At 34.0% G+C, this 70,517-nt stretch overlaps 7 protein-coding genes, 1 long non-coding RNA gene and 1 pseudogene across 23 annotated transcripts; 4 read left to right on the plus strand and 5 right to left on the minus strand.

Annotated features, from left to right (window-relative positions):
• Positions 1-1,617: 1,617 nt before the first annotated feature.
• On the minus strand, positions 1,618-9,662 carry LOC11412949 (BRCT domain-containing protein At4g02110). Of its 2 annotated transcripts, XM_024783533.2 has the most exons (12): positions 9,465-9,662; positions 9,265-9,354; positions 9,067-9,171; positions 7,827-7,928; positions 7,644-7,728; positions 6,713-6,782; positions 6,526-6,570; positions 5,493-5,796; positions 3,439-5,375; positions 3,114-3,330; positions 2,427-2,998; positions 1,618-2,265 (listed from the first exon to the last, which is right to left on the minus strand). In XM_024783533.2, the coding sequence occupies exons 1-12, from the start codon at positions 9,546-9,548 to the stop codon at positions 1,953-1,955; spliced, it is 3,924 nt and encodes a 1,307-aa protein (XP_024639301.1). In that variant the 5' UTR covers positions 9,549-9,662; the 3' UTR covers positions 1,618-1,952. The 2 variants fall into 2 exon arrangements, with proteins under 2 accessions (XP_024639301.1, XP_003591424.1); XM_003591376.4 differs by having other exon boundaries at positions 3,439-5,796.
• Positions 9,663-11,605: 1,943 nt separating this feature from the next.
• On the plus strand, positions 11,606-19,952 carry LOC11412275 (triacylglycerol lipase SDP1). Of its 13 annotated transcripts, none has more exons than XM_024783557.1 (9): positions 11,866-13,290; positions 14,367-14,510; positions 15,198-15,870; positions 16,006-16,134; positions 16,341-16,465; positions 17,499-17,634; positions 18,276-18,333; positions 18,766-18,836; positions 18,998-19,952. In XM_024783557.1, the coding sequence occupies exons 1-4, from the start codon at positions 11,866-11,868 to the stop codon at positions 16,116-16,118; spliced, it is 2,355 nt and encodes a 784-aa protein (XP_024639325.1). In that variant the 3' UTR covers positions 16,119-16,134; positions 16,341-16,465; positions 17,499-17,634; positions 18,276-18,333; positions 18,766-18,836; positions 18,998-19,952. The 13 variants fall into 13 exon arrangements, with proteins under 13 accessions (XP_039685749.1, XP_024639306.1, XP_024639325.1 ...); XM_024783562.1 differs by having other exon boundaries at positions 16,006-16,128; XM_039829815.1 differs by having other exon boundaries at positions 11,606-11,981; positions 12,152-13,290; positions 15,198-16,465.
• On the plus strand, positions 16,362-19,521 carry LOC11414890 (cyclin-dependent kinase C-2). Its single transcript, XM_024775076.1, has 7 exons — positions 16,362-16,465; positions 16,557-16,581; positions 17,499-17,690; positions 18,250-18,333; positions 18,766-18,836; positions 18,998-19,257; positions 19,397-19,521. The coding sequence occupies exons 1-7, from the start codon at positions 16,362-16,364 to the stop codon at positions 19,519-19,521; spliced, it is 861 nt and encodes a 286-aa protein (XP_024630844.1).
• A 736-nt stretch (positions 19,953-20,688) lies between the features above and the next one.
• On the plus strand, positions 20,689-24,666 carry LOC11412276 (transmembrane protein 205). Its single transcript, XM_003591379.4, has 3 exons — positions 20,689-21,043; positions 21,145-21,364; positions 24,197-24,666. Exons 1-3 carry the CDS (start codon positions 20,853-20,855, stop codon positions 24,410-24,412), a joined length of 627 nt encoding a protein of 208 aa, XP_003591427.1. The 5' UTR covers positions 20,689-20,852; the 3' UTR covers positions 24,413-24,666.
• Positions 24,667-27,787: 3,121 nt separating this feature from the next.
• Positions 27,788-31,525, minus strand: LOC11414891 (phospholipase A1 PLIP2, chloroplastic). Its single transcript, XM_039829816.1, has 5 exons — positions 30,697-31,525; positions 29,465-29,926; positions 29,296-29,355; positions 28,708-29,124; positions 27,788-28,563 (listed from the first exon to the last, which is right to left on the minus strand). Exons 1-5 carry the CDS (start codon positions 31,276-31,278, stop codon positions 27,985-27,987), a joined length of 2,100 nt encoding a protein of 699 aa, XP_039685750.1. The 5' UTR covers positions 31,279-31,525; the 3' UTR covers positions 27,788-27,984.
• A 10,232-nt stretch (positions 31,526-41,757) lies between these two features.
• On the plus strand, positions 41,758-45,305 carry LOC11427653 (transcription initiation factor TFIID subunit 13). Of its 2 annotated transcripts, XR_003012075.1 has the most exons (7): positions 41,758-41,915; positions 42,663-42,786; positions 42,870-42,907; positions 43,021-43,080; positions 43,183-43,257; positions 43,807-44,543; positions 44,927-45,305. XR_003012075.1 is itself a non-coding variant. In XM_003591383.3 (6 exons), the coding sequence occupies exons 2-6, from the start codon at positions 42,684-42,686 to the stop codon at positions 45,059-45,061; spliced, it is 411 nt and encodes a 136-aa protein (XP_003591431.1). In that variant the 5' UTR covers positions 41,758-41,915; positions 42,663-42,683; the 3' UTR covers positions 45,062-45,305. The 2 variants fall into 2 exon arrangements, 1 of the variants encoding a protein (XP_003591431.1); XM_003591383.3 differs by lacking the exon at positions 43,807-44,543.
• A 1,217-nt stretch (positions 45,306-46,522) lies between these two features.
• On the minus strand, positions 46,523-49,039 carry LOC11416803 (exocyst complex component SEC15A). The gene has a single exon (XM_024774093.2). It carries the CDS (start codon positions 49,004-49,006, stop codon positions 46,628-46,630), a length of 2,379 nt encoding a protein of 792 aa, XP_024629861.2. The 5' UTR covers positions 49,007-49,039; the 3' UTR covers positions 46,523-46,627.
• A 1,954-nt stretch (positions 49,040-50,993) lies between these two features.
• LOC112416595 (uncharacterized) lies at positions 50,994-53,161 on the minus strand. Of its 2 annotated transcripts, XR_005643836.1 has the most exons (3): positions 52,686-53,158; positions 51,514-52,574; positions 50,994-51,343 (listed from the first exon to the last, which is right to left on the minus strand). It is a non-coding gene; the product is annotated as an uncharacterized lncRNA (long non-coding RNA). The 2 variants fall into 2 exon arrangements; XR_003007156.2 differs by having other exon boundaries at positions 51,514-53,161.
• Positions 53,162-60,788: 7,627 nt separating this feature from the next.
• LOC11410185 (dnaJ protein ERDJ3B-like) lies at positions 60,789-63,905 on the minus strand (annotated as a pseudogene).
• Between the last annotated feature and the right edge of the window lie 6,612 nt (positions 63,906-70,517).

Genomic DNA, 70,517 nt, shown 5'->3' on the forward strand with positions numbered 1-70,517 from the left:
GTATTGTTAAGGAAAGATACTAATATAATGGCACAAGCTGTTTGAAGGAAGGGAACATTGAAAAGAGGAAGTCGTGGACATATACAATCATGCCAGTTGCGCAATGTGCTGCTAGCATATGCTTTCATCTCTGTCCAAACAATCATGGATTATATATGTAGGGTCTTCTATCAAATTCAAAGGGATGGCTCTAGTCAAAACTGCATAATGTGTAATTTGTTTGAATATCTGACAAATTCTTTTCACATTATCTATTTTAATAATTCATTATTTACCTCATGATGTAACGGAATGTGTGCAAGAGGCACACAAAAAAGGTAAAATAATGGAGTGTGTAGTTTCGCAAATTCGTTCCGACTTCTGAGATTAAAGAATCAAATTTCATTGTAAATTTTTAGGTTTAGATTTTTTTTTTTAAAATTAGATATTCCTCCCGTTTGAAAATAATGTCATTTAAATTTAAATTAATAAATGTCATGAATAAAAAAAAAACTATTCTATCAAATTATTCTTATTATTATGTAACAAAAAAAAATATTCTTATTAACTATTTGTCACTTTTTCAATATTATAAATGCAAAGCAAAACTAATATTTTGAAAGTAGTCTAGATAAAGAGTGCATTGATTGGGGTATGGATTGGGGATTCGATACAATTCAAATTTGTTAATCCGAACAAGTCAAAGACATGATTTTATGTGGTCTACAATGAACTGACAGTTTTTATGGTCTACAATGCACATAAACTTTCTTAAATTTTTGTTTGGTTCATTTTCACTCCAAACCACGTAACAATGAACGCTTATGCGGCAGAAATGAACACTAACCTAGTTGTAGTTTACTACAACATGAGAAAATCCAATATGTTTGTAATCAGTGTTGAAGTTACATTATTTGACTTGAAGGATCAGCTAGAGGAAATTAATGGTTGTCTCAAACACAGCAACACGAGAAGGATGGTCAATATTCAGTATCGACGTTTGTCAATCAACTCAGATGAACGTGTTCGGTTCACCTAGATGAAGCTCCAGAGCAACAACAAAATAGAATTATATTTTCATTTTAGTCAATATAGTTTGAAGAAACCGGTCAAGTTAAACACTACTTTGGTGTGATATGTCCATGCTATGCTATTCTGGCAAGTTTGATTCCCCCCGAGACATATGAAGAAATCAAGGGGTGCATGAATAAATTAGATGAAAGAGTTTGTTTGACTCATACATGATCTTCTTTATGTTTAATTATGTTGTTAAAATAATTGTGATTAAGTTATGTTACTTATTAAGGTAGAATGTGATTCAATGGCAAACAAATTGTGTTTTAATAGATTTCAGATTCTATAATCCGAAATAGCAAAATACACTCCAAATTATAGAATTTGAACAAAATGGTAAAACGAAGGTGTTAGAGGGCGCATAAGGAATGGGATTGATAAGAATCACATAAATATACTTTCCCACATTTTAACGGTGTACCGTATCTCTCAAAAAATAGGCGTACCGTGAACATGCATATTGTGAACTATAAATTTACAATGAAAACTTTTCTAAAATATTCACATTCACCCTAAACAAACTTATGATGCACATTTTAAAATATGTAACATAAACTTGTATAATTGTGGGCACCATAAACTTATATAATTGTTAGCATTATAAAAACTAGTGTTCACCGATGTTCATCAAATGTGTACAGTAAACTTTACTGTGTACATTTTCATGAAATGGATGGTAGATCCTATTTTTCAGAGTTTCACAAATTAATATGCTATTCATCGCTGAATCCATCAAGTGTTGGCCAAACATGCACATCAACATTAGTTTGTTCGTCTAAAGATTTTTACATAATTATTGTGACAGCTATCTAAGATCAGCATGAGTAAAACAAACAATGACCAGGGGCTAGCGATACATAAAAATCAGATACACGTTGACAGACTCAAAAGGGACAGATTCACTTGGCCTTTGATGAAGACAATGCACCCTTTTTCCTTTTATTGACTTTTTTTGAGCATTTTTGGGTTCTAATGCATTTTGGGCATAACCAATCCTCTTCGGGAATAGCCGTCAGCGGAGGATCACAGCAATCGAAATGGGTAGCCACTCCACAGCCAACGGAACCAGTTTCATCACCACAAATCAGCATCACATCTCCTCTTTCCCGCAATTCACATACTTGGCAAGCTACATCATCTTCATTGCAACCCACATGAGGAATGACCTCCTCGACAATCTCTTCTGCCTTACTTTGATATTTGGCAAAAGACCTAAAATCCATGAAGGGTTGCCCAACCACGTAAATCACAATTTATACATAATTATTGTGAAAGCTATCTAAGAACAGCAAGAGTGAAACACAAAATGAGCAAGGACTAACGGTTGATAAAAATCAGATACACGTTGACAGATTCAAAAGGGACAGACTCACTTTGCCTTGGATGAAGACAGTGCACCCTTTTTCCTTTTATTGGCTTTTTTTGAGCATGTTTGGGTGCTACTGCATTTAGGGCAAAACCAATCCTCCTCGGGAACAGCGGCCAGCGGAGGATCACAGCAGTCGATATGAGTACCCACTCCACAGCCAACAGAACCACTTTCATCACCACAAATCAGCATGACATCTCCTCTTTCCCGGGATCCACATACTTGGCAAGCTACATCATCATCGTCATTATCACACTCCTCATGAGGAATAACTTCCTCAATAATTTCTTCTGCCTTACTTTGAAGTTTTGCAAATGACCTATCTGCCAAAGCATTAGTGCCGTACAGTACATGTCTCTCAAGGGAGAACCCGGGCTTGCAGACATACTCAACCAAGTAGTCCGCTACAACGCAAGGTATCTCATGTTTTAAGAACTCTTGGACCCACAGATCAACGCGTGGCATGCCAGGGCTAACTATGGCATAGTCGACCCCAGTATCAAGGAAGCGAGTATAAGGAGGAGATGTTGCTAATATTGTTCCATCTCCAGCTTTGACTGCACGCTTAAGAGTATCCTGTGAAACAATGAAGTTGGATAAGAAACATAAGTCAAACTCATCTATACCCATCCATTCCCAAATGAAGGTGAAAAGAACATACATACAAAATAAATTTCAAAGAAAAACATACCAAAGGTGGAGCAAAACAGTCACCATATACAACAATGCGCATCCCATAGAAGGCACCGTGACCTGTTCTTTCTTTCAACAGCCGCCACTTTCTTGGAGCCTCCATATTGATGGCACCATCCTCACTGAGACCATTTTTGTGCCACTCATAAGGCTCCTCTGGCAATAATTTCCCTGCCTGGCTACTGGCACTTAAGAAATCAGTTTTCAGAATCCACCTGCATTCCACCAGAGATTAGTTAGACAATTTATATGCATGCGTCAATGTTTGAACGCACTATACAGAATTACGGACTTAATTTTTTAACATGCCTGCATTTCCTTACCTTCCTGATGCAGTAGCGGCAAAAAATTTCTCAGTCCTCCTTAAAGGATCTGGGGCTATGAAGTGTGTTGCCTGATATGACCACTGATGAGAATCACGGCAAACTCTTCCTTTCAAACGCTTGATTACCTGTTGAAACTCCTTTCTCTGTAGGCGATGCCCACTTAAAATAAAACATGTGGTTTCAGGTTTTACTCTTGCATTAAACTCTGATGTAGATGGAGCATGTTTCATTTCCTTAGACTTGATATTTGCTGGCTTAACACTAGATTTAGTTGTTCGAACATTTCTTCTCTCCTCTAAACCGTGCTCTCCATCATTTGGTCTATTCTCCTTTTCCTCTTCAATAAAATTCTCTGGCTTATTTTTTGGTGCATTTGAGTTCTCACTTATATCAGAAGGCACAGACAATGACATTTCTTTCAGGATTTTTATCTCTGCCTCATCCCTTGTCTCATTCGGAATCTTCTCCCCAAATACTGCCTTTTCCGATTTTGCTAATCTCTTTGCAACTGTGGTCTTCTTGGTTTTACTTGCAGGACGTTTTATCGCTTGATGCTTTACTTTTAACTTTGAGGTTGAGTCTAACTCTGAAGGTAGGTTCTGTTTTTTAGTTTCATTTGTGACTTTTTTAGGAGGCAATGGTTCTTCACATTTTTTATCATGGTTAACTGCTTCTAACTTCTCTTCCGTTGAGGTGTCTACTTTTTTTGAAAGGTGAACCAATTCCTCATTAGGAGCCATTCCCAACTCAGATTCACATTTGTCATCAGGAGCCTCTGTTTCGTCATCCAAAAAATCAGTTCTGCCACCAGCACCTTCTGCATATCCATTAACCGGTTTTTGCTCCATCAATTTGTTAACATCAAGGATTTGGGGTGATGCCTGACGCTCCTTAGCACCAGAAGTTGCTATTTCTTTGCTTCTGCCGGAAGAACTTACACCTTCGTCTTGCTGTGTAGTTTTATTCAAGCAAACTGAACTTTTCAGTTTAGCAGTAACACCTTTTCTGGGTCTAGAACCCAAAGTTCTCTTGGCAGCTGACTTCTTGCGGGGTGACTTTCTGATCAGCTTATTGCTTTCTTCGTTGCTTAAATCCAAATTATCAAGACCTGGAAATCCTTCATTCTTTGAATTTTTTCCAGGTGATGAACACTCAAGATGTGTTGTGACATTAAGTTGCTCTTCTTCGTTATCACCGTGCCCCTTTCCAAAACCTGTTACATCGGGCTCACCACCAATTTTAGACTTATTTAAGCTCTGAACAGTCTTTTGTGCTGAATTCTGATAAGCATTATCAAGTTGAGCAGATTCTGCGTTTCCTGAGATAGGCTTATCAAATGCCACTGAGTTGGAGGCAGAAGCTGCAGATTTAGAAATCAAGCAGGTATTCAAGTTATTTATACCATCTTTGTCAACAGAAAGAAAGCCATCAGACACAGGTGGCTCATCAACCACAGATGGCACTTTCAATCCTTGAGATTTACCATTTGTTAGTGGTGTTTTTTCAATAGACAATTTTGCATTACTAGTGATCTTTCTTGATTTTAATTTGGTAGAAGAAGCAGCTTCATTTGTCCTCTTTTGAGGCAATGAATTATTTCGATAAACCTCTTGAATAACACCGGTTTCATTCCCAGAACCTTCAACACATGCAGATTTGATTCCCTCACTTGTCTTTTCTACCTTGGTGGAAGGGGTTTCAAGACTGTTGCCTTCTCTGCCTTCATATTGATCTACTACCCTGGAAAAGGTAAACTCTTTTTGGTTCTTTCTAGAATAACTCGTAGCACCAAGCTTTTCATCTGAATGGGCAAGTCCATCAGCACTTGTAGAAGTTGATCTTGTGTAACTTATCTTGGTCTCCAAATTGTCACCATGCAGATTAGGCCGCAGACCAGATGAATTTATATTTCCAGTAATATCTTGATCTTGACCCTGGAAGCCAGGTGCCTTTGGAAAATCAGCATTCTTAGACTCAATGGTCCTAACATATGATTCAGGTAGCTGACATGATGTAGAATGCAAAGAAACATCAGGAACCTGACAGCTTACCTTCAGGTCGCCAATATTATTCAAGTCTACATCTTGACCAGAATTGTTCTTATTTCCTGTAGTAATCGAAGAGTCTTTACCCTTATTGGCATTTGGAAAAACCTGTGGACCAGTAGAATTTGGGATGGCATTTGATGCCTCCTCTCTTAAAGGTTTTGACAATCCATGAGTCGCAGTTGTGCCAAATTTTGAACCAAGGGGACTTTTGCTAATAGTCCTTCCCCCTGATTGCCCCAGCTTGGAATCTTCAGCCTCATCCTCAGAATCCTTAGCCTCTTCCGCCATCATCTCCAGTTCAAAACCACTGTTTGAGAATGAATTAGAGTTTGAGTAAATAGTTGAAATGGATAACATGGAAAAGCTGACGGAAATAAACATGTAAATGATTATCAGATCTTAGGAAAAAATGAGTGATTGCATCTCATCTTAAAGCTTTTAAATAAGAATATAATCTGTATTATCAATTTCATATTGTAAGCTTTTACAGTAATTCATCCAGATGCCCTTAAAATCAATCAGTTTAAAGTGCATCTTTATAAATTCCCCCCATCTTTTTTCTTAGCAACGAACATGCAAACAAATGAATTGAGAACACCTTGGAAAGTTGGAATCCTTAATATTACGAGAGTGGACAAGCACAAGTTGCATTATGTGTGATGCATCTTGATATTATGATGTTGTTCAAAGCAAATGTCATCTTGTATTCCACTCAATTAAGCTAACATATCGTTCAAGTTCATTTAAAAACACGAAACAGACTGTCAGTCTCAAAATACAGGAGTGTCCATGATTATTAATATGCAAGCAGATAAAAATATTCCCCTCATTCAACCTCTGAACGTTACAGGTGAAATGCAACAAATTGCATTGCCTGCTACAACGTGTTAAAAACATATTTTTAACAACAACAACAATCGAGTCTTACACCACTAAGGGGGTCGGCTACATGGATCAAATTACACCATAATGTTCTATCATAAAAACATTTTAAATGACAGTGATATTCTATTTATAATATGGCACAATGTCTAACCTCTTGTTATATTTGTCTTCAGGAAGAAGCACCCAATCCTTCAAGCTGAAGAAATTAACAGCAATAAATTAGGAAAACAAAGAAAAATGTCATAATTTGAACCAGCGGCCACTTGTAAGCTTAAATACATGAGATTTCATGGTAAACCCCACAACTCCTTGTCAAACAAGAATAAAGGCATACATACCAATCTTCCAGCCAACGATGATTAACTAGCTTTATTGTGGCCAATCTCTTGGCAAGCTCGTACTTCTCCCCTATATACCAAAAATTGAAAACGTTTCGAAATTAAAAGTCAACTTTCAAAAAACAATTTAAAAGGAAAAGAATGAAATGATATTCTTAGACATCAATATTGAGTAAACTACCAATTCTTCCCTGAAATTACACCTCTCTTACTTTGTCTCTCAAGTTAGTGAAAGTGATGAGTAGTCTGTTAGGCTTGAGACTAATGTTGAGGAACCTCTCCCTTCAAAGAAGATCTGAAAGGTTTATTTAGGAAGGGGGAGATTCTAGTAAGTGATAATTTTGTAATTTGGTGATAGCTGTTAGTGTAATTTGTTTAGGTTAGTTGGTTGTTTCCTGTTAAGTAGTTCTGTTTTTCATCCTTATAAATAAAAGGAGGAAAATCAGTTTAGTTGGCTTTTGATTTCTTTTAGAGTAAACTGAAAATTCCAATGTGAGGGAAGATAGTGCTCCCTTGTGTATTTTGTTTTTCTGTGATCAATAAAACTTCAATGGCGAATAAATCACCTTACTGACTGAGAAATTACCTAGTAACCTAACATAGTCACCAACATTTTTCATGTTCATCCTAATAGTGCCCGACGTTTTGTCACCTCTGTTCTGATAGTCCCTATAGTTTAGTGAATTTTGTCAATATATCGGAGCAAGAACAAACAATATAAATGTGACAAAACGTTTGGACTACTTATAAACATAAGGAACAATTTATTATTTTCATTTACTAATGGGACGAAGTAGGAGAGAATGTGTAAATTTAGAGATGAAATGGATGGTTTACTCCATTAATAATCTATAACGAAAAGCAACGAATTTTAGAAAAGCAGTATAGTGTGCTCTCAATTACATATACCAATAACATAGATGAAACAAACCTTCAAATTTGTAGCATATAAGATGAGTAACCTTGTTTGCCACCAATGGTTTAGAAAACTGTGCACCCATCAGGCCAACCATTGTCTGAAGAGGGAAAATATGGTGAGATCAAGTACGGTTACATAACAATGCATATAAGCTCCTGGACAAAATCAATATGATAAAGTAAGACAGATGCTCACCATAATGTCATCCCGATCCTGGCGTAGATAGCCAGTCAAGCAGACAACCAAATCTTTTGCACCCGGAATTCCATCCAATTTTTTAAGCGGTCTGTACATAACCTGGTAAATGAAAAACATGATTAACTCAAGCAACATTTTCAGCAACTCTTCCTACAAAGTCAAATACACACATGCATAAAATCTGCTACTTGTTCTCAAAATGACTTGTAGAAGTTCAAGAAAATTCTCAACACAAAATATGAAGGAAATAAAATTAATTTATATTATTCCTCGCGTTTTGATACATAAGTTCATTTTCAAGTGTAAGCAACTTCAATCATTTTTAACTCTTTTATGTGAAATGTAAAAAGTTCACAGAAGTATGGTAGCACTAGGTACTGACAACTAACCAGACTTATCCATCTAATTAGCATAAGAACCAAACAATGTCATTCTCAAACCAAGCCTCTAATAAATCCATTTAGGCTTTGTTTGGGAGTTTGGAGGGAAGGGGAGGGGAGGGGGCGCGGGGGGAATATAGGGAAAAATTGGAAATCTATCAAATTTTTTTAAAGAGTATTTTTTAGAGAATGTTAAATTAATGTTTATGATCAAAATCAGGAGGCCTGCATTTTGACACATCGTAGGATACCACTACGTGACTGCATGAATGAAGAGAATACACTTCTCATTTTAAAGTCCATAATTCACTATCAATGAGTAGCCCTATAGTTACTCTCAATTGAAATTCTATGTGTTGCATCACATCAATCTCCTTATTAGCTTATAAATAGAACCAAGACACGTATATGGGCAACTTATGCTACAATGTCTCGGTAAAATATTCACCGTTTTATACTTCCTCCTGTTTCAAAATGACTGTCATTTTAAGTTTTCAATGCAATAATAAATTTTTCTTTCCAGTTCTACCCTTCAATCAATAATTAAAATGGATAATTTAGAAAAATAACAATTCTCTTTCTTTTAATCATTGCATTTCTTAATATGTGTGTAAAAACCTTAAACGTTTTGAAATGGAGGAAGTATAAAACAATTAATTAACATTTCTCATTAATACAAATGAAAATGGCAAAAGGAATCCATGCATTATAAAGCCAAGTTTACTTTGCGCAAACATTTTCTATTTCAAAATTTTACTTGCTAACAATGATATACCATAACTAAATTCTTGAAGTGAACCAAAATGTGTTTCAATTCTACCAAAACATGAACGGAAAGAAGGAAAGAAGAAACAAACCGAGGTAGCATCAACAGGCATTCCAATATCAGCACTATGTTCAACCCACAATGCAGTCACCAACGTCTTTCCATCCTCTCTCGCAGCAACACACACCGGATCGTCCTACAATAACAACACAGAATTCACTCATTTCATGTCAAAATTAGAGAGAATAAACAAACGAAAAGAAAGAAAAAAATAGGGTTTCGAACTGACATAAGCAATTTTATCAACAATAACATGCGTGCAATTTCCAGTGTTCTTCCCCGCATCAACTCCACCGCCATTAACAAGCTTGAATCGAATCTACACAACAATAAAGTAGAAAATTCATCAAATCAAAAGAAAAAGAACCTTCCAGATCGAAAATTAAATTTTTTTAAAAAATATATAATAAAAAAAAAAAGGGGAAAAACCTTGTTTTCTGTGAGATGATCGAAGCCGAAGAGAGCGAAATGAACACCGCGAAAGACTCGCGAAGAGTGACTCGTTTCAAGCATTTGAGAAGAAAAATGAAATCGAGATTGTGGATTTCTGTAACAAACTTCCTCGAGAAGACTTGAATTGAAATGGTAACAGTAGAGTACAGTTTTTGGCTTTTAGCGGTGAAGGGAAGGGTTTTAATTTATTTATATTTTTGTTTTTTATTTTATTATTTTTCGGCTAAAAAAATGCGAGGGAATGTTTATCCCATTCGTTCTTTTGATTTTCGTTTAGTGGCGGGATCATGAAATCTCAAGGTGTATGGGCTTGGGCCTGTGCTAATTCCAGTTGGGCTGAACCTTCTAGAACGATTTTTTATAGGAAAATTGTTCTTCTTCCTTTTAAAATTGTTCATTCTTTTAATTCAGTGAAAGTTAATTCCCGTTCAGCATTTTTTAGTATGAGTTAACCCACGCTCACCTTTTTAAAATTGGATCAATCATTTTTTGAAGTTGGATTCGGTCTTAAAAGTGTCAGCGTGAGTTAACTCACGCTGAAAAATGTCGAGCGTGAGTTAAATCACGCTAAATTAAGATAAAGGTCAATTTTAAAAGGGAGAAGAGCAATTTTCTTTTCATAGAGATGCATACCTCTAAATGAAGTTAGGATTCTCTTTGTTAAATAAAGAGGATCTCGACCCCTCTATGTGCAAGGAGGGCAAGCCTCCATGAAGTGGGTCAAGATTTTTTTTCTATTTATCAAAAGAAATGAGGGTGTCGTTTAGAGATATATACAAAAGTAGATATTAGGTTTTACCATTAGATGGGTCACACTGCTATTGATTAATTTATAATTTGTTCCAATTTTTTTTGTGTATTTCTTTTTATAAAAAGATAAATTAAAGATACTCTTAAATGAATAGAACTTCACTCACACTCATGGAGTACGAGTGTGCAAAGGGATTAATACATTTAGAAGTGTTTGCGGTGCGGTTTGGTTTAATTTTGAGGTTAAAAGTCATTCAAATTGCAAGATACAAAAGCATGTGGTCAGGTTTGGTTCAATTGACTTTTAAAATGAAAATCAAACCAGTGGAGTTTGGGTTGGTTTGGTTGTTATATTTTTTGTGAAACAATCAATTTTTTTTCAACATTAAAATCAAGTTAAAGGTTGAAAACAACGTATTGTTTACAATGTTTCAAATTTGATCTAACAATATATTTTTTTTCTTAAAAAAATACATATCTAGTCTAGTTTTAAATCCTTTTTATTTTTAATTTACTAAAAATAGGTTTTAACAAATGCACTGAAAACTGGTTCAAAAATAATTTGGTCATTTTCGAGAACCTGTTCAATTAAACCAAATCAATTTAAAATTAGAAATCAATTTTAAATTGAATTAAAACTGGTTTAAAAAATTATTCGGTTTTGACTAAAGTGATTCTCAAGAACAAAACCATTTTTTAAAATTGGAATTATCCAGTTTATAAACCATAAACATCTCTAAATCCAATCAATTTAGTTTTATATAAATAAATTTCACTTAAATGTGTCATGGTGAACTTAGCTCAGTTGACAGAGACAATTTATAATATATGTAAGGTTCAAATTTTAACCCCTGCAACCAACAAAAAAAAATTCACTTGAATGTCATTTCGCTTTTAGTTTATTTTTGGTTCCACTTCAAGGAAAATATGTTTAACTTCACTTTTACTAGCATTTTAGGATAATTCTAGAAGTGAGATTATTCGAGTAGCATTTGGGTGACATTGTGATATTGACCAACAACAATATTACAAATGTCTTTCTTCTATCTCTTTCATAATATATTTTCATTTTTTTTATACTTGTAATATTGTGGTTGACCGATGTCATCAACCCCAATGTTACCCAAGTATTATCGAGTTGTTCAATGTTTAATTTCACTACTTTCAATCAAAATCAATTCTAACATCAATAATCAATAGAGAAATTATATTTGTACAATTATTTTGCAATAATTTTTGGACAACTTTCTCTCTCACACTCAAATTATGAACTGTCAACTTTGTTCATGCTCTAATCAATTATAATAGAAGAGAGATAAAAACAAAACACTAACAACGTCAAAATTGAATGTGAAATCCAATAGAAGGCACGACACGAAGCAGTTTTTCCTTTGAGTTAGTTCTACGTCATGACAACGACCACTTTATCGCAAGCTCCCAAATCCCAATGTTTCCCATACCTCATTATTTTTCATCTCTTTCTTCCTTCATTGAAACTCCTTGTTTTTCTCTCCTTCATTCCGTGGCGTAGCGGCAATCTTTTATCATCTATCTATATCAAACATTTCATTTCATCCTTTTTCTCATATCCAAATCCATTCCTCATCCAAGATCGGATATATTAGGGATGGATCGTATAAGTAATGAAGCCACTGTTGATCTTTTTCCAATCGGTCCTTCAGGAATTCTTGCCCGAACAATTGCATTCAGAGTCCTTTTCTGCAAATCCATTTCACATTTAAGGTATCAATTATTCTTAACTTTATTCGATTCGTTTCATAGATTTAGAAAATTCTGGGGACCCATTATATCATCCTTGCATCCAAAAAACCCTCAAGGGATATTAGCCATCATCACCATTCTCGCTTTCTTGTTAAAACGTTACAGTAATGTTAAAGTAAGAGCTGAATTAGCATACAGGAGAAAATTTTGGAGAAATATGATGAGATCAGCTTTGACTTATGAGGAGTGGGCTCATGCAGCTAAGATGCTTGATAAAGAGACGACATTGAAGACGATGAATGAATCCGATTTTTACGATGTAGAATTGGTTAGGAATAAGGTTCAAGAGTTACGACATCGTAGACAAGAGGGGTCTCTTAGAGATATTATCTTTTGTATGAGAGCTGATCTTGTTAGAAATTTAGGTAATATGTGTAACCCTCAGCTTCATAAAGGTAGGCTTCATGTGCCGAGACAGATTAAGGAGTATATTGATGAGGTGGCGATGCAGTTGAGAATGGTTTGTCATTCTGATTCCGAGGAGCTTTCTTTGGAAGAAAAGCTTGCTTTCATGCATGAAACTAGACACGCGTTTGGGAGGACGGCTTTGTTGTTGAGTGGTGGTGCTTCTCTTGGAGCTTTTCATGTCGGTGTAGTTAAAACCTTGGTGGAACATAAACTTATGCCGAGGATAATTTCTGGTTCGAGTGTAGGATCCATTATGTGCTCTATTGTTGCTACTAGGTCTTGGCCTGAGCTTCAAAGCTTTTTTGAAGATTCGTTGCACTCGTTACAGTTTTTTGATCAAATGGGTGGGATTTTTACGATTGTCAAGAGGGTTACAACATTTGGTGCAGTTCATGAGATCAGACAGTTGCAGATTATGTTGAGGCATCTAACGAGCAATCTTACATTTCAAGAAGCTTACGACATGACAGGTCGAGTTCTTGGGATTACAGTTTGCTCCCCAAGGAAGCATGAACCGCCTAGATGTCTTAACTACTTGACTTCACCCCATGTTGTTATATGGAGTGCAGTCACAGCTTCTTGTGCCTTTCCTGGTCTTTTTGAGGCTCAGGAATTGATGGCAAAGGATAGAAGTGGAGAGATTGTTCCTTACCATCCTCCATTTAATTTGGGTCCTGAAGAGGGTTCCTCACAAGTGCGGCGTTGGAGGGATGGTAGCTTGGAGATCGATCTACCTATGATGCAGTTGAAAGAATTGTTCAATGTCAATCATTTTATTGTTAGTCAGGCCAATCCTCATATTGCGCCATTATTGAGATTAAAAGAATTTGTACGAGCTTATGGAGGTAATTTTGCTGCCAAGGTACGTTCTCCGACTTGGACGTCTATGAAAGGAGCATAATACATACATATGGATATGCTTGATTACTGTCATCGTATAGATTTGTTTCTTATATGATTTTTTCGCTTCTACTTTTCCCATTAAGTCAGATTGTCCGTTCCTTACCAAAAGCATTTGGTCCCCTAAGTTGATGTGTAAAATGGTTCCTCACTGTTGGATGAACTACATACCTAGATAGTTAGCTTTTATTTTCAATTTTTCATTTTCATATATCTGCTTGTGCTTTTAGATCTTTGGTTTACTTCCAAATCTGATTTGGGTGGGTTTTTATGGTTACTTGCGAAGCTATGAAGCATTAACGACGATGTACTGTGTTTATTTTTTTACTGGGTGAAGTATGAATCCCCATGGAGTTATTGCATCTACTATTCCACTTTCCTAATTTTTAGGGAAATTTATGCCAACCTACGAAGCATGGACACTCTTTGGATTAAGCGTGTCCCAATGTCGAGCACGTGTTGTGTCCGACACCGACACATATAATTACACTAAATTATATAATTTTCTAAAATTATTAATAGTGTCAGCGTGTCAATATCCATGTCGTGTCCGGTGTCCGTATCCGTGCTTCATAGATGCCAACATAATTTGGGCGAATAACAGACTGTTGCATTGCCTTTGGTACTGTTGATTAACCTATCTTTGTTGGTGCTTAAATCCAATAAGTGAGTCGCTCATTAGTTTTTTAGTTTTTTAGTGTCATTGCCCTGATTAAAACTAAAGAATGGAGATAAAATCTTACCTTAAGCAGAAGCTATCAGTTGAAATAGTGGTAAACTGGTAAATGTTTTTCAGGAATATGTTACCATTTGTTCCTAAACTTACCCACATGACTTCGAATCTAGAATAGATATTAAATGCGCATATAAAATTCTCAAGTTCAAACCTTTATGATCAACTTTTATATACGTTTTCCCTCTCAACACTATTTTGAAAAATAGTGGTATCATGCATGGTAGCCATTGGTTCTGCAGTATGCTGCTGCTGTAGTATTTTAAATATGCAACTATAATAACACATAGGTTTTGATGTTGTAGCTGGCTCATCTGGTAGAGATGGAGGTTAAACATCGATGTAATCAAATACTGGAACTTGGTTTTCCATTAGGTGGACTTGCCAAGCTGTTTGCTCAGGACTGGGAAGGTGATGTGACAGTTGTTATGCCTGCTACTCTTGCTCAGGTATAGTGGCTTAAGAACAATTAAACAAACAAGATATTTATTCGAAGATAAAAGAAAGAATAATGCTAGCAACACGCTCTTTAACACACACTTTCCAACTCTCTCTTTGATTGGTTAAAATTCACATGGGTCCCCTCAAATTTATACGGGACCCACTTGATTTGGTGGCAACTATGTGAATTTCAACCAATCAAAAAGACTGTGTGAGAAAGTGCGTTGCTAGCTCTCCTTTAAAAGAAATAACTTCAACTGGATATTAATTTTAAGAAAAAGTGTTGGTCATTTTAAATGTTACTATAATCTTTTAAAAATTATGAACTTTTTTTATATCTTGTTTGGTTTGAGAAAATGTTTCTTGTTATCACTATTAATTTCAAACTTGCCCTCTGTTTTCATTTAGTTTCCAGTTCTTCAAAGATTTTTATAAAAAATAGTGAACACAACTTTTTTGGTTTTCTTGTTCACGGTGCCTGCACAAATCTTTGAAAGCAGGTAATAAAGTTGAAATCAATGGGCAGACTTCCAATTACAAGTGAAAATGAGAGATTAAAACAGAAAACACACTCTCAAACCAAAGAGTCCCTTACATTTTGGAAAAGATTAAGGAATTTTTTGATGTATCATTTATTATGGACGGTTCACTGAAATAATGGTTAACTTATGTATTTTGCCTGCATCCTGTATCAGTACTCAAAAATTATCCAGAACCCTTCTTATGTGGAGCTTCAGAAGGCAGCTAACCAAGGGAGAAGATGCACTTGGGAGAAGCTTTCAGCCATTAAAGCAAATTGTGGAATTGAGCTTGCTCTTGATGAGTGTGTTGCAATTCTCAATCATATGAGAAGACTCAAAAGAAGTGCCGAGAGAGCTGCTTCTGCTTCTCATGGTCTTTCTAGTACTGTCAAATTTAGTGCTTCAAAAAGAATTCCATCATGGAATGTCATTGCGCGAGAGAATTCTACAGGATCTCTTGAAGACTTTCTTGCAGACACTGCTGCTTCATTTCATCACGGGGTTAGTAGTTCCAGTGGAGCCACGGGTAAAAATTCCAAGCACCACCGCAGCATGCATGATGTAAGTGACAGTGAATCCGAAAGTGCTGAATTGAATACCTGGACCAGATCTGGTGGTCCTTTGATGAGAACTGCTTCGGCAGATATGTTCACCGACTTTGTCCAAAACTTAGAAGTTGATACTGAACTAAACAGAGGAATGGGAACTAATTTTAGCCCTCGTGATTCCCAGTATCACAGTCCCAGATTAACAACACCGGATAGATGCTCCGAGAACTCAGAACCCGATCAGAGAGAAAATGGCAACAAGGTTGTCATGAATGGATCTAGCATAATGGTAACTGAAGGTGATCTTTTGCAGCCTGAGAGAATCCATAATGGAATTGTGTTTAATGTTGTCAAGAAAGAAGACTTAACACCTTCAAGTAGGAGTCATGATTATGATAGTGAAATTGCTGAGTGTCTCCAAATTGAATGTCCAGGGAAGGAGATGGATGATGCTGCTAGCTCAGCTTCAGAAAACGGAGATGACGATTCTGCAACAGCTAGGCCCCTAACTGAAACACCAGACTCTAATCCTACAGATAATTCCTGAACGGATTTGGGTAAGGGTAAGAGCATTGTTCACAGTGATAGTTTCAATGATAAAAATACTTTACCTCGGTGACTTTAATAATTTGGTACTCTAGCTGTCTAGATCGAATTGAAGGTTATTCAAACCTAACCTAACCCACATCAAAGTGAAAACCCATTATCAATCAATATCTCTCGGGCACAGTTCGATCATCCCCACTCACTCACTCGGTTTGGATTTTAGGGTTTGTGGGTCGTAATGACAATGGCAGCCCCAGGGCAACTGAACATCATTGAATCACCTTCGCGTGGATCTTGTAGCGTCGATTGCTCTGAGAAGTTGGAGCAAATCGGCGAAGGCACTTATAGGTGCGTAACTTTTACTAATTCTAAAAATGCTATCTTGATTCACATAGGTTATTTTATTGAATAACAATAATTTGTGCTTCAATTTTTGTAGTTCTGTTTATTGTTACTTTGTTTGTGTACGTGTGATGTGGTTTTCTTTGGAACACAATATATGTCTGATTTGATTCAGTTGACATTTAAGCGAGAAGATTATAATGGTTTTATAGTTCTACTTTGATTTGCTTTTTTTGTTGTGGGAGGTAGGGTATTAACGTGTACTTGGGAAGCGTATGTATTCAAAAACCACATGTCTCGTGATTACTTATATGTTGAAAACCACTTGTGGCCATTCTTCTATGTTTTAGACTTTCATATGTGTACTGCTTGTATTGTTTTCCTACACTTCAATGTAGCACCCATACCGCTACACTACTATAACGTTTTGAGGATTGGCAGCTACACTATTGCTACTGACTACATTTGAGTCTTGTTGAAGAGGTGGGGGTTCAGATTTCCGATAAGGCAGGTGGTTAAGAGGGAAAGGTGCAGGCAGGGAAGGATTTGGCAATATTGTTCAGCTTTTTCTTCATGTATTTTCAAAGTTAATTCTAGGAAGAGAAGGGAGATGTGTTGAGGTAGTGCAGTTGGTAGTTATGCAAGAGGTGGCGTGGGGAGAGAAATTCTTGACATGGGGTGCTTATTAAGACGGGGATTGTGGGAATGGTGGACGTAGGGACGAATTTTGCAAGTGGAGTCCGGTCTTTTGTCTTGGGTCCCGGGCTCAATAGGATAACTTTCATCTTTTTCTTGAAAATTCATAATGTTTTACTCTTAATCTGTTTTCTTAATTTACGATATTTGGTCAAACTTATACTAAGGGTTTTCTTTCCTTTTCTTCTCTAATTCTCATCAGAGTCCTTCTATCTTACATGACATTTTTTTTTGGTTCTCTGACGTAGTTTTCAATTCTATTTGATTCTTGCAGTGTATGAGTATGGTAATTGTCTTTAATACAATTTGATGGTAGTGCTTGTTTTCTTTGTAACTATTGTAGCCAGAGCAATTAAACAAGATTTTTGACCTGTGTGGAGGACCGGATGAGGTGAACTGGCCTGGAGTTGCCAAGACTCCATGTTACAATCAGTTTAAGCCAACAAGACCGATGAAAAGGCGAGGGAAGATTTTAGACAGTAAGTATCAGATTACGAGCATCATTATTCACAGGGCCGTTCCTACGAATCCGGAGGCTCGGCTCCGTAAGTGAAAAGAGACTCGTAATAAAATAAAAACGTATTTTTTTTTTAAAAGAACAATGTTCTATTTAAATTTTTTAAAAAGATAAATACAAGGTGCTGTATATATGCAATACACCCAAAGGTGATAATCACTACTGTATACATGAGGAACCTCAAACCACCCTCCCAAAAAAACACCCACCTAACACCAAAAGCAAGAGGACCCAATTCTAATAGGCTTAAAACAAGACAACAGAAGAGGAAAAGAAAATCAAATCGGGGAAGAAGAAAAGGAAAATCTGATGGAGTGATGGTGATGGAACGCATGGTATCAGAGAGAAAGAATAAGGAAATTTGTTTTTTTTACTGGGGTAGTACTTAGTAGTACTACTGGGCTATAATTTTGTTTTTGAGGCCCATACCTTGGGGAGGCCCAGTTCCATTGAGCTCTTTGCACACCCCAAGGTTCGGCCCTGATTATTCATATATGCATTTATTTAAATGAATAAAAGAAAAGTAATAAAATGTTGTACTATCTTTCATTATCTTTTAGTTGATTAATCTGAATAGCTTCTCTCTCTTGACTTGAATTCTAGTTTTGATCGCCATGCATTGGAGTTGTTGGAGAAGATGCTCACACTTGATCCAGCTCAGGTATATCACTTCATCAACTGTGGGTCCTATATATTAATTGCAAGATAAATGTATACTTTGTTATTTTAGGTGGTATGGGTACATGATACTACAATCTATCTTAAATTATTTAACCTCTTTAATTTGATCATGTTTATTGGTAGTTTGTCTACCATTGTTCTTCACTAATTTTATGCACCTTGTTGCCAACTTGCTTTTTGAGTTTATGATAAAATACTAAACATCTAGTTTGGTTGAGTGACTTTTGTAATGTGATCAAAATTTGATAAATAGTTGATAACATAATGTTGGTGACACATACGAATGGATGGTTGTGTTGTTTTTAGGTGTACCCGATGGCTTTAATACCCAGCATGCTTTTATGATGAACAACTAACTTCTTGATTTCTTCATTTAATTTCTGTCATTTTGATAAATTTGATTTATTAATAGAGAATTCCTGCAAAAGGCCCACTTGATGCTGAGTACTTCTGGATTGATCCATTAACAAGTGATCCCAAGAGGTATGGACCTCCCATGCACTTAGTTTTTCATTTTCAAAATAGAAATTTACTTTATGTGATCTTCATGATATAATGCCCATTATATCCTTCATCTCCTAAGATTATTGTTTCCATTTCTACTTTGCTTCTTCAACTCATTACCACCCTCATGTTTTCCTTAGTTTACCCAAGTACGATTCATCACATGAGTTTCAGACCAAGAAAAAGCGTCAGCGGCAACGACAAAATGAAGAAAATGTCAAGCGTCTTAAAATGCAGCATCCACTGCAGGATACTCGTCTCCCCCGATTCAATAGGGTGGACAACATGGTCAAATGCGGCAAGGTTCTACCCACCCTATTCATGGCTCTCAACCAGCAGTTGCTGCAGGACATAGCCATCATTATGGGAAGCCTCGAGGTCCCTCTGGTGGTCCAGGATGGTATCCTCCTGGTGGGAACCTTAGTGAGGAATACAATCATCCAAATCGTGGAGGTCAAGGAGGGGGTGCTGGTTACGGCAGTGGACCATATCCTCCTCAAGGGCGGGGGGCACCTTATGGGTCTAGTGGATGCCTGCAGGAACTGGTGGTGGTCCGCGTGGTGGAGGTGGCTTTGGAGTTGGAACTCCAAATTATCCTCAAGGTGGTCCTCCATATGGTGGATCGGCTGCTGGTCATGGGAATCGCAACCAACAGTATGGTTAGCAGCAGTAGAACATTTTCTTATCACAGACGATTGATATTATTGTAATATGGTGATGCTCCGTTAGATGGTTTATGATATGGAGTGATTGTAGGATGAGAAATGAAATATTGAGTATTTGGGAAAATTATATGTTCCCAATGCATTTAGATTGTTTATATAACAGTAAGATTATTACTTATCTGTCATTAAGCCTTTGTGAAGCTCCTCATACTCGGTCCCTGAAATTATTAGTCTACGAAAAGGAAGATAACTTCTTGATGTTATTGTATTTTTATATCAAGATAGTATGTTACAAGCTGCTGCTCTAGTTTAATACACCACTGTACTGTATATTTTCTTCACATGCAGCCTAGGATACATTGTATTTTCCCGTTTTCATTGTAATTTGAATATTAAAATATCAATTGGAAAAGTGGCTTTTGAGTCTGAATTGCTTGAGGAAATCCACTAGATTTTTTCTAGTAATGCCCAAATTTATTTAATATTTAATCATAATACCGGAAAAGCCTTGGTTCACATAAATTTTTCAAAAAACTCTTGTCATTTCTAAATAAATTTATGGAATTGATTATAATCTATAAAACATTGATTCTAATTGATGGAGTTTTAATAGTATATTATATAATCATCAATGCAAAAATCAATATTTATTTACATATTAATTATAAAGTAAGAACTTGTAAAAGAAAATATAAATTAAAAAGAATTGTATACCATCTCAAAACAAGAACAAAAATATAGTTGAAGAAGAGAAAGAGAGAAAAGAGTGAAGAGAGAATTATATATATATGTTTTTTTTTTATTACTACAAGGTGAACCCTATTTATCTATTACTAATATGATATATTAAAATTAATGTCCATAAAATTTTCTCAATAACTTGACGAGCTTCATAGTTAATTTACTTACTACTCCTATTAAATAATAAGAAAAGGCAATGTATTATAAGATAAATATGTAAGAAAACATCTTATTCTTATTTTTTAATCTCACTAATTTGCATATAAAATAAAAACGGGTTTGTGAACCAACATCATGGGCTGTGTTTGAATTAATAACAGTCTGTAAACCAACATAACAGGTTTGGTTTTGATCAGCGCAGTTCGGTTCGGTCTGGTTTTTCAGTTTTTTTTTAACACCCGTAATTAATATGGGGTGGCTGTATTAGGTGTGAAATGTAATGTTCTAGAAACCGAACATCATTTAGTCAATCCAAACCAACGAGCGCTGAAATCTGGTTTGGTACATTGAAAGAGTAAACAAACAAACAAACAAACAAAAGCATCTCACTTTGCTTCTTCTTCACCCCATTCAACCACCACCGTTATCAATGGGTAGAGCCACTCTAATAACAACCGCGGTAGTTTTCTTAGCCATCGGAGTAATTTTCTCACCAGAAACATTCGGATCAAAATCCACCACTCTTTCCACTTACATCAAACTCGCTCATCTCCTCGGCTTCTCCATCGCTTTCGGCGCAGCTCTATGGGTAACCTTCATCGGCGGTATCATCATGTTCAAGTATTCACTCTTCAATTCTATCCATCAATTAATCATCTTCCCCTAATTACATTAATTTAATCCTTTATTAATACTAATTACGTTGATTTTCTGTTGTTTAGGAATTTGCCTAGGCATCAATTTGGTAATCTTCAAAGCAAAATGTTTCCAGCTTATTTCTCAATGGTTGGTGTTTGTATTGCTGTCACTGTGGCTTCCTTTGGTTATCTTCATCCGTGGAAAACTTCTTCCACTAGTCAAAGATACCAGCTTGGATTCTTGATCTCCGCTCTTGCTTTCAATCTTACCAATTTGTTCGTCTTTACACCAATGACAATTGAGGTATTTATAATTGCTTTTCATTGTCTTTATTAGGTTTTATTATCATACTTGTTACTTGAATATTTGTGTAATTTAGGTTGAGTTTGGTTAAATAGATCAAATAAGAGTGCTAATCTTACATGTCATGTAGTGTTCATATATAAGTTGTTTTTAACAACAGAAGAATAATGAGAAAAGACGGGTATAACCTCTGTATAATGTGTAAGCTATTCTGCCAAGCTTACTTTAAGCTGGAAACTACTTAGGCCATGTTTGGATGAATAACTTACTTAAGCACCTATGTGTAAGTTTTATTAGAGAATGCATAAGTTATTTCTAACGGAAATAAACTTAAAATAAGTTATAGACAAGTCAAAGATATCCTGGAGATCTTATGGAAATAAGCTTAAAACAACTTATAGACATGCTGTCAAGATGTTTCCGTAAGCTCTCTCAAACCGTCTCATGAGTACTTACACCGGTTGGCAGGGATGGCAATTCTGGCCGCCCCGCCCCGTTTAGACCCAACCTGCTATTAGACCGCCAAAAACAGGGTGGGGCGGGGCAGGCCAACTTAAGGTGGTGGGCTCAATCACACACCCCGCCCTGCCAAGAGGCGAACTAGCGAGCTGGCCCGTCTACCGTTTTTTTTCTTTCAAAATCTTTTTTTTTTTTTTTGTGACTAATGTTATCAAAATAATATGCTACACCTATAAAAAGTCAATTTTATTTTCTCATAATCATTTTAATCCCACATAAAGAGAAAAACAATTGTCTAATAAAGAATTGTCGAATTATTTTTAGGGGAAAAACCTTAAAAATTGAGGCATTTATTATTTATCAGTGCAATAAAAATTAAATAAAACTATTTTAATGAGCCTGCAGGCCAGCCCGCTCCACCCCGCCACAACCTACCTTTTCAGCGAGTTAAACGGGGTGGGCTCAAAACCTCAGCCCAACCCGCCTAAAATGGGGGGTAAAACGGGCTGGCCCGATGGATCAGACCCGTTTTGCCATCCCTACCGGTCGGCACGTTCAAAAAGCCAATACAAACAGACCTTTGTAGAGATATCTATAATCGATAAGCTTTTTCAAACACTAGGTATTTTTAAATACTTGTAAGCTCAAATAAGCTTTTTCTAACACCCCTTTACACTTGTCGCTCTAGTTTATATGTTCCAACTCCCTCCCCCCTAGTGAATATGCTTGGTTTCTACAATGGTGCAATGTGGTGCCTTTCTGTTTTTGGTCAGAAGATAAAATCATTTACATACTTGTTTGTCGTCATGCCATGTCAAAATTCTATAAACATGTTTGCATTGTTCTTGCAAGCGAATCAACTAAGGCCTGACCTTGAGTGTTGATCCCTGTTAGTAATTAGAGGGATGGAATTGAGTTTTTGAAGGAACTGCATTCACTAAATGTTTTCTTTTGTGTTGGAATAGAACTTAAAAGTTAAACGTTCTTCTTTGTGCATTCGCTAAAGCTTGATCCCTTTTCTTGATTCTTTCATTTTGATTTTTGTTTGTATAATTCAATTACTTTACCAAATATGTATGGTGAAATATTATGCAAAATTAAGCTGAGTATTTGCCAGAATAATGAAGATGCTTGCTTGTATTGCATAAGTTTAGATGAAGACAATGTTTAAAAGTAATGTTTTCCTAAACCATCGGTATATTTTTTGAAATGCATAAGTTTTTAATTTCTTCTCTCTGCTTCTGCATTTCCTCTTCTGTCCTCATTTCCTATTCTTACTTCTTTGGTTCTCACTTCTCTCCCTCGAACTTGCATTGATGTAACATCAGCACTTTTCTTTTTCAACAATAACAACTAACATTCAGATGCAAAATTCATTTTCACACTAAACTGAATTTGACTTTTTGTTCGATTTGTTTTTTGGTTTGGCTTCAAATCGGTCAACACTAAAGTAGGGCTGATGCCTTTTTCCTTTGTCATTGTGGACATTTCATTTGCCATTTTGCCTATACATGCGATAAGAAAGTACCGCTTAAATTGAAAGGCAAATTCTATCGGACAGCAGTCAGACCGGTGATGTTGTATGGTACGAGTGTTGGGCAGTTAAGAACCATCATGAAAATCAAGTAAGCGTAGTAGAGATGAGGATGTTGCGTTGGATGAGTGGTAACTGGTAAGACTAGATGAGATAGGATTAGGAATGAAACCATTACAGAGAGAGTTGGCGTAGCACCTATAGTAGAAAAGATGGCAAAAAATTGGCTTAGGTGGTTTGGGCATGTAGAGAGAAGACCGATACATGTTGTAGTACGAAGAGTAGATCAGATGGATGAGAGTCAGATTAGAAGAGGTAGAGGAACTAAAAAAGTTATGAGAAACTATTAGGAAAAATTTAGAGGTTAATTAGTTGGATCCAAATATGGTTTCAGATAGAACATTATGGCGTAATTTGATTCATGTAGCCGACCCCACTTAGTGGGATAATGCTTGGTTGTTGTGGATATTTCACTTACCATTTTGCCCTATGCATGTTATACTATATTACAATACTCATAACATTGTCGGTTATTACACATTTAGAAGTACTTTTGATTAGTATCATGTAAATAAATAAATTTCATTTTATCAAATATGTGTTTCAGAATAAAGTACCCTAACATTAATCATGTTACAGCAAGCTTATTTTTAGCCAAACTTATGTTTGCAAAACGAGGTTTAGTCCAACGGAAGTTTTCAAACTTTAATTCAAACATACCTTGAATCATATCTCTGGTTAAGTCATGACAACATTTTATGTTGTTAAGCTACCAGTAGTTGCTGCTGCTCACTTCTATTGTTTATAAATAAAGCAACCATTTTGTTTGTCTGATACAGATGATGAAACAAAGGCATAAAGTGGAGAGAGAGAATAGTATTGGAGAGGAAGTTGGATGGTCAAAAAATGTCGAAGTTGCAAAGAAAAATCCAAAGCTTGCAAAGATGAATAAGAAGTTTGGTATGATTCATGGGTTATCTTCCCTTGCCAACATCATGTCATTTGGAAGCCTTGCAATACACTCTTGGTACTTGGCAGGTAAACTTGATCTCTGATTCAGTTTTTGCCTCCCATTCTAGTAGAGATACTTGTCTGTGCAATTTGTGAAATGTATTATCAAAGCATCACACAGTATTGATTTACCAAGAGTGTCCTGTGTCTTGCTGTGCAAACGTAATGTAATGTGCAAACATAATGTAATCGCCTTAGTTTACTTGAATAAAATAATTAGTCCATGTACCTTTCTGTAGTCAAAGGTATACATACATTATGCTATAAATTATATAAGGTACTCATTTGATTTTTCTCAGTGTGCTACTCTCCGGTTTTCATTTGCTTTTGTTCTCTTATAAATATATATATTTTTTTTTAACAATATTCTCTAATAAAAAATTAACATGTGGAATAAAATGGTGACCTAAAAATGTGTCATTCTGGAGCACTTTCCTCCTCAAACGTTTTTGCAATAAGAGTCTGAAACAGTGATTAGAATCACTGAGATTGGAGAACTGGAACCGTCAACTCAACTTTCATCGGTCCAGCCATTCTCATTTTGAAGCACTCTCCTTTTAGCATTCAAAACAGTGTTTCTACAACAGGATTTTGCTGCACTTTTTTTTTTTTTTCTTTTTTTTTCTTTTCCCTGTCTAGTTTGTCATCATTTGCAACATATAAAACCATGTTAAAAACAACAATATCGTTCCAAAACTAACAACAATTAACAAAAATAATTCTAATATAATGAAACAAAATTAAAATCTCTTTTTAAAAAAATAATTATGTTCTTCCAAAGATTTGTATGATTTTGCTGCACTTGAAGATTATGTCAACCCGTGTCTCAAAAGGCATCTTTCAGAGCAGAAATATTGGTCCTATGGAAGTGAAACATCGGGATCAAATGGATGAAGAGTGTGATGAAAGGAACAATACTTTTCTCTCCATGAGATCTTGATCATACTGGTTTTAGTTTTCATGGTGCAAGTCTATGAGGATTTGACTGTGAAAATAGTCCATATGTTCCGTTTTAATTGCACTTTGCTAGGTGTAAGTTATGTCCTATTCTTTTTCGTATTGTTAGAGACTACACTTTGCTATTATCTGGGTTTAAACTTTAAATTGATAAATTAGAATGATACAGACAACAATGAGGCCTAATATGTTGATCTCTTCAAAATTGAAGATTCACACTCATGTTTCCTGAAAAAAATGGTTGGGTTATCAGTCACGGCATGATAACAGTATTTACGGTGCTGAGCAGCATTGGATATGTTCACATGTTTCTGCAAGCTCAAATACAGTATACAGCATATTAATGTTACCTAATCACCAAAGACATAAATACATAACTTCGCAGGAGTGCGCTCAGCCCCCACATGATTATCCTTGAGATAATTCACAGCAATCTTTTAATCCAAACAAACCTCTGTTTGCTGAAAATCGTTGGCTTTACCAAAGAACAAGCCTTTGAAGCACCCCCAAAGCTCTGCTTCACATGTCATTGCCACAAACCGAAGGTCCTTGTTCACTTCAAATCAAAACTTCCACAGCAAGCAATCTGCATTTGTTCACGGGAAGCACCAAACTCAATCTTTCTCCAGAGAGTTCCACTTAATATCTACATAAACCTTATATTGTATATGGACGTTACTGACAATGTGGAAAGCATGCACGTAATCTGAGTGGTATCTTAAAATAATCATCCAATCATGCATGTCAAAAGACAGCGTTACTTCAAGTGAATGCAACTGTTAATTGAAAATTATACATATTTTATATCAACAATAATTATATATTTATGAAAATGAATTATTATAATCACATGATTTTAAACGCAAAACAAGTCACTTTCCAGCTTGATTCCCTCAACAATTGGCCAAAACTCCAACTGCTTTCTTTATTTCTCTCCGGCCTAATAACCTCCTTCTCTTCCTCAAAATAATTAATCTTTGTTACATATATATCGTCATATATGTGAATATGAATGATTTCCACATGCAGCTTTGTACAACGAAACCATCAATATTTTGAATCTTGACATCTACTTGCTTAATAATGCCACTAAAAACAGTTGTCGATATAAACATATAAAGCAAGAATGCAGTGACCCACCAATCGTATCAATCGATCAAATACAGGAAGAAAAAAGAAGATTGAAAGCACCAATATAATATCTACTTAGTACATACCATGTTACAAGGTTCTTTTGTCAAAAATAAATAAATAAATATCATTATTAAATTAAACTATTCATTCAAAGAATTTGATCAGCAAATTGCTCCCTAACTCGAACCTTCGAGACAGGCACCGCTTTATGCCAAAAGGTAATTTTTTTTTTTTATTGAGAAAAATGGTGAGAAGAAAAACCTCAAAAGAGGTTTGTTTGAGCATATCTAAAGGACGTGTATGTAGATGTAGTCAAGTAATGCCGCCAAATATTTGCTGTGTTAGTGGATAGGCAATGAAGCAAAGCAACTTGGACGGTTTTGTTTGTGAGTGAAAAAAACTAGCCGTATAATTAAGACCAGAGCTTGTTGAGTAGACGAAAGAATCTGGTTCCTAATTTGTCGGATACTACTATTTTGGTTTGACATGTGAATCAGCATGTGCAGAAAAAAAATGAATCTGGTCTGAAGAAAGAAACAAGAGAATCTGCATCGTTTTCATCAATGGTCAGTGTCTCTCTTTATCTACCTATATCTTGCAAGGTAAGGATTTCATCTTTCACTTTTTCAAGTAACACAAAAACAGTGTCTATCTAGAATATGCAACACACGTAACACATGAGTCATATCTTGGTCCCCAACGTGTTCTTTTTTGACTAATCATCCCTTTCTTTTTGTAAAACTATTTTTGGAAAAACTCATGTTAAAATCAATAATATTTATGAATAATATTTTATAAATCATTATATATTTTTAATTTTAATTTGATGATAAAGTGAAACCAGATTTCAAATGTAATCTAAAACAAAATTTGATAAACAAACCTTTTATAAAGTTATATCTCACCTGAGCTACATGAGTAACCAAATTTGATGGTAATTGCAAATAGAAAAATTCTGGATTTTAGGTGAGAGTTTTAATTTAATAGTGGACCAGGGGGAGTGACTTGCAACTGCATGTTAATCAATTTCAATACGCAATATTAAATTAACCTAACTATAATAACAGGTAAATTGAGCTGGACCCTTAATAATGTCTAAAAATAATGAGTTTAAAGTCTTGCTCAAAAAAAAGGGCAGGCAATCTTTCTTTCTTTTATTTTTTGGTACAAAGGTAGGCAATCTTTCTTTTACCTTCCCTTGATTGAGACAACCTGGATCAATAGCGAAATACTTATAAAAGTCTCACCAATTATTAAAGTATTGAACAATATAAGCATCACTTGACTACAAATTATCTTAATATTAAAGTATTGAATCAGTATAAGCATCACTGGAATACAAATATCTTACTATATTACTAATATATATATGAAGAATATTTCTACAAGCAGGATTCTTGAGAGACAACATATTAATTTTGAAATCAATGAATAAAGAATCACCTAACATTCAGCTAACCATGTGCCCTTGTTTTATACACTTTTCCCTCCCTCATAATAAAAAATATGAATCATTTCATATCATTCATCTAAGGCTAATCAAGCTATATGCCCCCAATATTAACATCCTAGCAGGGAAGAAAAGCAACACAAATAAATGCATGTGTTGGGATGCAACAAGCCTGCTAAACCTTTTTAAGGACTCTCTTCCTGTCTTCATCATGCCAGAGAACGGTGACTGGCGTTGGCCAATACTTACCGATACCATGGACCTCCCAACGACAATGCTGGTATCAACTCGTCGCGGTAATACAAGAGGCCACCATACCTTGCGCCTTTTCTCTCGCATTGACTTACGGATCTGGTTAAGTTCTTGGCGAATCACACTTCTCACTGTCTTTAAGTAAGAGTTCATGTCATGATCTCTTTGTATGGTTCCTCCAGATCCATAAGCAGATCGTTCACTTAATATCTCAAGCGGATGAGGTGTGTTCAAGAACGTCAACTTTGCGGCTCGGAGCTTCTTGCCCGTGTCATTAGGTTCTGACAAAGGACAATGCAAAAGATATAGACCACTGCCTTGTGGCAGAAGATTATGGCTTGGTGAAAATTTCTCATCTGGTTGAAGAATCAGCAGTTCACCCATTGGTGTGTATAGTAGCTTCTGCAGTAAAAAAATCACAAAAGTAACTCATAAGTCATAGGCTTATATGAAATGTGTTACATAACTTAGAAAAGATTGAATATTTGGCCTATCAGTAAAGAAAAAACATAATTTTTTTGGATAAGCAGGAGTGCAGGGCTTTACTTGGTTATTGAGACATGGGTGATTGCGAAAGTTCACATTGATAGCCTTTAAGATTTTTGCAACATGGTCAGGGTAATTGCAAGAAAATGCTCGCGGTACTATGTCTCTGTGCATTATAATTGCCTGCACATGGCTTCGCGGCAGACCAAGCTTTTCAAGTAGAGTGTCGCCTCCACACATGATGGAAGGGGAGCCAAATGTTATCACAGGAAGTAGAGAAGAGATTGGTACTTCTTGTCTTATGAACAACATGAGATTTACAAGTAGTGCCAAGCTTCCACCGAGAGAATGTCCAGTGAAACGAAAAGTTGCACGAGAACCTCGAGATTTTAGGTGAGCATGAACTTCTGGCAACATCTGTAGATATATCCCTTTAGCAGCCTCATATATACCTCTGTGCACAAGGACATCCAAACCCTGGGTAAAAAAAAATTGTACATCATTAGTCATTTTCAGAATATAATTAAAAACTAGTTAGTACACTTCAAGACTTTGTTCAAAATTAAATTATTTATTCATCCTGTAAAAAGCAAAATTTCCTTTGACAATAGTTACAAGAAAAACTTAGTCTGCAATATCGGCAATTACCTCAAATTTAATTGGCTCAAAAAGTAGGTTTGCTTGCCAAGATGCTAATGACTCCGAACCCTACATAATAACGTTTTATCAAATTTTAGCGGTCACAAATAACAACTTACTAGCTGCAACCAATGAGTATAACTTATATAGCAAAAGAACAAAAATTGATCTCCCCTACCTGAATAACAAAAAATCTTGTACCACTCTGGTTATCATCACAGATGAACCATTCACAAGGTGATGAATGAGTTGAGTTTAGATCATCTGCAACAGCCTGTTTTACTTCCTCCTTTGCCGCAACCACTGCTGTCACTGAATCAGTAGTCGCCATCAAAGATACCACTTCCGGGTTCATCATGTTAAGGCTTTCATTGCTTCCTTCACCAGTCGCTGCATTTGAAGAAGTGAATGGAAGTATACTCTTTGTCTGTGCGTGCAGATAAGATGCAGCAGACGCAGCAATATTATAAGCAGCCGTTGCACTTATCCTATATCCACCATTATTTGGCTCCTTTGTTTCTTCTTGCTTCTCTTTACTTTCAACTTCCTGAGGATTTTTCTCAGATTTTGCTGCCAATTCTTTTTTCTCTAGCGATGAAGTTACAAAACGCAGACCGTAATGTTTTAAGAGTTTCCCTGGCTACATTATAAAATTTCAAAATATAAATTAGTTTCATGTGCATTTTGTGGAAATCAGATTCTAGATTTGTTAATCCATTTCAGAACATATAATAGGAACAAAAATCAAGAGCAGAGCTTAACAAATAAACATTCCAAATTTCAATTGCAAAAATGCAACCGAATCCCAAGCCAAAGGTCAATCACCTAGCATAAGCAATGAGCATTCCATAGTTGTAAAAAATCACACTAGCTACAGAAAAAGTATTCAGTTTTATCCAAAGCTAAATGAGGAACTAAAGGCACAAAATGAAAAAGCTGTTACAAGACATTTCTAACAAAAGATTCAGGTTATAGCCCCATTGTCTAGTCAAGTTTAAGCGAAAACCTACAGAGGGTTTTGAATTAAAATCATATATACACCTATCCATAATCCAACGCATAACCTTCGATATTACGGCAAAATGCAAGCAAATGCAGCTGCAATTGCGCAATTTCTAATCATGCTAAAATTAAAAGACAATTTTTTTCATTTCAATCACCCCCTTTTAAGCTAAGAAAAAAATAAACAAAGGAATCTTCAACTGATCAATGTTTGGAACATATCATCCAGATCACAAAAAAACAAAATAGATCTGAAACCTCAAAAACCATGAATGAAAAATTACAAACTAGCCATCTCAACTAAAAAACATCTTTAACTATTCCGAATCATCCAAAACTTAAAAACCATAAAGCACAGATAAAAACAAAAATCCAAAGAAAGATCTGAAATAAACTCAATCAATTTACCTTGATATTTGGTATAGAATAGGCCAAGCTTCCTAAGTGTGACATCTGAGCATACAATCTAGCTTCAGCCAAAGAAACCCTCCTCAACATTTTGGAAAACGAGTTTCTATCAAATTCAAAATCATCTATTTTTTCGTCATCATCATTTTCAACCGCGCAAGTATCACAAACTTGATCATCATCACCATTGTTTTCATCATTATCAGTAATTGTTTCTTCTCTTTCATGATTCCCTTGTTCCCCTTTCCAAACATTCTTGACATGCAAAATCTTCAAAACCCAATTCTCTCTCTGCCCCTCCCTACAATCCTCACCGTCATCCCCAACGGTTTTTGTTTCTCTGTTATCTTCCAAAACGGCGTCGTCTAGAGACAAACCACTGAACGTTCTGTTCCGTCGTTGTGGCCATAGAGATTCCAATGGGTATCTAAATGAAAATCTAGAAAATAATGATTTTTGTGAAGATTTTTCACGACCCACCGCACTTACGGTAGATGCGGCGGCGCGTGTATCGCGTGTGTCTAAAGATCCACCAATGGAGATCGAAGGAACAATCCCAGTTTTTAAACACATAGTTTCCATTGTGCTTTTTTCTTGTTTTCGATTTCGGAAATAATAATAATAATAATAATGTTTGCAACAATGATGTTTTATTTGAATGTTGTTACGTTACGCAGGTTGTTTTGATTTGATGGTGTTGTGTTTTTCTGTCGAAACTGAAAGAAAAAACACAGAAAAGAGAAGAGAAAGAGAGAAAAAAATGAAAGAATATGGAACCTAAAACAGGTGAACGAATTTTCTAAAATTTGTTGCTTTTGCGTGAGAGGGTTCTTTAAAGTTAAGTTTTGGGGTTGGGGTATAAAACGACGACGTTTTTGATTGGTGTGTTGAGACGGCGTCGTTGAAGGAAGTTTTGATAACGAGCACGTGGAAGTGAGGGCCACGTGTCGGGTAGTTAGAGTGTGTTGTGTTTTGTGATTTCGTGGAAAAGCGCGTGATTCTGATAGTGTGAACTTCCGGGGTTTTAGATGTAACTGACACGTCGTTAGTATGGTTAAACAACATGTGTGTATTTACTGACGTGTCGGTTAACCCATTTCACGAATCTTCGTATTTGGCCTTCCTATTAATATGGGGTATGTCATGCTAACCAATATTCCATAAAGAAGTAAAAAAAATGAAATTTTAAATTAAAAATTATATTTTTAAATCTTTTGAAGAATTGACTTTACAACTTCTAATATAATAATAATAATATTATTTACTTCATCGCATATTAAGTCACACAGTAAACTACTCCCTCCGTCCCTATATTTGCCTCTAATAAAGAGGTGTTTATATTACTTTCTTTGATCCTTATTAAGACCGTTTACATTTTACAATAGTTCATACTTTCAACACCCATTTTTTCTCTTCTCAACACTCTACATCATTTTCTCTATCTTATTCAATATTCATTCAACTTTTATCTTTTAGTTTTTTCATTCAACACTCTACCCTACCACTTTTTATTTCATATACTTATTTAATTTTATATTTTTTTTTATTACAATTATCAATTATAATTAAATTAAAATAATAAACACTTAACAATTTATATTTTAATTTTTTGAAAAACAAAATTTATTTAAATAAATTATTTTTAATTTCTTAACTTAAAATGCAATACAATAAACTAAGATTAAGATGATGAAAAACTTGGATTAAATGATTATTATTGGGTAATTAGAATAATTTTGGGTGTTGAAAAATGATTAATATTCGAATCCATTTTACTAAAAAGAATTTAAAACTAAAAAAAAAAAATTAATAATAAGATTAAGATTGTGAAAAATTTGGTTTTTTTTTCTGTGTTCAAATCAAATGAACTAAGTCTCTATTTATAGACAAAAAATAATCATGAATTTTGGTAAAAAAAAAATTAATTTGCAATGAAATAATTGAATTCAAATTATTAAGATGAAAAAATGCAGACAGCCAATCAGAATCAGTCACGTGTCACCCACTTTTACATAAAGCATTTTCTCTCTCATCCGCTGCAAGTTCACTCTCCCATGTCGGCGCGTGTAGCACACGCGCCTGTTTTCACAAACCAAAATGTGCCACGTGTCCCTCTGTTGTAGGCATCAACTATGTTGAACTCATTCAATTCAACTCCTCTTTCCTCCACATCATTTTTCCCCCAACTTCAACACACCATTGGAAAGGAAGCAAGTGTTGAACGATGCTTTCAACACCACCATTCATCACCATTACACATGGCAAGAAGAAAATGAAAAAACATCGAAACCAATGTAATCATTAATTAGTGTAATATTTTTATAAGAGCAGTGCTAACAACATTATATTTTTAACACTATCTCGAATACACACTTTTTATTTGGCTTAAATCATAGTGTGTCTCACACTTTTGGAAATGCATTCCACTTAAAGTGGTGGATCATGATTCATACATTGATTTTATCCAACAAAAAAAGATTGTTGAAAAAGATAGTGTCCCTTGCATTCATCTTTTTACAAATATACCCTCATAAAAGTTGTGAAGCATTAAATACACTCATTAATATTAAAAACAAAAACATTAAATAAGGGGTAGAAAAGTCTTTTAAGCAATAACTACACCTTAAAAGTAGTGATATTTTCTTATAAGGGTTTTTCTATCATGTGCAAATTTGCACATGATAAGAAGTTTAAAGTAGTAACTTTGACTTGGAATTTGTGTTTTTTATATTAAATATGTAACTTTTAATAAATAATTGTTGGTTTTCAATGAAAAGTTACTACTTTTAGTTGCCTTAACATGTGCAATATTGCACATGTTAGACAAACCCTTCTTATAATTAAGACCAATTTTTTTTTGAAAATTTTCTTATGGGTCTTGTTAACGAGTGCCCCCGGGGCACTCTTTAAGCATCCTAAATTTAGTAATTATTCTTGTAAAAAGTCAACTATTACAATTTACAATGCATTCAATACATAAATTTTCATTAAAATCTTACTAGTTAAAGTGCTTAAAGAGTGCCCGGGGGCACTCTATAACATTTCTCTTTTCGTATATATAGGATCGAAGGGAGTATTAAGAAATTAGATACATCATTTATTAAATGACTCTAAATTTTATCTAAAGATAGGAAGTACTCCCTCCGTCCAATATTATAAGCAAAAAAAAAATCACACTTATTAAGAAAACCAAAACATAGTAATGATTACTTTCTTTAAGAAATCCCTCCGTCCCTTAATAAGTGATCTATTTGACCATTTCACACAGATTAAGAAAAATGTAAAGATAAAAGAAAGAGAATGATACTTTTACTGAGTTGCCCTTGTCATTATTTTGAAACTTTTTCACTTTTAAGTAATGATTACTTTCTTTGTTCCACTACAAACTTTAACATGAGGACCACAAAAAGTATTTATAAGGGGTAAATCTGTCAAATTTTGCTTAGAAATCTAAGAAGGTCAAGTATTGTGGGACAAATATTTTTTACAAATAGGTCACTTATTCAGGGACGGAGAGAGTAGTTTGCAACATAGTTTCTTGTGTTATCCTTGAAATAAGTTTTATACAATTTTCATTGGTTATTAGTTATTGATAAAATGAAAGATAAAGCAAATTGAATGCACTTTACATTTAATTTTCAGATAATTTTATAAAACAATATAATTAGATATGATAAAGGTTGGTCTTTTTTGTTTATAATTTGAGATAAAAAAATAATTTTTTTTTTCTTATGATTCGAAACGGAGGGGGTACAATAATTTTTGACCGGTTGGAAGGAGTACCTACATAATGAAAAACAAAGCATTAAAGACTAAAGTACGTGTATTTCATAATCATACTAATTAATGAAGTTAGGTTTCACAACCATGAAAACGGTCAAAACTTAATAAGCATATGCCAACCAATATTTAAGTCAACCTAACAAGACCATGAATTAATCTTAAAAATAAAAAAAATAAAAAAAAAAAGACCATGAATTAACACTGTGAAGATTTGAATTTATGTGGATCAAGAGTAAGATGAAATGATATTTTATTGTTAGTACTCCCTCCGTTTCAAAATATAAGCAAAATTCACTTTTTAGGTTCATTCATTTAATGATGTATGTGGTTCATCATTAAATGAATGAACCTAAAAAGTGAATTTTGCTTATATTTTGAAACGGAGAGAGTACTTCTCAATTTTATTACATGTGGTTGAGCTCTTTTTTTGCACTCGTCTTTAGCCATATTGATGAAATGATATTTTATTTAGGTTAAAGTGCATTTTTTCCCCCTTAAGTTTCAAAAACTTGTAATTTTGGCCCCCTATGTACAAAAACTACAATTTTGACTCTTTAAGATTTAACCCCTTTGCATCTTTGGTCCTTTTGGTCAATTTTGACCAGTCAATGCCTACGTGGCATGCCACATGTGTAATTATTAAATTAAAAAAGCATATAACCATTTTTCAAATTAAATAAATGAAAAATAAAAAAATAAAAAAAATCAGAAAGAAAAAAAAAACTAAGAAAATAATTTTTTCCTTCCTCATCATTTTCTTCCTTCATTTCTCACGCTGCTACTCAAGAAAAAAACACACAAAACGCCGTCGTATGTAACACAATCACCAGCACCGTATTTCTGATTTCACCAGCATCATCGGCGTCTGTTCTAGAAATTCCGAAACAACCAATCATCTTCCACCACCGTTGATATTTCCGCTCTCCGTTTCACCTTACGTCTCTCGCCGCAAATCTGATTATGCCGCCGTCGGAGACCGTTGTGAAAGACTTGTAACCTGAATTCTAACTCCAGGTCGTTGAAGAAGCGTTTGAGCAAGTTTTGGAAATTCTCAAATCTGTATAGGACTAGATCGGAGAAATTGGAATTGTGAAATATTATGATTGTTCCAATTTATTTATTTTTAAATCTTCCAATTTGAGCAATTTAAGGTGATTATGGTTTTGATGAATTTGTGCTCCTACCCTTCTCTTCTCTACATCATTTCTTGTTAATATTTTTTTTTGGTTGGATTGGGATTGAGAGGAAGAAGTGAAGATGAAGAAGAAATAAAAGATTGAGAGAAAGAAGCTATGTGCTTCAGCTGTTGTGTTGGTTGCGGCGGAGAGAGAAAAAAGCTCAGCAAAATGGAACAGGTGCAAGAGAGGTCGTGGCCTCGTCAAGATCAATTGTTATGCATCCTTCGGAAAAAACAGGATCAATTGCTATGCACTTTTTTTAATTCAGTTTTGGTGGATTTTCAATGGAATTATAAAAGGTTTTTGTTAAAAAAAAAAATATTTTCAATTTTTTCCTTAATTTTTTATTTAATTTTTCATTTATTTAATTAAAAAAATTATTATATGATTTTTTTAATATTTTTTAATTTAATAATTACACACGTGGCATGCCACGTAGGCATTGACTGGTCAAAATTGACCAAAAGGACCAAAGATGCAAAGGGGTTAAATCTTAGAGGGTCAAAATTGTAGTTTTTGTACATAAGGGGCCAAAATTGCAAGTTTTTGAAACTTAAGGGGGAAAAAGTGCACTTTAACCTTTTATTTAAAGAAGGCAAACCATATTGTTTCCTTTGAAGATGGAAATGGGATAAATGTAACTGACAAACCCGAGATGTGCAATTTCGCCGAAGAGTACATTGTTCAATTATTCTGATAATGCTATACTCACGATTCCTTTTGCTAAGGATGAGTTTAAAGAAGCCATGCTTTCTATGCATCTGGATAAGTTTACAGGTCCTGATGGATTTAGTCCAAGACTTTATCATCACTTTTGGAATCTATGAAAATCATGATGTTTTTTGGGAAGCAAATGCAGCTCTTGGCTTAAGAAAGGTCATTTCCCATGCTCAACATGACAAATATTGACTTTTATTTCGAATGGTGATGTACAAAAGACTGCGAGGGATTGACACTCAATTTCTTTGTGTAATGTTCTCAATAAATTGCTTTCCAAAGTCTTGGAAAATAGATTAAAAAGTTACCCTCCCAAAATGCATATCTGACAATCAATCCCTTTGTCCCGAGTCGATTGATACTTGACAATATTATGGTGGATATTGAGATAATGCATTTCAAGAAGACAATGAAAAAAGGAAACGAAGAGTGTGTAGTCATCAAGCTTGATATTAGCAAAGCATGTGACAATATTGATTGGGATTACTTGAGAGTGATTATGGAAAAGATGGAAATTTTCACAACAACGGGTGGAGTGGAAGATGACAATACATGTTGATTTTGTTGATTATTTGGTCATTGTAAATAATGAGATCTTTGGACCATTCATTATGAAAGATGATTAAGATAGGGAGTCCTGTTATCTCCTTATTAGTTTATTATAGACTTAATTACACTTTTGGTCATCATGTTTTGGCATACTCACGAAACTGATCATGCCCTTTTAAAACAGAACAAAACGGTCCTGCAATTATCATTTTTGTTGCATTTTTCGTCCTACCCCCCATTCTATTCTCCAAAAACGCATAGAAATGACAGTTTTAGACCCATCCCCTATGCTCAACCATGAAATAAACAAGGAATAAAGCATGTGGGTACAAAGAATCCACTTTATTCAACACACTAACCAAAAAAACCCTAATTTCTAAGATATGTTTCAAATTAGGGTTTTTTTTTGTTAGTGTGCTGAATAGAATAGATTCCTTGTGCCCACATGTTTTATTCCTTGTTGATTTCATGGTTGAGCATAGGGGTAGGTCTAAAACCGCCTAAAATTGTCATTTCTCTGCGTTTCTGAAGTTTGAAAATAGGAGGTAGGACGAAAAATGCAACAAAAATGATAATTGAAGGACCATTTTGTTATGTTTTAAAAGAGCAGGACCAGTTTCGTGAGTAGGCCAAAACACGAGGACCAAAAGTGTAATTAAGCCTTCATTATATGTGTAGAGAGACTTTCATCCTTTATCCGCCGTGCTGGGGTTCATGGGGATATTCATGACACCTCTATTTGTAGGGGTACTCCAATTATTCGCATATGATTGTCTTTTGTTTTTAAGGGCAAAAGAGAATGAGACACAAACCATGAAGCACATTTTATTTGTATATGAAGCACGATCAAGACAATTAATTAGTCTACCAAAATAAAAAATATTTCTCCAACCATTCAAAACTCTATCAACAATACTTTAGATGTTTAAGTTGTTTATTAGACAATGGCAGGTACTTAGGGCCATCTTCAATTATTGGGAGAAACAAGGGGGACACTTTTGATTTTATCAAAGACCAAGTGTGGCAAATAATAAATTCGTGGAGCAACAAGTGTTTATCTAAGGCAATCCTTCGGTGGGTGCGTGAGATACATGAAGAGTGGGGAAATAAATTCTCGAAGATTTTTTCAACTGTATTTTGAGAACGTACTTTTGGAAACATCATACTTAAAATCAAAGAGAATTTATTTTCTCACTTCTCACACGCCCTCCAATCTGAAAATTTCATCCCGTTTAAAATTTATAATTCGAAGCATATTTGATGGTTTCCAGATTATCAAATTCGAACGGTTTTTAAACAATTTTATAATTTCAATGAAATAAATTATTAAAATGCCATAAATTAAAATGACAAAATTTAAAGAGGCATAATATAAATTGGCAAGGGTCAACACATTTTATCATTTGATCAAGAATTCATAATACATTCACATTAACATAACACTTATTACAACAAAATAGTACACATATAACATTAAATATTTGGTTTAGGAAGATGAAGGGAGAAAAAGATTTGTCATCCCTCTCGCTCACCATCTGAAAAAGATGGGAATACAAGATGATAGAGTGAGAGAAGGCGACTCTGATTAGCAGCCCCAAATCCATACGAATCCCAAATTCAAACAGATATGGAGTGCAACTTTGCAGAGGGAAACTAATAAGAGGATATCAGCTGGAATGAGAAATTGTGAAGAATGAGTGAGTATTTATATGCAAAATGAAAACATAAACTATAAAGAGAGTCAAGGGAGGGTTTAAACACATGATCAACAATACAAATCCAATCAAAAACATATGGAACATGCATGAAACTAGTGAGACTTGCTGACCAACACACCGCCTAGATTTTGGACTGGTTCAAATTATATAATCCGAAATTATTTTGATTTTTTTTGGATTACGTAATCTGAAATGTTATAAGCATGTGTTGAAACTTGTGTTTTGAAGGGTTTGGTACAATTCATATTATATAATCCGAACCAGTCAAATACAAAAATATTTATGTGGTTCAAATTGTAGTGACAGCTTCTGTGGTCTATGACACATATAAGCTTCTATAAAGTAGAGTGTTCTGTTCATTTGCAAATCACACCGCAAAATCATGGACACTTATCCAATAGATGTAAACACCATGCTAGTTGCAGTTTACTACAACAGAGGAAAACTTAATTGGTTCAGAGTCCACATTGATGTCACACTGTCTGACTTGAAGGAACAACTAGACCAAATAAATGGTCGAATAAACCACAAAGATATTAGGAGGATGAACAATTTTCAGGGATGGTACAATGATCGACAAAGACCTTCATATCAATTATAATTTAAAGGGTCTTGTTAACGAGTGCCCCTGAGACACTCTTTAAGCATCAAAAATTTAGTAATTATTCTTTTAAAAAGTCAACTACTACAATTTCCAATGCATTCAATACACAATTTTTTTTTTATTAAAAATTTACCATTTAAAGTGTTTAAAAAGTGCTCTGAAGACTCTCGTTAACATGTCCCTAATTTAAATTATAGATTTTGAAGGACACATGAGAAAGGAAAAATAAATTCTTAAAACCAAATTTGCCCAGGTAGGTTGGGCTAGTACCAAAAAAACCCACAAACATTTTTTTTTTTTTTTTTTAACGAAAATATACAATATCCTTCTTTTCTTATCCTATTTGATTTCTTAGTGGTCTTATCTAGTTCGAATTATAGAATACGAACGACGGCGTAAACACCTTGTAAAAATGTAAAAAAATATGTAAAAATATTTCAGATTTTAGAATCTGAATATGATTAAAAAAAAAAAAACAGCATCGCAACATCATCTACTTGAACGTGGTAGAAAGAGGAGAATTAACTCGCGTATCTGTTTCTTCGGGCAAAGGCTACAGTGGGAGACCTCTTTAGGTCTCCTACCGTAGGAGACTTGATTTTTTTTTTGCAAAACATTAGATATACTTGTAAGTTTTTTAATGGTTGAGATTTGTAGGTTTTGTAACCTTTTAGGATTCTATTTTTTAAACATAAATATTGATTTTAAAAATGCAATTAATTTTGGAATCATTATTAAAAAACTTTTTGTTTAATACTCTCTTTATTTTTGTTTAAGTGTGAATCTAACGTTCTTATTTAACGGCCGTTTTGGTATTTTAAAAGTACAATTTGTCAGTTATACCCTTTGTTAATTACTCTTATTTTTTTTTAATAGAACTAATTAATGTTATATATTTGAAATTTCAATAGAACTAATTAATGTTATATATTTGAAAAACTAAAGTTTGTTTTTTAATAAAAAAATAAAATAAAATTTGTTTCTTATTATCTTAAAATTGACAATTGTTTGTTATGAGAGATAGAGTGTGCAAAAAAATAAAAATTTGTTGGAGAAAATGATAGTAACTAACAATTGTTTGTTATGAGAAGACAAGTGTGCATAAAAATAGAATTTTGTTGGAGAAAAAGATAGTAACTAACAATTATTTGTTGGAAGAGATCATAAAAGATATCACTTTCCGTCATTGTTGCCTCTCATCCATCCTCGTCGGACACATTATAAACTAACATAATAATTCAGTGCAGGTCTGGGCATAATTCATGAATTCCAACTCACTGAACTTGATTGTTGAATAAAAGGTTATTTAATAAAATTCTACATTAATTTTGATATTTTGAAAATAGTTATAAGTTTTCAAAATTTTATCATATCGACTTTTTTTTATGTATGTGTATAACAATTTATTTTTGCATATATAAAAAAATAAATTCTACAATTGACTGATACACTTCAATTATTTAACAGATATTTGTATAAATAAAATAAAAATATTTAATAGAAACATTGCGTTAATACTTAGGGTGTTCAAAATCGAACCAACCCAATAAAAAACCGCAAACTGAACCAATCCAAACTGAAATTGTAAAAAACCGCATTTGGTTCGGATGTATTTGGATCACTTTCTTACTCAACTGTATAGTTTAGTTTGGTTTGTGGTTTTTATTTTATCAACCGAACCAAACCAAATCAAACCGCAACATAAGATAAACACTAATTAAACATTTGTCACCTAAACCAAACACTCACATAGCCTCAATGATAACTTTTATAAAATGACATATTTTTTGCTTTGTTAAATTTCTTATTTGATTTTTATTTCAAAAATATATCTGTGTTACTTGGACTTTTAGATAATGTAAAATCTTAGTATTTAGAATTTCTTTCGAAATAGGATAACTTTTTATCCATCTTTTTAATTTGGTTTATGTTGTTGGGAACATTGTTAGATGAAAATGAAATTGTAATGTTGAATGACATTTAAAACATCGTTGAAAACATAGCTGAAAATATGTTGTGTTCTAGCTTTTTAACTTGATTTTAACGTTGAAAACAAAAAATTGTATGAGAAAAACCACACCAATTGATCCAACCCAAACCACATTGGTTTGGTTTGGTTTGATTCAGATTTTATTTTAAAAGCCGACCGAACTAAACCAAAACGCATGTCTGTTTATCTTACAGTTCATATGACTTTTAAGTATTAACCGTAAAACTGAATCAAACCGCACCGCGAACACCCTAGTTATTACTTGTAATTTTTATTTAACATTTTTAAACATTCAACAATATTAACAATCCAAATTGTTACACCCCTACTAAGCATTTATATTTTGTAACAAAATTTGGTTCCTACAATTACTTATTTATGTTCTATGAAAATTCTACTAAGACCAAGTTCTTTATGAAAATCTTACTAAGGCCCACTTACGTTTTATGAGAACCTTATTAAAACCGCGTAAAATTAAAATATAATTGAAAATATTCCAAATTTTTCTTTATACAAAATAATTAAAAAGGTGGCTTTTATAATTCCCTCAACAAAAAAATGGCTTTTATGATTGCTTAAGCAGTGCACAGTAAAACAACCTACAAACGTTGCTAATCCACATCTCGCAGCGTGGGAGACCCATCAACGTAGCGCACCCTAAACGGAGCCGTTTCTTCGAGGTAAGAAGATCCAACCCACACTGCTCTTTCTTTCATTCGTTCGATTCAGTTACTTGAAACATGCAAATTTTGCTGTGTAATGCTAGGTTAATTGTAGTCCCTGTTTTGTTCATTGTTGAAGCAAAATCATCATAACCCATAATAACTCAATACGAAAACAGGGTAATAAGTTCTCAAATTAGGGCTTGATTTGGTAGAACAATAATTGAAGATAATGGAGAAATGCATATTTTAGTTGTTACAATTCTGTGAAACTAATGGGGTGCAGAAAAATAACCCCTTTTGTTTGTTTTCTTGTTTAACATGTTTGTTCGCAAGGTGTTTGTCAAAATGCCTCAATAAGGTTAATACCTGAATTGGAAATTTTATCATAAATAAATAAGTTTAGTTGTATTGCATGAAATACTGACACATACACAGACACGATCTTGACACTGACACATACACAGACATGATCTTGACACTGACACATCAACACTAGTGATAAAAAAAGTGAATTAATTGAATGTAATCACATTTGTAGTTTTCAGACACCCGACACGCCTTCAATCAGAGGTGTCAGTGATACGATGGTTGTATTTGTATTCATTTTGATGACTATAAGTGTAGTCATCATTCCAGTTTTTATTCTATAGGATTATGTGTGCACAGGAAGCATAGCAGAACCTGCACACATTTATCAAAAAATTCAAGTTTTATGTATTTTCAGTTTCCTCTTTCCTCTAACTATAGTTACTAAAATGACAGTGGAAGCATTAACCAACAACAATGAGCAATTCTGCCGCCGGAACCTCATCAAAACAAAGAGCAGCTTCCTCACAACCACCAGACACTTCATCCAAGCGCAGAAGAGGAGTTTTCCAAAGAGAATGTAATAATTTTTGTTCCTAAGTTTTTAAATTTTAGCGTAGTTATTTCTATTGTCTTCCTAATCTTCTTCATTGGTTTCTATAGTGCAGCACATGATGTATGGCTTCGGAGATGATCCTAATGTAATTCTCATTCTAACTTTTTCATTTTTCATACTATGTTTGCAAATTTTTTATTCTTTAGATTATGATATTAATTTGAACTTTTACTTATTCTTGTTTTCCACTTGAATTAGCCACTTCCTGAAAGTGTGGCGCTTATGGATGACATCGTTGTAGAATATATTACAGAACTGGTAAGTATCATTCTAATGTATCTAATTGTTCAACTTAGTCTAAGTGCCACGGAGTGGTTGGCCTTTGTCCTTACATGATTTTTTATTTATTTTTTTGTCAAGGTACATAAAGCACAAGATATTGGATCACAGAGGGGGAAGCTATCAGTTGAGGATTTCCTCTATTTGATTCGCAAGGTACTCTTTTGTTAATAAAAGTTGCAAATATAAATCTTGGGGAACAAGAATCTAAATTTATCTTCAAATACTGCTGGAAATGGAATGCTACATACATGCTGTTGTCACTATTCTCAAGGGAACCATGTGATTTAAAAAAGTTTAATCACCTGCCCAACATGTATTAAAAGAGAAATGCAAAACTAAATAAATGAAGGGTTAATGGTGCTTTACCCCCTGTCATATAGGTCATTTTTGGTTTTCCCCCTGTAAAATATTTTTTTTGATTTACCCCCCTGTAAATTTTTTTTTTTTTTTTTACAGGAAAACCAAAAATGACCTATATTACAGGGGGTAAAGCACCATTAACCCATAAATGAATAACTTAACTGTTATAAGAATACTAAGAAAAGCTAACTAAAATTCTAATGAACATTTCTGTACACAGAATACTATACTTATTGAACATCTTTTTGTAAGTACTTTATTTAAATCTTACACTTCTATTAGCTAGAAATATCACTTCTGGTCTGCCTTTATGGATATATGGTCTTCATTTGCTTATTGCAGGCAATAAGCATGCTATGTCACAGTGGCCTGCAATGGTGGTTTAAAGTTAATAGTTGGGAAGTTGTTAGTTGTTAGTTAGTTACTGGTATTAGTCTCCAATTCAATTTTTATACGAGTCTTTAAAGGTCTTCTACAGAGAATTCTTTCTCAAGTAGGATATTCCCAAGCTTCTATAAGCCAAAGTCGGTATTAATGGTTCTTAAACTTCAAACCTGTGAATCAGTTCCTAATCCTAAATAACCTGTATTGGTTCAATAATCGGTTATCTAATGTATCTGTCAAATCTGAGGTTAGGATCTATAATCTTGCCTTAAATCGCTTAACTCTTTGGATCAACAGGGTAATTGTATGGTACATTATTCATTAACAATGAATATGGGCACTGTTAGCACTATAATAGCCGGACTGCTGGACACAGTTCTGTTGTTGACTATACGCTGCCAACTTCCTCATCTTAAACTTGATTGACCATGGTGCTGTCCTTTGGACCCCACTCATGCATAATTATGCTGTACATATATCTCTTGTTTTGATTGTACATTTTTGTTGAGATTTCCCTCCCTTCTTCCATAGGCTTTATAGTTCTAGGACAATTTATCAGATTAACATTAGATCTCTTATCATTGATCAAACTTTGGGTTGAGTGAACTTTGTCTTTTGAGGATTAATAAGTGCTACTAATGAAGCTAAATGCACCATAAGATGCTAAGATTATGTGTTGCAGCCTCCTTGCAGAGGTTAGTTTTCTGGTTCCTTAAAGGCTCATACACACTTCGGCTTAAACCTTTCCTACACTTGGCCAGGAGTTCTGAGATATAAACTTACATATTATGATGCACATGCACTAAAATGAAGGTTATTTTTCATCGAGTTGAGCAGATGCACTTTGATATTATTAGAAAAATGCACTAAAATGAAGGTTATTTTTCATCGAGTTGAGCATATGCACTTTGATAGAAAATATTGAAGCTTGCATATAAAAGTTTTTGTTAAAAAATTTATCTACTCCTATCAAAGGGTCGAATTCAGGAGACAGTAGTTAAAAATGACAAGACTTGCTCTGACCATGATCAATCTTGATATTTTGACCAAGACTCATAAAGCTTCTTGTGTACTGCAGGATATGCCAAAACTTAACCGTTGTACAGAACTGTTGTCTATGAATGAAGAGCTAAAACAAGCAAGGAAACTTTTTGAACATGATGAAGAGAATCTGAGGAAGGTTTTTGAGGTGGATGAACCAGCAGAAGGATGAATGGTTGAGATTATTGAACTGCAACGAAGCTGTATTCTAGATTGTCACTGACATGTTCTCACCTTGTTGACTATCATGTATTTCACTTTTGAGAGCAACTTTATTTGATCTTCATACTCGAATATAACGTGTATATATAATGCCACATAACTCGTTCCAGCAGTTTACTAGCATGTTTGAAGTTGTGTTCAAACTCTTTCAAAACACGTTTGCTCTATTCTAACATGATTTTGGTTAAAAATTAGATATTGAGTTGCTTTGAATTAAAAGTGATTTCACTGTCAAATCTTGGTTTGCCCAGAGTACTGAAAATGGATGAGTTTCGGTTAGTCCCATGTGGCAGAGCCCACAAAAAAAAAACTGTAATAGTCATTTTGGTCCTTGAATGCGTAATGAGTAATCACAATAGTACTTCAATGTATTGAAATTTCAAAATAGTTTTTGATTGCGCATTATGTTAGTCAAAATAGTCATTTGTGTTAAAATACTTCGTTAAATTGTCATATTAGTCCCTTGATATATTAAATGAAAAAAGTTAATGTCAACATTGATGGACTATTTTAACGTCAAAGACTAACGAAATGCATAATTAAGACCATTTTAAAATTTCGATACATTGAAGGACTATTGTGACTACTCATTATGCATAACTTTCATAACTATAAAAATAATGAATCTTTGAAATATCTTCTATCCTCGTAGAAACCCATGACACTTGAGAATTGAGTAATCTAACTAGGCCATGATTTGATATAAACTAGGGAAGTTGAATAAACTAATGGCTAAATTATGCTTTTGGTCCCTGCAAATATGGCGAGTTTGGATTTTGGTCCTTGGTAATTTTTTTTGTTTGAAAAACGTCCCTACAAAATTTTTTGTTTTTTAAAAAAGTCCCTGGGTCCACTTTCTTGCTGATTTGGCTAGTTTTTGCTTAGGTGACAGATGATGATTGTACCATCTTAAATATGGCTAGTTTTTTTTTACCAGGGACCAAAACCCAACCTCGCCATATTTGCAGGGACCAAAAGCATATTTTAGCCTAAACTAATTTACTAAGTGACCCCATGATTTGATATAAGTAATCTAACTAGGCCATTTGTATTTACCAGCTTGTTTAAATAACTTAGTTTACTAAACACTTTTAATTCAATTAACTAATTTGTTGTTGATGAATGACATATCTAAGAAAAAAACAATCCATCTCAATTTTAAGATTCTAATTTATGGTAGCTAGTTTATCAATTGTTTTTGTAAATAATAACCTTTCACCATTTCAACTGCCAATTGCTTTGTAAGATTCTAGTAATGCAGTATTTTTGGGGGTGTCTAAGTTAATCCACCCCATAACCATCATCTACAATAGTTAAATTTATATATAGAAAAGAGATAGCAGCATCAAGCAGATAATTGAAACTAGACAACAAAAGGTTCTTTATTTCTGAAAAATAAGTCAGGGCAACATAGAAAAACTATTAATTCCAAAGTTAAACATCCATATAACAGAAGAAACAATTAATACAACTAGACATTTCTTTAAATGAAATAACACCTTTTCCTAATTAATCATCAATTGAAATCCTTAAGTCTCTTTTTGAGCATGTCCATTGATTTCTTTTTAGCACTTTGCTTTGTATTTTTATTTGATAGGCCTGCAAAGATGCCATCAGCAGCATCCTTGAATTTATCACAAATGGTAGCAACTTTCTTATAATCAAGTGCATAGTAGTTTTTCTCCCTTATGACAGGATTCATGAAATTCTCAGGCTGACTACTAGACAAAAGATTGAGCAATTGTTTTGCTTCTATCAAACAGCTCCTGAAACTACCTTCCTTGTAGATTTCACCTAATCCAGAAGAATAAAACTTCTGCTCTGCATACTCATCCAACAGCGTAAGATCGTTGTTGATATACATAACTGCATTCGCGTTAAACCTTTTGACATTATCACTAAGAAAAGCAGTCATAATTATATTGGAAACATGCTCAAGTGCACCAGTTCCAACTTTGTACATAGCTTCCAAAGGTAAAACTTGTTGCGCTGTAGACAGAATAGAATCAAGGTAAACAACCATATTATTCATGTAGTCCTTTTCTTCCGGCCTCGCCTCCTCTGAAGTCCAAAAATTAACCTCTGTAAGTGGTTTCATATACTCATCTATTTGCGTGCTGATTAAACTCATCAATGTAACATAAGCTGCATCCGTTGAAGTCTTTAGCAACACTTTTGCAGTTAATGAAGCTTGAGGCTTATCGATTGATCGAACGGAGACACCACTTCCACATAATTGAGCTGCATGTCTAAGGAAAAAATCACAAGCTCTTTCAAGAACAGATATATTTGCAGCAATCTGCATGGCCTGAGACACACTGATATTTCCACCGTTTATCGCATCTAGTAATGTTTCATTTAACACTTCAATCAGAAACTTGTCCAAATACTTTCTCACAATATCAAAGAAACTTGTTCTTACACCATGAGTCAAGTAATCAACAGAGCCTTTGATGAAAGACCTCACAATTCGACAAGCGTCAGGTACCATTGAGGAGAACGGCATAATGTAAGGAAAAGCAGGCATAATATCGGTTGTTTGAAGATTAAATGACAGAACATGATTCTCATAATCAACATCCTTTTTTATCACCATTTGCTCATATGAGTCATTTTGAATAAGATCAATAATATGTTGCCTACAGTCTGCCAAAAGAAGCAAGTGGTATTTGTCGCGGCAACTATCGAGCACATCGAGTAAAGGACTAATATCATATCCATATTTTCGAAGAGTGGAACCGACAAGCGTAACATAATCCTTAATCAAGAGAAGATGCGTGGCAGATTTCATATGTGAGAATTGCATATCCAACATTGATGTCATTTTAGACAAAGCTGTCTCCCACATAGTTTCAACTTGATCCTCTACAAGTAATCCCCCAGCAGTTCTTAAAACCTTATCCTCCACTATGAAATACCCTGCAATTTGAGCTAAAAGTGTCTGATATGATTCAACAAAAGGCTGTGAAGAAGATATCTCCAAATCTGAATTCAATTGTAACAATCTATTCTTATAATAGTATTCATGAAATTGATCTAGGATACCCATACAACTATGAATATGACAAGCACGGTAAAGCGGCGTGAGATCAAATTGCATTGCAGAATCGTCGTCAGCCTCTTCAACATCTAAATTATATACTCGATCATCCGCACCCGAAATATTTAGATCCTCAACCTTCCTTTGCCTTTCTAAAATTTCTTCATCCCTTTGACGAACCGATGCAGTGCGACCGATCGCTGTTTGCCCGATTTTTTTGCAAGAACTCCGTATAAGGACCATCCATTCATTAACCTGACCACATACTTTCTTCTCAATATGCATTTTTATAGAAGGAACTCTCTTCTCAACCACCAATTTAAGAGCTCTAGCAGGAATATTCTGCATATAACTCTTCTCAAGCAAATCAACGGTTTTCAATGCAGGATAAAACTGTCCTTCAGAAATATGATTATTGCACTTTACACAAAGCTCTAACACCTGAATACAGTTCATTGAGTTCTTTATAGCTTCAGTGACATTCTTCTTGACAGAATAGGATTCAAGAAGCTCTTCAAGTTTGACAAGAAGGGTAGTGCCAACTTGCTGCAGCTTGAAATTATCACTCTGGAGTTCACTCTTGAGCTCTTCGGCATCAACCAATACACCGCGAAGTTCATCGACTGCAAGGATGAATTCTTCATAGTGAGTCTTGCACATGTCTTCAATTTCAGCTTCTTTTTTCTTAACGACGAAATTAAGCTGGCGAAGGAGCCCCTCAGGGCGTCCCGTTTCAAAGGCATGCCGTACAAGGGGACTGAGATCATCTCCATTGGCAATTAAAGTAGCTAGAACTAAATCCTCTCCTTCATCACCATTCTCTACCTCATTTCTCCTTTTTGTTTTCACATCCATTCTCACATGAATGAATGGATAAATATCCCTGAAATCTGAAATCACAATAACGATAACAATCATATATATTGCTTGTAACAAGCCAAATACCAAACCAAACTTGTATATCCCTATATAGCAATGTTACCTCACATAAAGACGTGTTTGGTGTCAGATGCGTGTTTGACACTGACACAATTAATCACTTTTTAAAAAAAAAATTATCATTGATGCATACATGTCGTTCTCACTATGTGCTTCATAGCCAAATTTAAAACTAATTAATTAGTGTAATGCGTGTCAAATAACCACCACCATCACCTATAAAGCACGAACACATACACACTAACACATCGAACACAGATCATAATTTCAGTTAATTAAATATAATCATGTGTCGGTATTGTATCTATCTGTGTTAGATATCATATATGTCTTTAATTTCAAGTGTAGTCGATAAATAGACAACCACAGTAACCCACATTATTCATAGGAAAAATATATTGAGAATTAAAAAAGGAATACACAAAACAATTTAATGCAATACGTCAAATGCATAGTGTGAATCATGAATGAATGAATGCAATTGAAAAGGGAATGAGAGTGACAAATACCGTGATGTAATCAACCGTGAAGGAAGCTTGTGGTGAGTTTTATCACGTCAAAGATTGATCATTTCTCGTTACAAAATTTCATTCGTAGATTAGAGATTAGTATTCATTTCTATCACTTGGAACAAAAACAAGGCGTGTATATGTTGAGTCATTTTTTGATTCAGATGTATTTGAGTCATTTTTTGACTCAACCGCGCGGTATGTGGTTTATTTTAGCAACCGAAACAAAACAAACTGCAATTTAAGAGAAACACCAAATTAAACTTGTGTCACTCAACCATAAAAACTCAATTCGATATTTTATAGAATGACATATTTTTTCTCTTGTTAAGTTTCTTCTTTGGTTTTTATTTTAAAAATGCATTTATGCGTTTTTATTTGATGCTACATGCATTGATTTTACAGTTTATGTTAGGTATATCTTAAATCATAGAAATTCAATGAGAACTTTTAGAGAATGTAAAAATCCTCGTATTTTGCATTTCTTACCGATGATGGTTACTTTTGGTCCATGTTTTTAATTTGGTTTATGTTAATGTAAACATTGATGAATGAAAATAAAATTGTAATGTTGGATGAAATTTAAAACATTGTGGAAAATAAGTACTTTTAACTTTTTAATGTTGAAAAAAAAAAAAAAATTGTCTCTTCAAAACCGCAACTTCGCAACAACCGAATTAACCCAAACCATAATTGTTTGGTTTGATCCTGTTTTTATTATGAAAGCCAACTGAACCGAACCAAACTGCAAACATTTTTTTATCTTACGATTAAGATGACTTTTAGCCTTGAAACCGAACTAAACCGCACGACAAACACTCAACTTAATCAAAGGTTTTGGCTCGAATCTAACTATGAGAATGTAGCGGTGCTAAGTCTCCTCAAAGAGAGCTTTATCATCTATTACCGTTCTAGTCGGCTGAAGATATTAGTCTTTACGGACAAAGGATATACTGGCTTAAATTTTTTAAGTGAAATTGAGAATATTTAATATTATCTTTTTGAGAATATTTATAATTAAAATATTCTTTTTTTTATCAAATAGCATAGTGGCTAGAAATTCACCTCTAATGTGAATCAATGAGGTGTCCGGGTACAAAATATTACTACTTTTTTTCTTTGACAAATTAATAATATTAACTTTATATAATGATAGAATTGAAATATGACTTAAAAAAACCAAAAAACAAGATAATTTTTGAGTTATTGAGCACGCATTTCTTCATTTACTATAATAAATTCGAATTAAAATAATTATTACTATATTGCAGACAATTGTTCTTATATCTGTGCATTTGGAATTTTCATCTGCATCATCAATCTACATATCATTTGAGAGTTGGATAATGCGATTTAACTTGAACCAAACAAAAGAATACTTGAACATGATGACATAATGATAAAAAGCAGCTTCTTAGACAATAGAATGTATGATAGACTAACATATTATTAAGCTTTGCTTTGAAGTAACTGAACCTTTCTAACAATTTGTATTGTTATTTATAAGGTCCATGTTTGGTTTCTAATCATTAGAAACAATTACACATATTTATTTTTCCTTATTATAATGTCCAACTTATGTCCACTTAGATAATTTTCTCTTTTCTCATAAGCAGTGACATGCCCTCTCCTCTGAACTTCTTCACTTTGCTTTGGATTTGTGATTCCCTAAGTGTTACATTAATGTCCACTAGATGATCATCCAAGTGTTTCATAGTCTTCTCAAATCAACAAGGGCTTGAAGCTGAAAATAAAGGTTAAAAAACAAACTTTACAATTCACATAAAATTGAAGGATATCAATAACATAAGTTAACGGTTTGCATAATCACTAAGATCTTCATTCAACTTGGTACGCTAGGCAGTAGAAAAAAAAAACTTAGCATACAAAGCAAGTTATTGATAAGCAAACAACCTATGCAAAATATTCACCAGAGTTGTAGTGACAGTGGCATGCAAGTTGTACCCTTCTCTTCAGAAAACATCATGGGGAGCTGTAAGGATACGAAACTGCTCAGAATACCGTAGACATTGTCAGCAGAACGTCTGTATAATAATATCCATGCTGACCAGTTGCCAAATAAAATAGCACTTCCTGTGAAAGGACAAAATCTTGTAACTCAGCTGTACCACAAATGTCTACGGTATTCAACGAACTTCCTTACTTGCAAGTTGCAACATAGCACATAGGAAAATAGGGAAAATTAGGGAGGGTGTGAAAATGGAGTAATATCTCTTGATTTTTCTCCTTGATTAGTTTTGCTTTTGATGATATGGAAAATAATTTTCAGGTCTCTTCAATACAAAAGGAAAAGTAACCGAGGAATCAAGAAGTACATAGGCAAAATAATGTGGGAAAAGATATCATTTTATGTTCTCTATTGTTTCACCCTTTTCACTAGAATCAAAATACACCACTTCTTTTTACCTTATAGCCTATTTTGTTCTAATTTTAATATACATCAAATACAAAATGGAACTCATATGTTCTATTTCATCCTGTTCTAACTTGTTTACCAAAAGCTATCTAAATTTGTGAGATGAAGTGAAAACTGAGTTATGATACAAAGTTAGAAGTGATCTTGCATCAACTCAACATACAATTCAAACATACATTGTTATGATCTCGGATCAATCCACAATTTCATCTAATTTTATTATCCAAATGGAGCCTTACTGTCTTTGGAATTTAGATGGCAAGTCATTCGGCATACCTTATAGTCTGAGCTCATATGAAAAGGGGTGGTAAGACATCTTATTTTTCATAATTGGTTAGTTCTTAAAGTTAAACCCTTTATATGTAAACTTTGAAAGGGTACTCGCCCGTCTTGCATGTCCTTCTCAATATCAACAGTGATGAAATAACCATCTCTTTCATATTTAACATTTGGACATTGATCACCAGGTAAATCAATAAATAGGAAAGAACAAATTCCATATATGCTAACAACAGGATTAACATAAACCTGCAATTACCTGCTCCCTCAAATAAAAGAGAAGCAAATTGTAGCAAATTGAAGATTAACTAAAAGTTTCAGATACAAAAAGTGTCATCAAACAAATATAATAACATTAGCAAGATATGACCTCAACTACAAGGAACCTCCCGTGTACAAATCTTCCAAGGTTTGCAAAGAGGCTAAAGGAAACATCATCAGTTTTATCATAAAACAAAGAAGTATAACCATCGAAAACGTACAAATTCAACACTAGATCTAGACCAATATGTCTCATAATCAATATAGTGAAGCTGATATCTTTGTCTCCCAATACTTTTGTTATTGTTGATTGATCATGAAAATGTTAACCTAGTGTGCATATGGATAAATTGAGATGCATAAGTGATGCAGATCAAGAAATTCGTAGAACCTATTAATTGCACCCCCCCTAGTATTCATAGGCTCAAGGTCACTTACATCATCCCTTACCTCATTGAAGCCACTATGGTTGAAACACAACCACCTAGCCACTTATGTTGACATTTTATTTCTTGCATTCACATTAATTTTCAGCATTCTACAGTTGCATCTAAGGCCTCTAGGATTACTAAAACTAAGGCCATTTCCTTCATGCATCATCACAATTTGAAATATATAAAACTTGAGTTTCTCATTTGAGAGTTAGAGAGTGGATTCTCTCTTGGTTTCTGAGCCAATAAGCTTATTTCAACTTATACAAAAGGTTAATAATTTACTTTGTATGCACACTTAGTTTAAAGTTGTTTTATACGTGCATTCAATTTCAGTCACATCGTACAATGTAGATATTTGTGAAGATGATTCAGGAACTAACATAACAAAGTAACATTATGGTGTAGAAAAAAGAAGCTCACATCTCCAACAAGAACAGACGTCCTCTTTTGGAAGTAAAATTTAACGGTCTTCCTCATCCAAGACAGTAACTTGATCGATTCCAGTTTAACAAAAACAGGAGAAAATGAATATCAATCTCTGAAAATTTAACTCATATTCGTTTTTCTTATTGTTGTCGAAGAAACAATTGGGTCTCCGTCTCATCTATAAGAACGAGGAAACCCACGTACCTCTGAGAGGTGTCATCAATCATCTTTATTGTCGATTTTAATTGGAAAGGACCCATGAGTCCATTACCATACTGTATTTGTTTGTTAAAACAAAATAAACAAATGTAACCCCTCGTCAATCAATTCTACCTCATTCTCAATCCCTTCCCGAGGGTCACATTTTCAAGGAAGTGTTAAGGTATGGTTGACAAAAGGACAAATTAGAGAATCTTTCCGCTTATTAACATTTCCTTACATCTGCTTATGAGTATCTTTTGTATAAAAGATACATTAATTTTGGGGTTTTGCCTTCGTTTACTTCTCAGTTGCCTAAGGCAATGGAACTGATTGTAGTTGTTAATGGTGTTGACCTTGTTGGGCTGGCTGCTGCGAGGCAAACATTTTGGTTTGGTTACAAGGTTGTGGTTTTGGAAGGTAGGTACCGTCCTGGCAGGAGAGTTTATATTGAGAAGATAGGGAACAAGGGTAAGTTTGCAGTCCCAGATCTTGGTGGGAGAGTAATTACTGGAATTCATGCAAACCTTTAGCGGTTCTGGCACGACAACTTTCTATTCCACTTCATAAAGTCAGAGTTAATTGCCCTTTATACAAGTCGAGTGGGGAGAAGTTGATAAAGCAATAGATTTAAAACCAACCATAATTTTCCTCAGCTCCATAACTTTGTCAAGCAAATTATTGAATACAAATTCAATACTTGAATCTATTTCTTTATCAATAAGTTGCTTGACAAAGCTATCGAGTCAAGGGAAAATATGAATGGTTTTGAATCTATTTATTTATCAACTGGTTCCCCATTCGACTTGTATAACGGGAAATTAATTCTGACTTTATAAAGTGGAATAGAAAGCTGTCGTGCTAGTACTGCTACATGATAAGCATGAATTCCAGTAATAACACTCAACCACGACCTACGACTGCAAACTTACCCTCGCTTCCCATCCTCTAAGTATAAACTCTCGCCAGGATGGTTCATACCTTCCAAAACCACAACCTTGCAATCAAACGACAACAGTTGCCTCTCGGCAGCCAACCCATCAAGGACAACACCGATAACAACAACAATCCCTTCCGTCACCTCAGGCAACTGAGAAGTAAATGGAAGCGAAACCCCAAAATTAATATGCTCATTATACAAAAGTTATTCATAAGCAAATGTAAGCAAATGTTCATACTCATTTCTCACAAATTCTCTAATATGTCTTTTTGTCTACCATACCCTAAAACTTCCCCTCCAAGGAGCCAATATATGGTTCCTCATAACAATATAATCATTGCGCTCTTTCCCACCCAATTATCTCACAACCCTAGGTCGGATCTCATGCTCAAGCAATGAATGAATTGAGAAACAAAGCGAGAAGGCAAACATAGCCTTGGTACCAACAAAATTCTTCTCAAAAAGTTCACCATCCATCAAAACCCTTATCATAACTATACAAATTTACTTATTTTCGTTTCTTCAAAAAAAAAACAACTACAAATTTACTTTCTTTCTCAGGGAAACACACTTTGAAATTTATCTATCTGAAGACGGGGTTGCTAGTGTTTGGTCCTATTAATAAATAGCCCTATTTGATATTCACAAAAGAACATAAACCGGAATTCCAACCCAATAATAATAATAATCCTATGACCAAATCCAAACTATATGCTAGGTTTGACCGTATTAAACAAAACAATCAAAACTGAAGTTTAAAATTATATTACCATGAAGTTGATGCCACTAATTGCAGTTCCGAATCGTTGTTCTGCACAATATGTAGCAAAAATTGTTCAATAAGCAGAGTATGCAAGGTGAGCCATAGAGAAACAATTAGAAATGAAGAGTGCAAGAAATGGAAAATAGAAAGAAGACAGACTAAAGTAGAATGAGAGAGATCTTACAGCAATGGGAAGGAAATGGTGTTCCCTGCAACCCTCAGGAACGGCACGAAGAAAATGAAAATGAGGTGGAGTGGATTGACCCGAGAGGTTACGTTTATTTATTCTGTCTTAACAATCAAATATGGTATGGTCATGGACTCATGGGCTGTCATAGGCAGTCGTGGGCCGATTCCATATTAAAATCGATTTAATTGGAAAAATCGATTTCCATATTCGTTTTTGAATTTGTAGCTGGGTTTTTGTAAATTGTAGTTAATGCTTTTAAGGTGGGAGAGTTATATTTGATAATGTACTATTTCAAATATGCAGTTGTCCAATAGCTTAATTCTGTTCTTGGTATACCAAAACAACAAAAACTGAAGCTCATTCTACAATTAATTAATTTCATTTTCTTCTTTATCTACTCCTGTTCAATTCAACTTTTTATACAGTCTTTAAAGGTCCTTTTTATTGAGTTATAGACTTCTAATAGCCAAGCTCGGTATTGAACCAGAAGCACAAAAGAAGGGGTTTCCTAAAGATAGAAACTATAATATTTCCTTGAAACGAATGATAACAATGAATAGTTTCACTTTTAGCATTCTTATAGCTGGACAATTTTCTTTTGTTGACTATAAACCATTAACTTCTTGACCTTTATTGACACAATTGAGTTTTACTCCGGTAGTCTTTAACGGATCACTCATTAATAATGCATATATGCCTCTAGCTTGGATTCAATTCGTCTTCTTGTCGAGATTTCCTTCCTCCCATTTTCTGTAGTGTTTATAGTAATATGGAAATTCATCATGTTAGTTATTTTTTTTTCTTATGATTAATTTAGTTTCCATTTTTGAGAGATTCTCTCTTGCATATAAGTTTGTACGCCTATTTTTTTTGAGAGGAAGTTTGTACACCTATTGTAATCACATGATTTTAATTCTAAATTATTCAAGTGATCAGAACATTAGCAAGATATGAACATATGTTCTATTTCATCTTGTTCTAACTTGTTTACCAAAAGCTATCTAAATTTGTGAGATGAAGTGAAAACTGAGTTATGATACAAAGTTTAAAGTAATATATCTCATGATTAAGAAATGCAATCAGAACATTAGCAAGATATGACTTCACTTACAAGGAACTTCCCGTGTACAAATCTTCCAAGGTTCGCAAAGAGGCTAAAGGAAACATCATCAGTTTTATCATAAAACAAAGAAGTATAACCATCGAAAACTTACAAATTCAACACTAGATCTAGACCAATATATCTCATAATCAATATAGTGAAGCTGATATCTTTTCTTCCTAATACTTTTGTTATTGTTGATCGATCATGAAAATGTTAACCTAGTGTGCATATGGATAAATTGAGATGCATAGGCTTATTTCAACTGATACAAAATGTTAACAATTTACTTTGTATGCACAGTTAGTCTAAAATTACTTTGTATACGTGCATTTAGTCACATCGTACAATGTAGATATTTGTGAAGATGATTCAGGAACTAACGTAACAAAGTAACATTATGGTGTAGAAAAAAGAAGCTCACATCTCCAACAATAACAGACGTCCTCTTTTGGAAGTAAAATTTAATGGTCTTCCTCATCCAAGACAGTAACTTGATTGATTCCAATTTAACAAAAACAAGAGAAAATGAATATCAATCTCTGAAAATTTAACTCATATTCATTTTGCTTATTGTTGTCGAAGAAACAATTGGGTCACCGTCTCATCTATAAGAACGAGGAAACCCACGAGCTTCTACCTCTGAGAGGCATCATCAATCATCTTTATTGTCGATTTTAATTGGAAAGGACCCATGAGTCCATCACCATACTGTATTTGTTTGTTAAAACAAAATAAACAAATGTAACCTCTCGTCAATCAATTTTACCTCATTCTCAATCCCTTTCCAAGGGTCACAGTTTCAAGGAATACCATTTCCTTCCAATCGCTGTAAACTCTCTCTCATTTTACATCACTCTGTCTTCTCCCTCTTTTACATATCTTACACTCTTCATTTCTGTCTCACCATGCATACTCGGCTTAATGATTTTTTTTTGCTACATACTGTACAGAACAACTATTCGAACTACGACTAGTGGCACTTCACGGTAATATAGTTATGAGGAACCATACTGGGTGGGAAAGAGAAGAATGATTATATTGTTATGAGGAATCATATATTGGCTCCTTGGAGGGGAAGTGTTAGGGTATGGGTGACAAAAGGACAAATTAGAGAATCTTTCTGCAATGAGTATGAACATTTCCTTACATCTGCTTATGAGTGTCTTTGTATAAAAGATACATTAATTTTGGGGTTTTGCCTTCGTTTACTTCTCAGTTGCCTAAGGCGATGGAAGGGATCGTGGTTGTTATTGGTGTTGGCCTTGATGGGTTGGCTGCTGCGAGGTAGATATTTTTGTTTGGTTACAAGGTTGTGGTTTTGGAAGGTAGGTACCATCCTGGCAGGGGAGTTTATATTGAGAAGATAGGGAACGAGGGTAAGTTTGCAGTCGCAGATCTTGGTGGGAGAGTAATTACTGGAATTCATGCTAACCTTTAGCGGTTGGCACGACAACTTTGTATTCCACTTCATAAAGTCAGAGTTAATTGCTCTTTATACAAGTCGAGTGGGGAGAAGTTGATAAAGCAATAGATTCAAAACCAACCATAATTTTCCTCAGCTCCATAACTTTGTCAAGCAAATTATTGATTACAAATTGAACACTTGAATCTATTTCTTTATCAATAAGTTGCTTGACAGAGTTATGGAGTCGAGGAAAATTATGGGTGGTTTTGAATCTATTTATTTATCAACTGGTTCCCCATTCAGCTTGTATAACGAGAAATTAATTCTGACTTTATGAAGTGGAATAGAAAGTTGTTGTGCCAGTACTGCTACATGGTAAGCATGAATTCCAGTAATAACACTCAACCACGACCTATGACTGCAAACTTACCCTCGCTTCCCATCCTCTGAGTATAAACTCTCCCGCCAGGATGGTTCCTACCTTCCAAAACCACAACCTTGCAATCAAACGACAATAGTTGCCTCTCAGCAGAAAACCCAACAAGGACAACACCAATAACAACCACAATCCCTTCCATCATCTCAGGAAACTAAGAAGTAAATGGCAGCGAAACCCCAACATTAATGTGGTCATTATACAAAAGTTATTCATAAGCAAATGTTCATACTCATTGCTCACAAATTCTCTAATCTGTCCTTTTGTCAACCATACCCTAACACTTCCCCTCCAAGGATCCAATATATGGTTCCTATAACAATATAATCAATGTGCTTTTTCCCAAGAAATGAATGAATCGAGAAACACAGCGAGAAGGCAAACATAGCCTCGGTTTTGGTCTCTTTCTAAATATCTTTTTTGGCTCTACTCTGCTTGTTCAAATTACCAACCAAATTCTTCTCATAAAGTTCACCATCCATCAAATCCTCATCGTAACTATACAATTTACTTTCTTTCTCAGCAAAACAAACTTTGAAATAGATCTATATGAAGACTGGTTGCTAGTGTTTGGTCCTATTAATAAGTATAATAAATGGCCCTCTTTGGTATTCGCAAAAGAACATAAACTGAAATTCCAACCCAATAATAATAATCCTATGACCAAATCCAAACTATATGCTAGGTTTGACCGTATTAAACAAAACAATCAAAACTGAAGTTGAAAATTATATTACCATGAAGTTGAGGCCACTAGTTGCAATTCTTAATCCTTGTTCTGCACAATATGTAGCAAAAATTGTTCAATAAGCAAAGTATGCAAGGTGAGCCATAGAGAAACAATTAGAAATGAAGAGTGCAAGAAATGTAAAAGAGGGAGAAGCAAGAGTAAAGTAGAATGAGAGAGAGAGAGAGAGATCTTACAGCGATGGGAAGGAAATGGTGTTCCCTGAAACTGCAACCCTCAGGAGGAACGGCACGAAGAAAATGAAAATGAGGTGGAGTGGATCGACCCGAGAGGTTATGTATATTTATTCTGTCTTAACAATCAAATATGGTATGGTCATGGACTCATGGGCCGTCATAGGCTGATTCCATATTAAAATCGATTTAATTGGAAAAATCGATTTCCATATTCGTTTTTGAATTTGTAGCTGGGTTTTTGTAAATTGTAGTTAATGCTTTTAAAGGTGGTAGAGTTATATTTGACAATGTACTATTTCAAATATGGAATTGTCCAAATAGCATAATTCTGTTCTTGGTATACCATAACAACAAAAACTGCAGCTTATTCTACAATTAATTTCATTTTCTTCTTATCTACTCTTGTTCATTTCAACTTTTTATTCAGTCTTTAAAGGTCTTCTGCATAGAACTTTTTCTTGAGTCATAGACTTCTAATAGCCAAGCTCGGTATCAATTTTCTTTAAACTATATACTAGAAGCACAAAAGAAGGAGTTTCCTAAAGATAGGAACTATAATCTTTCCTTGAAACACATGATAACAATGAATACTATTACTTTTAACATTCTTATAGCTGGACAATTTTCTTTTGTTGACTATATTCTATTAACTTCTTGAACTTTATTGACACCGTTGAGTTTTACTCCGAAGTCTTTAACGGATCACTCATTAATAATGCATAATTATACTGCATATACGCCTCTAGCTTGGATTCAATTCGTCCTCTTGTCGAGATTTCCTTGCTCCCATTTTCTGTAGTGTTTATAGTAATAGGGCAATTGATCATGTTAATCATTCTCTATTTATTATGATTGATTTAGTTTTCTTAATTTTATTATTTTCCTTTCTTGAGAGATTCTATCTTGTAAATAAGTTTGTACACCTATTGTAATAATACGATTTTCATTCTAAACTATTCAAGTGATCATTAGCATTAGATCTCTTTTTAATTAGTCGAAATTTGGGATGAGTGAAATTTGTCTTAGCGATTAAGTACTGCCTGCAAATCTAAATACAAGCACCACAAGATTATATAAGACCTGACCTACTGGCAGAGGGTAGTTTTCCAGTTCCTCAAAGGTGCACACAAAGGCTTAAACCTTTCCTACATGAGACCAAGAATTCTCTGATATAAGTTTCCAGAAATTTATGATGCACTAAAATGAAGGTTATTTTTCATCGAGTTGAGCAGATGCACCTAGATTTTATTAGAAACTAGTGAAGCATACTCATACAATCTTTTTATTAAAAAAACGTACAAATGACTGATCCATTCTTATCTGTTAACATAACTATAAAAAAACGGGGATGGGAAAGGTAATCAATGTTTACATTTACTATAATCAACTAATCATGTTACATTGAGGACATACTGGATGGATAACAATTTTTTTTTTATAGTTGTTTTCTGCTCTTCCGTCAGTGAGGTGGCAAATAGAACCTCAAATGCGACGTAAAGATCTCTTTTCTCCTTTCTCATATCCAGTGGCATCCCTCTCCTTTGAACTTCCTCACTTGCTTTGGATTTGTGTTTCTCTAAGGGTTCAAAGAAGTATGTCAGATCTGCGCCTTTTCTTATACACACAGTTTTACATCATTGCAGATTGCAGTTTGCAACAAGCTTTATCCTCACCTTTGTGCTTATGTCCATAGATGCTCATCTAGGTATTTAATACTCGTCTCAAAGCCAATAAGGTCTTGAATCTGAAAATAAAGGTTAAAATATAAACTTTACAATTCACATATAATTGAAGGACATCAATAACAGAAGTTAATGGTTTTGCACGATCACAAATGTCTTCACTCAACTTGCTATTCTAGTTAGTAGAATAGAATATTGGTGTACAGGTAACTCATAACCAGAGTTATTGTGACAGTGGCCTGCAAGTCATTCCCCTCCCATCTGAAAACACCATGTGGGGCTGTAAGGATACAAAACTGCTCAGAATACCGTAGGCATAATCGGCAGAATGCATGTATAGTATCCATACAAAGCAGTTTCTAAACAAACACAAAACTAAACCACCCACCCTTAGATCTCCAGATTCTCCATCAATTGTGGACTCACCATCTTCATAAAACAGCATTTCCTGTGAAAGGACAAAAACTGGTAACAATGTACCACAAATTTTATACAAATTTAAAATTGTTCTCAAACTTCCTTCTGATCATGATATACACACCATTTACTTGCAACATAGCACCTAGTAAACTGGAAAAGTGGGGAGGGTGAGAAAACGGAGTAAAACGATGCCATGCCACGACACACATCAGTGTAACATCTTAGAGTTTAATAACGTATCTCATGAAATAGAAATGCAATCACAACATTAGCAAGATATGTCCTCACGTACAAGGAACCTCCCATGTACAAATCTTCCAAGGTTGTATTACATTTAACAATCACGTCATCAACTTTCAGAATTGTCTCTTCCTCCTCCATTGGACCTCCACCAAAAACCTAAAGGAAACAATATTAGTTTCATAATAAAACAAAGAAGCATAACCATCGAAAAAGTGCAAATTCAATACAAAAGCTATTTTAAAGAGGATAATGTGGTTTACAGATCATCAAGAATTTCTCAGGTTCATATATATAGTTCGCTATAAACATGATTTACAATAAGACATTAAGGTGTAGTTTGGTCAATGTAGTGAAGCTGATTTCTTTGCTTCCTAATACTTTTGGTATTGTTGATTGATCATGAAAATGTTAACCGAGTGCACATATGGATAAACAGAGATACATAAGCTTATCTGTTTTTAAACGTTAATAACTTAGTTTGTATACACTGTTAGTCTAAAATAATTTTATACATGCATTAAGTCACTTGCTCCTTCCTTTTTTCCAAAACCCTCCCCTCCCTTCCCCTCCAAACTCCCAAACAAAGCCTTACTGTCTTTAGGATTTACAAGACACATGATTCTGCATACATTACATTGTAGTCTTAGCTCATATGAAAATGGGTATTAAGGCATGCTATTTTTCATATTTACCCGTTGCTTAAAACCTTTTTGAACAAGATAACCATCTCTTTCGTATTTAACATTTCGACATTTATCACAGACCTGAACATGTAAATTAATAAATAGGAGAGAACAAATAATTACTATAATAGAAATATAAATTTTACAGATATTTAGGCTTGCTCTAAGTTAGATGTGTAGGGTAAGTATCAATTAAAACCAATAATCAAAATAGTCACGAGCAAAGCAACGATAATAAATTTATGTTTAATCTAGCAATCAAGTAACCGCAATCAAATATAAAAAACTAGATAAAAAGAGTAGAGAATAGAGTGCAACAAAGAATTTGTTCATCGAGCTTAACCCAATAATGACTTACAGATGGAGGAGAGAGAGCTCTACACTTCACTATCAATAAATTTCTTTACAAAAAGTTACAAAAATTAATTTCAATAAACTCTCCAAAAAGCAATGCTATCGAGTATGATATTGTATTATGAAGATAGTTATGATTAAATGTAATTAATTTTGCAATGCACTATAATTAGATACATACATCCGTAGGCATGTATCCCTTCCCTTACTCCTTAATGTTATTAGGTTTGCAACCACTAAACCCTAATAATTTCCCTCTAAATCTTTTGCATTAAATGTTGTTGGTGATAACCCTAAAAAATTCCCTCTAAAGCCAAATATTCGAATTTCAAAATGAATCCCAAGAATTGAGGGAAAAAAATCTGATGATAGGAATCAGAGAAAAACTCTCCTTATTTTCCTCCAATTTTTAAAGTGCCATCTTGATACAATGAACTGCATTAATTTTCCACTATTGCCATCCCACATTGAAAACACAAAGCTCTCCACTCATCATATCTGTTTGTTTTCCCACACATGTTATCCCACCCACTTTGTTTCCTATATATACATGTATTTCACATCCCTTGCTCATAACATCCTGGTTTTTGATTTCAATCGAAATTTCTTAAGTTATCAAAAAAATGTCACCACCAAACGCTGAAACCATGTTGTCCTATCATTGCCTGACTGGTAAAATTGGTTTTTCTGTCGTATGATTTCCTGAATCGTATTAAAAAGCTCAAACCTGATTACCCCCATTCTAACACTAAATTTTCGTGTTTGTTTTCAGTGGGACCTTTGGTGAGTCATCCAGCTACTGAATTGGACAGGGCGGTTAACAAGCTGCTGACAAAATACAGGTCCTATATTGTTGAATATGATGTTGAGGACGTGGGTTCCCACATAAGGAATTTTATATTTCCTGTTATGCGTTGTTTGTGCTGCTGTTTGAGTTTTGGGGTTTTTTTGTTGTGCATCTGCTGTATATTCATTTATGCATATTCATCTGTCGTGCAAATCATCATACAGTTATTGTCTTCCGATCCATTTTAAAACCTAAGGAATTTAATAGACTATCAGCTCTGTATTTCCAACAAGTATCTTCAAGTTCTCCATGCATATTAATGTTTTCTCCATTTCCCATGCCTATTATAAAGCAGTGAACCATCTGTGTTATAAATTGATGGTTTGTTAACAGCTCCCTTTGCCTTTTTTCAAACCAAATCGTAACAGAACTCATTCAATATGGTTGTTCGTCCTGTTGAAGCATTACTCTCCTGTCATTGCCTCGATGGTTTGTACTCCCTCCGTCTCAAAATATAAGCAAATTTTACTTTTTAGATTCATTCAATTAATGATGTATGTGGTTCATATATTATGAACCACATACATCATTAATTGAATGAACCTAAAAAGTAAAATTTGCTTATATTTTGATACGGAGGGAGTATATTTTTTCTGTTGAAACAAGGCATGCTTCACTCAAACGAATTTTCTGTTTCAAGCAATAATCTCCTTCCCTTCACCGCCACAACAACAACAATCTTCAAATTGATTTGGTGAGGAACCTTACAGAGTACAATGTTACCAGTATTTTTTTGGTATAGGTTCAATTAATTTCTATATTTTTGTCTCTTAGTATCCCTGTCAATTTTGGATCCTTTCACCGTAATTTAATTGTATTTTGATTTTTATGAAACAGATGCTGCTTCTTGAAGGTTGGTGTGAGCAGATATTGGATAGAACATCTACATCTGTTAGAATGGTTGATGACTGTGGAATTGTTTGGGAGTGTATCATGATATTTGGGACTGATCCTCATGAACACTGCAGTATTGGGGGGCAGTGGAAACGTTTTGTGGAAGCAAGAATACTCACTGAAGGTGTTAGAATTAGGCTGGCGAACCTTTTGCTGGAAACAACAATACCATCTATGTGCAAGACTATAGTGGCTAGGGTTGGGATTATTTGTAATGGGATTTGGAGGGTTTCGTTTTTTTTTCTTTTTTTATTATGTTTCCTTTTAATGTTGTTTAAGTTTCTTTTGAACTATTGTGAAGCCTTTTATGTTAAATTTCTTTAAGTTGATTAATGTAGTATCAAACTTTTTTCCCTTCCATTGTTGCTGTTATACGATCAATGTTGATGCAATTAAAATTGGCGCATTTAGCAATGCACTAGCCTAAGTATTTTCAATTGCAAGCATAAACATAGCAATATTATTATTTCTGTTCATATTAGAAACTAATCATCACAAAGGTTGCAGATTTCAAACTGATGTGTTAATAAATTGTAGGTTTCATGTGATTTCGTTGAATCAGAATTTAATTGCAGAAAACGATTAGTTTGAGTTATATATGTTTAACAAAGTTCAAACTTAAACCAACATCCTTTGCTCTCTTTTATGAATATTGAAAACGAATTCAATTAAACTACCTGTATAACATTATGAAAAATACATTGATTGTTTTGTTAATGAGTTACTTTACGTATAATGAATAATCTTAGGTTGATAAGAAATATTCTAAAAAATTTAATGATTGGTAATACATATGTCCTTAAGTGTGCCAGGCGCATCTGTTGATTTGTTTTGTAACTTATTGCTTTATTGTAAACTTCATTATTAAACAAAATGCAGTGTCACTTTAAAATTATATTAGTTTAAAAATTGAAAAATTGTGTAAGTTTTATTTATTGGTATTTCTTGAAAAAGTCTTCATGGTTAGGCATGAACACGTTGGAATAATATACTGCATGATTTGAATAAATACATTGGTAGTTTGAAGGCTGCTAATATTAAATCAAATGTCTCAAAACGAAATGCACGTTGTTTTTTTTTGTGACTGAACCAATTCTCAATGATTTTAATTTTTACGCGGCATTTAAATCCATTCATGCTAATATATTCATTTCGTTTTTGTTTTGTTTAGAAATTTTAAGCGGGTTAAAGATCTATTAAATAGAAAGTTGGAGTCTCAATGATGTTGAAAAATATTGATCAATCATTAGGATTTTGCAATGAAGCATGTTTGATAATTGAAAAAAGAGGAAAAATACATTGTAGAGATATATAATTGGTCCGATCGATTTATGTATTAAGGAAGTAATATTGTTCCATATCATTTTTTTTATATAATCTCATTGCATACATAATGTTCATACAAGACAATTTTATATATATTTTTTGGGAAAAGATTGATGGTGCGACAAGAATGACAACGAAAAGCAACAAATAAATGGGAGCCGTAGGATATGGATTGGATTGCCATTTACTTTGACTTTTATTAATTTTGAAAATATAATACAACCATCCACCATGTTTCGTGTGCCATTCGCGTCGCGTGTATATTTTTTCGCACTATATAGCAAATCCCATATTTTTTTTAAAATATAAAATATAATATCAAGAAACAATTTAGCCTTTGCGCTCTTCTCTAAAAAAAAAAAAAGATACATTATCAATGGTTAAAAATATTATAACATTCTACTTTAAAAGACCCGTGCGGCGCACGGATCGGCGTTCTAGTGTATTTACTATTGTTGGACCTATGTGGTCATTATATGACCACTATGAAATTAAAAACTCATTGACAAAATCATTAATCACAAACTTATATACATGAGTGCACTCATATTGACTCAATTAAGTTTTCGATATTTTTAAATTAGTGATAGGTTTGTTATAGCATTTTTTTTTTTAAATGCTTAGGTATTGTTTAATGACATTTTTTTTAACTAAAATATGTTACTGTAAAGTCATTTGTCAGAAAAACGTAAGTTTTTGACTTGTATGATTTATTTTCTTTATCGTATTTAATTTCTACGGAGTTGAAGCTTAGTTCTCTTTTGGGTGGTTAGTGTTTTGACCATAATTCAAATTTTAGTACTATTAAATTTTTTATCTTTTTTTACAAGTAAACTGTATATTTTTTTAGTAGTTGATTATTGTCATCTAATATGAGGACTGTTGGATGAATTATTTAATTAATCAATTATGAATTGACAATAACAATTATTGAAATTAATCTTAATATGAAGTATGGTTTATTGTGTTAAACACTAATAAATTGATGATCCCTAAAAAAAACTAATTAATTGATGATTATGTGCATTGTTAGGCGCTCTTTCTAAATAAATTGTGATGGGTTGGACCATTTCGTTAAAGCTCAGTGAAAGCTTCATGCCCTCAACTATTTAGTAATTTAAACGACATCCCATCACACGGCTAAGCATATGAGCAATAAGATGAAAACCTACTTATAAACCTAGACGACGATGAAGATAGTCATCCCTCTCTCACATTTTGTTGACGTACCGTCACTCATAACTTAAACCTAAATTTACATGATTTCTTAATTTCATCTTTGTTTTGACAATTATATACTATAAGTTGTATGAGAAATGTTACTAACACATATTTTTCAACGCACTCTCTTTAGTTAAAATTCACATGGGTCCTACCAAATTTATATGGGTCACACATGATTTGGTAGGACCGTAAATTTTAATCAATCAAAGAAAGTGCATTGAAAATGTGTGTTGCTAACATTCCTATGACTATCCGTTAAAATTCCAACATTCAGACGGTTGAATTCCCTCTTCAAAAAGCGTTTGTTCTGCCACATGTACCAGCAAGATATCATAAAAATGGAGTTTGTTGATCATCCGTATCCTCCTCGTGGGTGTGGAGCACGCAATCTTCGCAAGAATAACAGTAAAACTGAGTCATTTTATTCATGAATCAGAGTTTCTTCTAACATCTGGACACCAGTTGCAATCGGTAGAGATTGATAAGTTCCACCAGTGTCATCTATGGTTGGTCAAGAATCTTTCATGTTGGATTCTATGGGGTCATCTTCATATACGTGGTGCACATGTTTACCAAAACAAAATTACTAAATAAATAAAAAACTAAATATTACAACAATTAATAACAACAATTAAGCCTTTTTCATCAAGTAGAATCGGTTATATGAATCAAATTAAGTCATATGCTTCTAACATAAATCATATTTTAGTGCAACTCATTAATTTTCAAATATTTGATAATAATTTCTCTAATAATTTTTATAAGTCTTCTTCTGCCTCTAGTGATATGATTATCTTTTATCTTATCTATTTTCCTTACTACATACTAGTAATTCATAGGTATCCTCTATGTATGTCCCAACCACCTAACCTTATTTAATACCATCTTTTCTACTATAAGTGTTACCCAACGATCTCTCTTAGGGTTTTAAAACCGAATCAACTCAATGGAAAAAACCGCCAAAATTGCATTTAGTTCGGATCCATTCAAGCGATTTTTTTACTCAACTTCACGATTCGGTTCGACTTGTGGTTTTTTATTTTACCGACCAAAACAAACTACAACATAAGAGAAACAAAAATCAAACTTCCGTCACCCAGCTTAGCATTCAAAAAAATTCAATGGAAAATTTTGTAGAATAACATGTTTTTTCTCACTTTTTTTATTGACATGTTTTTTTCCTCTTCTTAAGATTCTTTTATGCTTTTGATTTTAAAAAAGTATTTATGTGCTTTAATTTAGTTCTATTTGCACTTTTGCATATATGTTTATGTAGATATATCTTGAATAATAGAAACTAATTAAAAAAATTTAGAAAATGATAAAATCTTGATCTTTTGCATTTATTACCGAAGAGAGTTGTTTTTTAATCCATGTTTTTAAATTGTTGATAGAAACATTGTTGGATGAAAACGAAACTGTTATGTTGGATCAAATTTAAAACATTGTTAGAAAAACCGCAACAACCGAACCAACTCAAACCACTTTGGTTTGGTTTGGTTTTTATTTTAAAGGCCAACCAAACTAAACATCGTGTTTTTTATTTGACTATTACTTTTTTCACCTTGTTTGTTTCTCGTGTGTCCTATTTTTTTTCTCGAAAATACCCTTTGCTTGGATTATATAATCAAAACTCTTTATCATATTATGTAATCTGAAATCTCCCAGAATTCTGCAAACTCCATGAAACGATTTTGTGTATTTGTAGATTCAACAAAACTTCATTATATAAATTATATCAAAGACAATGAGCTTATACTAACACAAATATATATATAATCATATCAAAAAAATCATTATATAGTTCCTAATGATATACATTTCAATTGATATGTCCTAAAGATTAAGCTACAATCATCAAGTTCAAGACTTTCATCTTCAACTCTGACTTCATCTGCAACCTTCTTATCATCAGCCTTTTGATTATATAATCTGAACTTAATATTTTCAATAGTTTGTTCGTTAGACTAGAGAAAATGAATAAAATCAACATTTCAGACTATATAATCTGAAAGAGCGTTCGGGTTATGTAATCGGGGCAAACAATATTTTCTAAAGAAAAAAATAGAGCCCGTGAGAACATAGGATGGAAAACGTAATAGTCGTTTTATAATGCGGTTCGAATAACTTTTAACCTCAAAATTGAACAAGACCGCACCACAAACACCTCTAATCTTTCTAATATTGTAATTTTTAATCATATCACATCTAGTTTCTAGTTTTACTACATATCTAATGCATCATCCTCATATATGTTAGATTTATTTTCTTATTTTTACTCTTATCGTTGTCCGATAAAATTATACCTTCGATTTAAGTGGTACTTTCGTATCACATAAACCACATGATACTTCTCGATTTCAACCACTCATAGTGAATTCAATGATTTTTTTTTTTTATTTCTCTAACATTTTGTATTATGAACACAATATATTTTAAGAGTTCATCTTTGATGAATAGAAAAACCCACATGCGCGTTTCCTATGTTGTTCTCTCAGATACAATCAGAAAAAAAGTAATAAGAAGAAATGAATACAACTATGTAATTTCAATAACTTTATGCATTTGATCAGATATGAAGCAAGGGCATCAACCAAAATTCGTAACGCATAAATTTGTAACGCAAAAAAGAGAGTGGATAGGTCTCTGTGTTAACAACAACACAATGTTCTAACCCCTGTCATTGTTCAGATCCTATTCAGAAAACAAAAAGAATGAAACTTTGGGGAAAATAAAGATAACCCAGTTTGAGTTATTCTTGTGGGTGTCTTTGAAATTGAATCGAGAGTGTAAAGTTTGAAGCTTTTGTTAAAGGGGTTATGGAAGATTGAATAGTTTGAAGCAGTTCCATTGAGTTTTAGAGAGAGAGAAGCGTTGTGTAAAAAGATGCGAATTTTGTTGATGGGTTTGAGAAATTGATGTTGAAAATGCAGAAGCATTTATTTTTACCACGTATCATGCATCTATGCATTGAAAAGGAATAAATGGACAAGGTTAAAGGGAGCAAAGATGAACTCAATATTTAAATTGTGTAACTTGTGACGAAATATTAGCAGTACAAGTTTTAACAAAAAAATTCAATACATGAGTGAACAGGATGTGTTGGGTGTTCTTTTCTACACCTATAAATACGGTCACCCGTTGGCAAGAGAACATTTTTTCCATTCAAACATTTATTACATTTTATTTTTTAGCTGTAAATTAGTATCCTCCACGTCCAACGCGATTCAAACCTAAGACATTGGAGGTTCGGTCTTGGATCTGTGTTTCGGGTGTTGATCATCACAGTCTTCGTGCTCACTTTTTCCAGTTTACTATTTAGGTGGCTTAAGGGCTCATCGATCATTTCTCCAATTACTTTGGTTCCTTTGTATTTGCTAGTGTGCAACGAACGTAATAACAAACTATTTATTCTCACACTTCCATCACAAAGCTTATGGATAAAGT

This window comes from Medicago truncatula, chromosome 1 (genome assembly GCF_003473485.1).
Source record: "Medicago truncatula cultivar Jemalong A17 chromosome 1, MtrunA17r5.0-ANR, whole genome shotgun sequence".
In the NCBI taxonomy this organism is placed as follows: domain Eukaryota; kingdom Viridiplantae; phylum Streptophyta; class Magnoliopsida; order Fabales; family Fabaceae; genus Medicago; species Medicago truncatula.

What these genes read in the sequence shown, in the direction of transcription:
- LOC11414891 (XM_039829816.1), bottom strand. Translation starts at nt 31,278, where the DNA reads ATGGAAACTATGTGTTTAAAAACTGGGATTGTTCCTTCGATCTCCATT. An exon ending in ATTCTATACCAAATATCAAG is followed by an intron (nt 29,927 to 30,696) that starts GTAAATTGATTG and finishes TTTATAATGTAG; the next exon opens with CCAGGGAAACTCTTAAAACA. An exon ending in ACCCATGTCTCAATAACCAA is followed by an intron (nt 28,564 to 28,707) that starts GTAAAGCCCTGC and finishes TTTTTACTGCAG; the next exon opens with AAGCTACTATACACACCAAT.
- LOC11412275 (XM_024783538.2), top strand. Translation starts at nt 11,866, where the DNA reads ATGGATCGTATAAGTAATGAAGCCACTGTTGATCTTTTTCCAATCGGT. An exon ending in GAGGTAATTTTGCTGCCAAG is followed by an intron (nt 13,291 to 14,366) that starts GTACGTTCTCCG and finishes TTGATGTTGTAG; the next exon opens with CTGGCTCATCTGGTAGAGAT. An exon ending in TGCCTGCTACTCTTGCTCAG is followed by an intron (nt 14,511 to 15,197) that starts GTATAGTGGCTT and finishes ATCCTGTATCAG; the next exon opens with TACTCAAAAATTATCCAGAA.
- LOC11412276 (XM_003591379.4), top strand. Translation starts at nt 20,853, where the DNA reads ATGGGTAGAGCCACTCTAATAACAACCGCGGTAGTTTTCTTAGCCATC. An exon ending in GGCGGTATCATCATGTTCAA is followed by an intron (nt 21,044 to 21,144) that starts GTATTCACTCTT and finishes TCTGTTGTTTAG; the next exon opens with GAATTTGCCTAGGCATCAAT. An exon ending in TTACACCAATGACAATTGAG is followed by an intron (nt 21,365 to 24,196) that starts GTATTTATAATT and finishes TGTCTGATACAG; the next exon opens with ATGATGAAACAAAGGCATAA.
- LOC11427653 (XM_003591383.3), top strand. Translation starts at nt 42,684, where the DNA reads ATGAGCAATTCTGCCGCCGGAACCTCATCAAAACAAAGAGCAGCTTCC. An exon ending in AGGAGTTTTCCAAAGAGAAT is followed by an intron (nt 42,787 to 42,869) that starts GTAATAATTTTT and finishes TGGTTTCTATAG; the next exon opens with TGCAGCACATGATGTATGGC. An exon ending in GCTTCGGAGATGATCCTAAT is followed by an intron (nt 42,908 to 43,020) that starts GTAATTCTCATT and finishes CACTTGAATTAG; the next exon opens with CCACTTCCTGAAAGTGTGGC.
- LOC11412949 (XM_003591376.4), bottom strand. Translation starts at nt 9,548, where the DNA reads ATGCTTGAAACGAGTCACTCTTCGCGAGTCTTTCGCGGTGTTCATTTC. An exon ending in TTGTTGATAAAATTGCTTAT is followed by an intron (nt 9,172 to 9,264) that starts GTCAGTTCGAAA and finishes TTGTTATTGTAG; the next exon opens with GACGATCCGGTGTGTGTTGC. An exon ending in TGCCTGTTGATGCTACCTCG is followed by an intron (nt 7,929 to 9,066) that starts GTTTGTTTCTTC and finishes TTCATTTACCAG; the next exon opens with GTTATGTACAGACCGCTTAA.
- LOC11414890 (XM_024775076.1), top strand. Translation starts at nt 16,362, where the DNA reads ATGGCAGCCCCAGGGCAACTGAACATCATTGAATCACCTTCGCGTGGA. An exon ending in ATCGGCGAAGGCACTTATAG is followed by an intron (nt 16,466 to 16,556) that starts GTGCGTAACTTT and finishes CAATTTTTGTAG; the next exon opens with TTCTGTTTATTGTTACTTTG. An exon ending in CCCTCTGGTGGTCCAGGATG is followed by an intron (nt 19,258 to 19,396) that starts GTATCCTCCTGG and finishes GGATGCCTGCAG; the next exon opens with GAACTGGTGGTGGTCCGCGT.
- LOC11416803 (XM_024774093.2), bottom strand. Translation starts at nt 49,006, where the DNA reads ATGGATGTGAAAACAAAAAGGAGAAATGAGGTAGAGAATGGTGATGAA.